This window comes from Lolium rigidum, chromosome 7 (assembly GCF_022539505.1).
Source record: "Lolium rigidum isolate FL_2022 chromosome 7, APGP_CSIRO_Lrig_0.1, whole genome shotgun sequence".
NCBI classification, from domain to species: Eukaryota; Viridiplantae; Streptophyta; class Magnoliopsida; order Poales; family Poaceae; genus Lolium; species Lolium rigidum.
This window is the reverse complement of record NC_061514.1, coordinates 284,215,210-284,265,918: the sequence shown is the minus strand read 5'-3', so window position 1 is coordinate 284,265,918 and position 50,709 is coordinate 284,215,210. Positions and strand designations below refer to the sequence as shown.

At 43.1% G+C, this 50,709-nt stretch overlaps 1 protein-coding gene across 1 annotated transcript; it reads right to left on the bottom strand.

The window, feature by feature from the left end:
- Nucleotides 1-10,348: 10,348 nt before the first annotated feature.
- Nucleotides 10,349-38,769, bottom strand: LOC124672879. The gene is made up of 6 exons (XM_047209038.1): nucleotides 38,375-38,769; nucleotides 15,583-15,747; nucleotides 14,245-14,532; nucleotides 13,002-13,299; nucleotides 11,082-12,950; nucleotides 10,349-10,911 (listed from the first exon to the last, which is right to left on the bottom strand). Exons 1-6 carry the CDS (start codon nucleotides 38,767-38,769, stop codon nucleotides 10,492-10,494), a joined length of 3,435 nt encoding a protein of 1,144 aa, XP_047064994.1. The 3' UTR covers nucleotides 10,349-10,491.
- Nucleotides 38,770-50,709: the final 11,940 nt, after the last annotated feature.

Genomic DNA, 50,709 nt, shown 5'->3' with positions numbered 1-50,709 from the left:
AAAAACCAAGAAAATGAACTTTTATAGTACATAGAGGATGATATGCGGGTCCCATGAGCTCGCGGGTTCCTCAACGTTTCAAACGTGGCATGAGATCGAAAGAAAAAGGCAAGTGCCCAAATATGAGGTGCCAAAAAAACTCCAAGAAAAGAAAGTTGATTGCTCATAGAGGATGACATGCGGGTCCCATTTAGCAGCAGCGGTCTCACTGTTTGAGAGGCGGCAGGGGATCGAAAGAAAAAGTCAAGTGAACGAATATGAGGTGCCAAAAATAATCCAAGAAAAGAAAGTTTTATAGTACATAGAGGATGACATACGGGTCCCATTTAGCAGCAGCGGTATCACCGTTTGAGAGGCGGCAGGGGATCAAAAGAAAAAGAAATTGCCAAAAATCGGAGGGTGAAAAAAAAACCAAGAAAATGAACTTTTATAGTACATAGAGGATGACATGCGGGTCCCATGAGCCTGCAGGTTCCTCAACGTTTCAAACGTGGCATGAGATCGAAAGGAAAAGGCAAGTGAAAAAATATCAGGAGCCAAAAATAATTCAAGAAAAGAAAGTTTTATAGTACATAGAGGATGACATGCGGGTCCCATTTAGCAGCAGCGGTATCACCGTTTGAGAGGCGGCAAGGGATCGAAAGAAAAAGGCAAGTGAAAAAATATGAGGAGCCAAAAATAATTCAAGAAAAGAAAGTTTTATAGTACATAGAGGATGACATGCGGGTCCCATTTAGCAGCCAGCGGTATCACCGTTTGAGAGGCGGCAGGGGATCGAAAGAAAAAGGTAAGTGACCAAATATGAGGTGCCAAAAATAATTCAAGAAAAGAAAGTTTTATAGTACATAGAGGATGACATGCGGGTCCCGATTAGCAGCAGCGGTATCACCGTTTGAGAGGCGGCAGGGGATCGAAAGAAAAAGGCAAGTGACCAAATTTGAGGTGCCAAAAAAACTCCAAGAAAAGAAAGTTGATTGCACATAGAGGATGACATGCGGGTCCCATTTAGCAGCAGCGGTCTCAACGTTTCCAAGGCGGCAAGGGATCAAAAGAAAAAGGAAGTAGCCAGAAATCAGGGGGTCAAAAAAATCCAAGAATAGAAAGAATTTTGGTCCATAGAGGATGACATGCGGGACCCATGATCCTGCATCGTAAACGGCTCGATCGGAGAACGTTGAACGAGATGGCGCGATCGAGAAAAAAACAATGCCGAGAGGCTGCCATCCGGGCCCTACATCCCTCGGCGGTGCGGATTTGCGTTGACTCGGCCGGCGAACCCGAGATTTCGAGATGCACCACGTCCCGGGCCACCATACGCGACGTTTTGGCCGCTTTCGTCGGGCTAGGTGGCCTCAAAAACGAGAAAAAAAAGTTTTGACATGCACCACGGAGGGACCCAAAATCGTCGGCCATGGTACACCAGCAACCACGGCGCGACTTCAACTTCGTCGGCCATGGCAACTTTTCTTGTAGTGTTTGTACATATAACCGATGGTCACACTTCAACCGTCGGCCAAGAAATTTAATAACCGACCGTCAAAACTGAACTTTCGGGTATTTGTTCACACCCTCGGGCATTAGGGTGAATAGTCGAGGGTAGGACCGTCCCCTTCGGCCAAACAAATATACGGTCGGTTATTACTGATCATATCCGACGGGATTACTGTGCCCTTCGGTCAATGAACTCTACGGTCGGTTATTACTGATCATATCCGACGGTTTCCCGATTACCATCGGTCACAGCTTGTACCGTCATTTATTAGAGTAATAGCCGACGGCCCGTCGGTAAATAAAATGCACCGTCGGATATAACGGGATTTCTAGTAGTGACCCAACCCGGACGCGATGAACGCAACAGCTGTAGCACGGTGGTCCATCGCATGTGCTTGTGGTGCCGATGGCGCGGTCACCGTTGCTGCCGTGTGGTGTGCTTCGTCCACAGCGGCCTGGGTAAGGTCGATCTGACGCTGCACCGCCTGGAGTTCCTGAGATACCTGCGCGTTGAACGTCGCCTGCTCGTCGTGGCGCTTGAGGCCGAGCACGGCGCCATCGTCGAGGAGCTTGAGGATCTGGTCCAGGAGCGCTCTAGTCTCCGCTCCGCTCGTGTCCACCGCCATGAGGACCTGCTTCGTCTGCGCGGTGCCCTTTGCTGGCACCGTTGCGGCTCGCTCGAAGCAGATCGAACCGAGCTCAGGATTTTGTGGAGAGATCACCGAGATGAACCTCCACCTTTCGCTTGGGTTTACGGATCGATGCCGAGAGAAAATTGAGCGCAAGCAGCGAGCAAAATTCCGCCGCAGGAACGCTGGCTCTTGATACCGAATTGTCACGAACTCCCCTTGATCTAGGCGAGATCGGACATGGAAGTAGAGGGGGATGGTAGAAGCAAGCAGGGGATGAGCGAACAGAGCTGGAAGAAGAGAGATACGTCACCAAGTTCTATTCCTCGATACTCTGCAACATACATGTTCAGGGTTTATATTGATACCCTTTTTTCCGGCCCATGGCCAAACGCACAGGCAAGGGCCCAGCTAATTAGTCAAGTCACACATGGATCTGTAAGTCTCACACATTGTCGTTGGCTATATCAGGTACAAGTGTGACTCTCTCTCCCACCGCGTCAAGGACGGGTTCTCATCACATCAGATCTTTAAGACAGAAGTGATGGATGCACTACTGCTTTTGTTAGGGCATGAGCAATGGTGGCATACACAACTAGCTGCTTCATGTAAAAAAATTATCAGAAGCAACATGGTCAATTTTATATCTCCAATGGAAGCTATAACTTTAGTCAGAAAAAGAGAGAAGGGATCCCACAAATATGACACTATGTATCTCTTTCTCTCTCCAATAAGTATGCTTTTTAGGCTTAACATCCCACTTCTTGAAGAGGAGGCTGCCTCCTCATCCGAACCTACTTTGGACCACCCGAACCTAGTTAAAGGTGTGAGGCAGTAGCTCTAGAGCAGTGCATTGGGCATAGAAGTTCAAAGTAATTTCCGTAGCAAGGACGCAGAGCCAAACATTACAGCTGCAAAAATAATCTTTGGCAGCATCTACATTTATTTTGAAAAGTTGGTTGAAGCAGTCACATGTTCCTTCTTGCTGACGAGGATGGCCTGTGCAAGGCAGCCATGCGACCCTTCTGTCTCACGTCTTGTACTCATTGTTCAAATCGTATCCGCATCTACTTGCTTGCTGGTGCCACCTTTCCCAAGGGGATGTTATCCGGCCATGTCGACCGGCGGCAGCCTAAGGCCTTGTTTACTCCTAGGGTATTTCCACCCCCTAGGGGTTTGGGGATGAGAGGGGATAGGGTGAAACCCCGCCTTTCACCCAATTCCCATTTTTCCCCTAATTTCTCCACACTCTCCCCACAACCTCTAGTTACTTTGTTTTTGGGATGAGAGGGGATATGAGAGGATTGAGATCACATAATAAAAACTCAATATTTGCATTTCAGGAAGTGATAATAGACAATCAGTAAATTAAAAACTTCGTCTTTAACATAAACTTCGTGTCATGCAATTTTGTCATCCAATTTTCTCGAACAAGAACACACATGAATAAATTGCTCGACCCAACAGATGAGCAACTGCCGCGATAAACTTATTGTCATACAGTTTGACAGAACATTAGAAATCATGGCGCGCTCGCCGCCAAACGTCGGAAACCACACCGCCGCCGCCAGAGGACCTCCAGCTAGAAATACACGCAGAGGTAGAATTTAGTACTGATACATCGCTTACAGATAGTTCAAATGTATAGTAAATGCAACTAGGGAGCATACTTATAATTTAACTAAGCACATCCTTAAAGACTAAGTTCAATGCATACAACACTTGAGTTCAGATTCATATATGGCTAGATAGGCCGGCACCATCACTGTCCAAATATATAAGCCATGTACTTAAACAAATGAACTCAACAACACTTGTTAATATCAACCAGCAAATGAACTCAACATTGTGTTTCCAACAAATACTAGTCGACCACCATCAGGAAACTATACAAGAAGCAACCGATCCTGACCCTGATGCACTTCAGATCAGACGATCCATGTACAAGCAAAAATAAAAGGAACGTAGTGTTCAATCCAACCTGACAGTAAAAACTGAAAACCATTGCTTTATGGATGTTAATGTTCAGCTTCTAGGAGAACTTATGTGTGAAAAGCACGCAGATGCCTTAAACTAATACACTTCTCGCTGTTCTAGTGGACAGTACTGACAAAGACCTACCCAGGTAGCTCATGAAAGAAGGACTCAATTAAACTGCCGCACGTCACAGGTTTAGATGGTCCTGCTGCTTCAGGTTTCTATGGTCTATGGACATATCAAGAAGTGTACAGAAGCTTAATCAACATTTCTAAAATAAGATGGTACATCATAACTTAACAGAGCTAGGCATCATCTATGTGCTTCCAGTTCCAGGTCTCAAAAAAATAGGAAATGGAAAAAATAACACCTACTCTGTCAGGCAAGTTTTTCTTCAACCTTAATCCTCTTGTCCTTCAATAATTTTTCTCTTGTAAGATAACACCTCTGTCAGGAAATGAACTCCTCGTCGTCTTCCTCTCTCCTCTTCCTAATAAGCTCTAGCCTTTGTGTACGTATATCAAATAGACTGCAGGTTTGTAAACAGTAAACTGAATCATAAAATAATGCAGCACTGCATCCGTAACGTCATTTCTTGGGGCAGGAAAAACTCATGCATGGATATATTTCTTGCTTTCAGTTGGTCAGATTAGAAGGTACAAAAATGGTAAAATGGTACAAACACATAAAGTGCATGCAGCTAGATAAAATGAACCGCAGCTTGCAGCAACTAGGTGCATTAGCACAGAATATAACATTTTAGGTATCATGATGATCTGTATTCTTCATCTTAGAGGTAACTAGGTGCACCAACTTGGATGTGCCAGTGTATTTGGATATGCATTGATCAACAAAGATTAAAAGGGCAAAGCTAGCAAACCACATATCTTGGCGCATGCCCAGACTGGCATTGTGATGACCAAGTTACACTAACATGTAATGTTCAACTCTGGCTAAACAGGTTCTAGAACAGTGATTTCTACTGAACTTGACTGCAGAAAAGGCAGTATGGTGTTCATCAGAACCAGATAATACTAACCGTAACAGTAATAAGGGCAGTGGGCAGATAGTGTTCACTCCCACCCAGGAATTGATGGTTTGTCAAAGCTATTTGTTCCTATAGTCTTTGAGGCAAAAGAAGGAATGAACAAAACACATCTTGCCCAACCCAAGAAATTTTTCACTGTCACGCCGACCGCGCTGGGAGATGCGGTTTCCTTGCCCAAAACGCAGCGGTTGCTAGTGGGAGCGCGGCCATGGTAGGCGTGCCCACACACGCAACGCCGACGAGCTCATCTCATCGGAGCCGCGAGCTCCCGGAGCTCCGTCGCGGACGGCGGCCACACCAAGAAAACCTAGGGAGGAGGGGAAAAGGGGAGGAGGCGCGAGCACTCACCGGGGATCAGCCGCCGGAGGAGGATCTCTTCGGCACCGTTGTGATTTGCTCTTCTTTCCCCACCGTCGTCTCCTTTCCCCGCCGCCGCCGTCTCCCGTCGCCGTCGGTCGCGTGCTCTCTCCGTTTCCACGAGCAGAAACACGGGGGTACCCTCGTGGGTGAGGATACGCGAGCGTGAAGCTTAGCGGATCGGGAAGTTCGGGGATGGGCCGGAAAATTCCCCAGAAATACCTGAGAAGTAAACGGGCCGTTCGGTAACTTTCGGGATTTGGTCGTGGGCCGGAAATTTCCCCTCCCAACCCCCAAAAAACCTGAGAAGTAAACAAGGCCTAAAGGACGTTAGCACGGGAACGGAAAAAGGTAAAAGAAGCTTTTGATTACCACTCCTTTGCTCCTTGTGGGCCCAGATCGTCAGTTTAATCAGCTTAATTAAGACTTGGCCAAATAGCTGGTGGTCTGGGTAAAAAAACAGGGGGATGTTTCTGCAAATTCTTCCACCTCAACACTGGCTATAAATCGCTTGCTACCTTCAACCACCCAAAAACCCCACTCCTAAACAGCACCATGGTTACCACGTTCGGGCTTGCAGCGTTGCTAGTCACCGCCGCAATGCTGGATGTAGCCGTCGGAGGAAGACCTGCGCCCCAGGGCACCGATGATGCGAGGACTGGTAAGAGATTTAGTGTGGTGAGCTGGTATAGCCAGCTAGGGTTCTGAAGTTGCTTTTATGGGGCGCTGGTGCCGCGGTGAGCATCCTCCTTCTCGTGCTCGCCATGGCGGGAGTGCGATGCGTCTTCCTCCATGGTGTGGCGGGCTGGCCAGCCGCCGTCGACCGCCGAAACTCCAACGGCACCGAGCACCCACCTCCACCGCCACCGGCTGTAGAGCTATGGAGGAGGGGGCAACTGCCCCCCTTTTGCCAACTATCAAGATTATAAGCCCCAGAAAAGCACCTTCAGCCAGATCCCTAGCTTCCCATACCAGCTAACGACACTGAATAACTTACTAGTACTATCATTAGTGCCATGAAGCGTATGTCTTCCTCCGGCTACATCGAGCATGGCCACGCTGAGTACGTAGCAATGCTCCAACCCCGAAAGCGCTGATGGCGCCCATCGTGCTGTTTAGGTGGGAGTTTTGGTTACGAGAAGGTGGCAAAATTTATAGCCAGTTTAGGCGGAAGCAGGAATATCCCCTGTGTTTTTTTTTACCCAGACAACCAACTATTGGTGTAATACATTGGCCAAATTTCAATTAAGCTAATTAACTGAGGATCATGCCCCACAAGGAGCAATGATGTGGCGTCTAGGTGTCATTATCTGGAGAAGTTTGGAAAAGGTGTTTTCACTTTTGTGTACCAAAAGTTGGGTGAAATTTCAAAAAAAAAATTCAAAAAACATTGAAAAAATAGTAATTAAAACGTTAATTTGAATTGCACTTGTGTGAAGCATATTAGGTTTACGAATTTTCTAATTGTGAGTAATCTGAGATTTAGCTTAAAGCTCAGTAGACTCTGTAATATTCAAATATTACACGATTCGTGCAACATTTTTTTACAAGTTGCTTTTCCAAAACTATCATGCATGCGACGGGATTCAAACCCTTGACCTAACACCAGTCAGCATAGCTAACTTCAAGTACAGTATTAACCATCTCACCTAGCTTTGCTTGGTGCAAGAAACAGACACATACTGTTTTTGTTCTATATATCATATATACGGTAGCTATAGAATTTGTCTTGTTTTTATACTTTTAGACGATCCATTTGTCCGACTAGTAAACCATGAACCTCGAGGCCTACCAATTCGGCCGCCAATCCGGTTATTACAGAGAGCACATATGATAGTATTATCGTTATTTATTATAGTTGCAACTTGTAAGTAGGATTGTAACTGAGACTTTTTCAGTTGTGTGGGGTTATTACCGAGTTTTTGTTGTTGTTGTATTTGAAACTTTTTTCAGTTGTAAGTATGGTTACAAATGAGGTTTTTTTGCAGTTGCAAGTGAAGTTGTAACTGAGATTTTCTCCAGTAATGAAATATTTTTCAGTTGCAAATGTGGTTGCAAATGAATTTCGTTTTGCAGTTACAAATGGAGTTGCAACTCAGTTTTTTTTTTGCAAGTGTCGTTGCAACTACTTTTCTAGTTGCAAATATGGTTTCAATTAAGACTTGTGATTGCAGCCGAGATTTTTTTTTAGTTGCAACCATTAGAATTTCTCCAATTGCAAGTGTGATTGCAACTGATATTTATCCAGTTGTAACTATGGTTGTAACCGAGATTTTATCCAGTTGCAATAAATCACACGTACCTCCTCCAGCTGCATGATGGACTGGGATGTGATATGAAGTGAGAATTTTCCAGTTGCAAGCAAGGTTGCAACCGAGAATTTTTCAGTTGTAAGCCAGGTTGCAATTGAATTTTTTTAAAATGTTTAAATTATGAAAATGTTTCTGAATATTTTTTGTCGCGTGATTTTATTTTACCGAATATGAGAGGGAGAAAATTAGTTTGTGTGCTTCTAAAAGAAAAGGACTTAAATTGTAAAAAACTAGAAAAAACATAAAAGAAACAACTATAAAAGACTACATTATTCTACTGAGTACTAAGCTAATTCTCAGCTGAGACCCTAAGTTTAAATGGTTGTTTCGGCAAAACACTAAACGTTTCTTCTTTGGCAAAGCAGGACACGAAATGTTTGAGTAAAGAATTTACTAAAGTTTCAGTCCAGTGTTTTGAGCGAAGGCGTTGTAAGACCGGGAGATCAAAAGCTCCTATAACCTTTTTTCCATTCCCGTGTGGTGACATTTTTGTTAATAACCAGCCCAAAATCTGTTGTTTTTTTGTTGTAATTTCCAACTTATGGAAGGTGTTAGGGTTTTTAAAAACTGACAAAACTGAAGAATATATTACTGAACTAAGGCCATGCGGCCTGCTGCGCTGTACTGATTGCCGTCTCGAGACTCGGAGAAAGGCGCCGGCCGGAAGGAGCCGGCCGACGAGCTCCGCCTCCGCCTTCTCCGCTAGGTCGGGGAACAGTTCGTCGCGGATTTCCAGAGGTGCAGTTACCGTTCCTTTCGCATCTCGCTACGGGCAGCGGCCGCGCTCATTGCGGAGGTTAATTTGGGCCATTTAGTGCCAACTGCCGAGCTTTAAGGTTTACATTGGACCCCTTGCAGCGCGGCTTGATGCCAATCAGTGGTCTCTTGGGTATCGGCTTATCGCTACTTACTAGAGTTGATAGCCAATCGCATTGTGGGTTGTAGAGGATTCAGTTGTTGCAGTATTGGAAGAACCTGGAATTTACATGGTTTCTGGCTTGATTTGTTTTTAGTTCAAATCGATTCCTCTAGTGTAAGATTTTGATCCACCGCTGACACTAGCCAACTAGCAGCCCAAAGCTATGGGGTTTTATGATCTGTACTAAGCTGGTTCCTCTTGACCACTTAATTTCCTACGAATTAAACAGCCTACACCATCAGGCTGAAACTTAAGGCTATTCAGATTTTATCCTTGGGCACTTGGGCGGCTTCAAATGCAGCACTAGGATGATATTCGTTAGTATGGTATTTCATAGTGAATCACAATGTAGGATCACATGTAGGATCCTTCCATACCTTATAAAATTTCAATGGTCTCTTAGCCATTTTTCATGTTGCTGCTACCAGGACAGGCAATGCTGACATGAACTATGCTTTATGACATAAAACATGTCCATTCTCGTGGCGAGGTAGAGCAATAATTGCCCGAACCATCGACAAGCATTGATACACAAACATTTGAAGGCAAGTGCATATGCATTTTTAAACTGCTAGTTGTAGAAAATCAGATAAATAATTACTGATTCAATGATATGATTAACTACAATATCTATTATTCTAACTGGTCACTGCAAAGAACCTGTTTCCGCTCACTCAAGATTGTTCTTTTGCCATTGCAACAACCTGTATTCGTGATATCAACTCTAATCGGCTGCACGGCTTGATACAGGAAGCTTTGAATCTGTGGTCTCTGGGGTATCGTTACTGACTATTGTAGTGTTTAGCGGCCAATCGTGATGTGGGTAGCAGGAATTTTATCATTGCCCTGTAGGTGTTGGAAATTGGGAATAATCCTGGATTTTACATGGTTGCTGTCTCGATTTGTTGTTAGGTAAACTCGATCATTTAATAAGGTTTTTATCCACTGCCAAAGTCGACGCTTCTTAGTTAAGATTAACACGAGCAAATTGGCATCCCAAAGTTATGGAGTTTGTAGGATCTGTACTCACTTGGTTCCTCTTGAATACTCTGTTCCGAAATAATTAAACAACATACGCCTCCAGGCCCTCTGACTACTCAATTCTGGACTAATTAAACACCATACTCCCCCAGTCTTAAACAACACGAATGCTATTGAGCTTTTGTTTTGGGCTTCAGATGCAGCACTAGAATCATATTTTGTACGGTATTTCATATTGAATCACAATGCAGGATCATAGGTAGAAAACCCTCCCATATCTTATAAAATATCAGTGGTCTTATAGCAATTTTCTCTTCTTGTTTTTACCAACGCATGTAATGTTGACATCAAGTTGAATATCCAAGGGGGGCAAGAAACAGGTGGATTAATAATCACCTGAATCATCCACAGGCATTGATTCACAAACATTTGAAGACAAACAAATATGCATTTTAACCTACTACTGGTAGCAAATCTAATACTCCGTAAATGAATTGCAGATAATGTGATATTATTATGTTGAACTACAATATCCGTTATTCTCACTGCAAAAGAGTTATTTTGTTCTTTCAAAATACAGCAAGTACGTAGACTATTAATAATTTCAGAATCATACAAAGTCAAATACCTGCATTCTTTGATATCAACTCTAAATTTTGTGGCGCCCTTATTCTATTGCAATGAACAACTCAATGCAATTGTGGATGGATAATGTCCCACAAATAGCTTATCATATGGGGAAATTGGAGTCTTCTACCACGTGATGAAATCTAGTTGTTAGTCACAACCCATAAGTTCTTTAGCTCTGTCCAGAAGAGTGGAGAGAGGTGTGCTACACTCCATAAATCCTGTGTCGCCCAAGAAAAGCCTGTAGTTTTCAGCCTTTGACAGTGTATGTTCTACCGTTGACAGGGCTTCTGTCATCCTGCATTCTTTGAAACGGTATGCATACCGAGAATTGAACTCTATCATGTATATTATTTGCTCAAGTATCACCCTTCTGATCCCAGGACAGTGAGCACTAGGTTTTGTATTTGCATTCAGTGTGTCGACAAGCCTCTCCGCAAATCTCCTCTCAATCTGACCATCTTCTAGTTCTCGGGTAAACTCCCCAGGAATGACTTTACATATCTGTGAACTAAGGCCAATGAGGATCTCTAGTTCTGCCCCTTCCGCATTCATTATTCTTTCCAACACCTGTAATGGAATGCATATGGTCAGTAAAAATATAATATACAGCTATACTTCAGTGGTAAAAAGTGCAGGCCAAATTTTCACAATATATTGAGCACAAGAACATATGCAGATGGAAAATTTCATTATTCACATCTAATAGTGCATTTGTTGCTTGAATTAGCAGGGCCCACCTCTCGCAGGGTACGAGATATCTCCTTCAAGTCTGACTCCCTGAGCTTGGAACGAGCGTGCAGACACAGATTGCGCATCAGGCTTGCCGCCACATATATGTACCTGTCATCATTAATCAGGATCATAGTCTTGAGTTTCTTAATGAACTCTGGTTCCCTCAATATGACCAAGCAGTTCTGGACACTCTCTGTTGTCAGCATTGCCAGTGCTTGCCCGGCAACTTTCCGTAGCAAGCGATCAGCATTGGTACTTGGGCTTCCTTCTGCATTTAGAAATACATGCATCAGCATGGTAATGATCAGTTGGATTTGACCAATCTCCTGCCTTGTGTTCCCATCAACCGCAATGTTCCTGAGTATTTCTGCCACAATCTTTATTGATTCCTGGCTGCTCCTATTGTTTCCCAAGACCTCTGCGAGGTTTGTCAACAGGAAAGGATGGTTTGATATCTTGTACCGCAGTGTTATGCCGATTTCGCCACCAATGCTTGTGAGCCTTTGTAGCACCTTCAGTGAAGACTTCAACAAGATCTTTTCTTGTGCCTTGGTATTCACATTGTCCGTGCCCCTTGTGTAGCTTGTGAATCCTATGATCTTAGGGACGAGGTCAGCTGCATTGCTGATTTGTACACAATTTTCCTGATCACAACTAGCAAGACTTTCAATAATTGACATGGCAAGTGCTGGGAGAAGATCATGGTCTGTCGACATCTGCTCCTCGGGAATTGAACAAAATTCTGAAATCCGCTGCCAGCACCTGAGTACACAATTCTGTTTGTTGATGCAAGCTTGCTTGGTCGATCGGTTTTGTGTTTCCAGCAGGTTATCGGTTTCTTCAAGTGGGTCTTGTCTTTGCCCTCGGTTACCATTTACATCCTTTACTGCATCGTGTTCTTTCTCTTGGCTATCTTCTATATTCAGAAATGGATCTCGTATTTTTTCCTGTTCATCATCTGTAATCAGAAGCGGGTTTCCTCTTTTTGGTCTGCTATCAGCATCAAGGAGTGCAGATAGAAGCTGCATTGTGCCGGGGAAAGTGACAGCACGGATGTTCTTTGCAAGTTCAGTGGTGACCTTTGCGGCATATAATCTGATTGCTCTATCCTTTGGACTTGTCCAATCCAACATTCTGATTATTCTGGCCATCGTCATGTTAGAAATTGTGAGTTCTGAAAAGAGTTGTGCCTTGGTTGGCCCCCTTTGGAGAAAGCAGTGCATCGTCCGGATCCCGTTGAGCTGTTTCTTTGGTGAGTCTGAGTTTAGAGAATCAATGGCAAAGGTGCTGAGGCTGATCTTCTTTGGAGCAAGCACACCCTCTTGCATGCATTTTTCCAAGGCATATGCATAGTATAGGTTGACAGATTCCACACCCCACTGACCTCTAAACCCACCACTATGGACGAGGGATCTCCGAGGGATGAATGAAAAGAACTCAAGCATGCAAGCCACAACATAGAGCATTCCTTGTCCAAGCACCATCCCATAGAAGATTCTCATAGATGCCTTGAGGTTTTCTTCTTTAGGCCCGTACTTGTGCTGAAGGCTCAACAATGCCAGTACGATACGCAACACTGCTGCTGGGATCTGGAAGTTGCCAAATGACACCACCGCAAAGGCGCACAGTTGGATTATTAAGACCACAGGAAGGTTCACGGATGGATCTAGGTGCAGCATGAACACCTGCATTCCTAGCGCTGAAACCATGCACAAGTTGGTAATAACTCGGCGCCAAAATACTTGTCTGCTGCCCAGAGCTCTACGCACAAGTGTGATGATTCTTGGGAACCGTAACCTGCTTATTGTTACCAACAGCATTGGCACAAGTAGTACTGTGAACACTATCCATCTGGGCAACGGGCCTAGTTTTTGCTCTTCGATTTGATATTGATTATAATCAGCAGCATATATGTATCGAGTAACGCTATCTGTTAGAGGGGGAGCCATCAGTAGGATTGCAACCAAGGGGCTCCATACCGATATGGCATGGCGCAGTGGGTTGCATATGTGCAGTTTGAGCCCAGACAGGAACCTGCCAGTTGCAAGTATTACTGCCATCAAAAGAATCCCCATATTAGACAGATAACCTTTCTTTAGGAGGATCACCAAAACATCGAAAAAGCATAGGATTGCAATCAGTCCATTCCAGCCAACAGGTCTAAAAGCTCCTCTGGTGTTAAAAAACAGTTGGTAATCCAGTCTATTGTTGCGGGTGAACATCCTGAAGTATGTAGATATGGTGTTAAATGATATATTGACATTGCACAAATCACAAGTCCAAGATGGTGAGCATCTAGATCTTAATGCTTAAGAAAGATAAAACATGTAACAAGGATAAATATATTCTGACTAATGTAGATCATAGCAGTGCTGTTTTTTTTTTGTTAATTTGAACCATAGCTAAGCCTTTGTGTCATTGATGCCGGGTTAAATGTTTTTCTAACCAGCTGGTTACTAGTCTTACCGTTGACTCACGGTAACTGAACCAAAGGAAAAAAAATCGACAAAAGTTCGTGGAAATAATGACAAACTTTAGTTGATTTTTGATAATTATATATGTCAACTACCATTTGAATGGCAAAGACTTTTTTGAGCAAACGACAGCTCTTTTTGGGTTGCCCGTGGTTACCGGCCCTAATGGTTCGCTTGGACAAAATTTTGAAACCAGTAGCCAAAACTTGTGCAGAAATGAAGCAGTAGAGTACTTCTATTTTTCTAGAGAAACAAGTTTCAAGTCTATGGAAGTTTACAATAGGTAGCACGATAATTTCAAGTATGGACAGTCAAGCTCTGATGACAATTAACTGTGCATAAAGTAACAGGTATAAGTTGTAGCAGTAATATTATTACAACAAGTAGAAACACTTACAATAGCCCTCTATTTTGAATAATAAATTTCATCATATATTAAGCCATGTGTTAATTCCATGCCATGGTGAAAGTCTTACATTATGTCATATGCACCCCTTGGCGAGTTCTTAGACATAAATACTCTGCAAGTTCTAAAAAAGTTCATGGTGCTACTAAGTGTTAATTTAGGCACATGTACAAAAACAGGAGAAAATCATAAAGAACATGTTTTAAACTATCCTTTAGTACTACCTACAAATGCCTAAATGGGGTTCGTACGTATTGGCCTGTGCTAACAGAATCTGCTTTCGCATACCTTGTAGCTTCCAGGAACACTATCGCCGTGGCGTACCAAAAATCATCGTCCAGTCTGAGGTCCTTGGAGTAGCCGCCGAGCAGGACGACGGTCGCCCAGGTGAAGGCCAGCGTGCCCAAGGCGTTGCCGAGCCTCTCGATGAGCGCCACAAACCGGACGAAACGATTCAGCCCCATCTCCGGCGGGCCAGCGGTAGGGGCCTTGCTTGCTGGTCCGCCGCAAGCCGACATCCGGACGTGATGCTCTCCCACGCCGCCGCTGCTCTCCATTTCCCGGAGGAGCTTCGACCTTCTCAGCGGCAACGACTGATGGTGTGATAGTGAAAGTGGATGCGATGCGATGCCATGTAGTGGTCCAAATGGCTGTCACGGCTGGTGAGTCAATTAACTAACCTGAGATTAATATTACTGAAGGACCTTTACAGAAAAGCAATGCCATGAGCGCTACATATTGTATCGTCGATTGCTTTGTGACATCCAGTGTCTAGCTTGCTGATCCACACCCACCCACATGCGCTCACGTTGGGCGGCAACGTTTTCTTATAGGTGGCGCCATGGATATTCATAACCTGGGAATGCTGAACGCACCAAAAGCAAGGTTTTGGTTACCGGTCAGTAAGTGAGGTTCCCGAGCGCCGCGTTTAAGGCGATACCGGGAAAAAAAAAAATCAAGAGACCAACCCAAATGAGATATTTTGAATTTTCTGGTTACCGTGCAGTTACTATAGTTTTAAAAAATCCAATAACTTGAATTCAAAGCTTTTTAAAAAATGTTCAGTAAACGTCCAAGATTTGTTATATATAACCATCGGAACCATGAACCCTGACCAGATTAGATTAATAATCCCAGACCCGCAAGGCCGCAACTATGACCACCAAAAAGGCCAGGTGGATAATTTGCTGATATGATCCTCTTAGCGGAGAGAAGGGAGATGCATGACTGGTAGAAAAGGGTGCAAGTGGGAGTGGGCCGTTCACAGAACCCGCATAATTAGCCCACTTAATCTTGTACGTGGGCACCCGCAGTTAAGTACCAAAAAATTGTGGGGTAAGTTGACAGCCTTGCGAGCCCGCACGTACGTCCTACTTAACTTTATCCTCAGGCTGACGAGATTTAGAACAAGAAATGTGCCCAAAGCGTAGCCGGTAAGTTCCACCATAGCGGTAATTGTTGCAGCTGCCTAATATCTCTACCGTGACACGGTGTTGTCCAGCTTTTCTGTGACAGATCAGACGATTGCCTTGATGTTTCCTATAAAGGCAACACAATAGTTTGGATTAGTTAATCAAGTGTGTGGTGGTATGCCGTGCAGAGGAACGACATGTTCGATGCGGTGACCGCATGGAGCGGGTGGTGTTGGGTGCGCGGGAGTGGTGTGCGCGCTCCATCACGTCACTCGCCTTCCTCGCCTTCTTGTGTATGTGTGCTTCCCTCTGCCGCAGGACCTGCCCCTGCTCAACGACGTCAAGGCCCGCGTCGTCGACCTCCTCATCCGTGCCCAGCCTGGTACATGAGCATGAAACAATGTCAATGTGAAAGAGACACAATGAACAATTTCTTGTCAGATTCAGCAGCGGGGCGCCCGCCTGCTGTTCTTTTTTCGTTTTGCAGAGGTGAAGATGGCCGAGTACTGCCCTCCGTGGTGGCCGTATTGGTGTTCCTCAGCTGCCCCCAGCTAGGTCGCTCGTGTAACTGTTGATTTTGTTCACAGTTGTGTGTCACATGTGTGTTTTGTGGGCAGTAGCAAACATATATGTGGGTATTGATAGGCATATGTGAGATCCTGAGCACCGGCCCGTAGGCTTCCGCGGGACACCCACTAAACAAATGCGAGACTGTGCGGGACACCCTCAAAGTCCCGCTTGCATCCCTGATCAGTAGCCTAAATACACCAACGCAGTCGCAAACATTGCCCTGGGGCCTTTATTTTTGCAAAAAACTTATTTTTGAAGCGTGGGGAATTTGGAAGGAAATAATCTAATTTTGAGAGACATTAGGCCAAAATGGAGCATCTTGGATGGAAAGAGTGCATTCTGATCTTTTGCTTCTTAGTTTCAGGGTCGATCTTCAAAACCGAGTGGATCATATATTTAGTCTAGTTGACACAATTCAGATTTTCTTTTTTCCAAACGGTCTAAATGGGTATTACTCCCCATGTTAATATTTGTGGCGATGAAAGAAATACCGCAGTAGAAGCCTCCTGGTAAATAACGATCTCCTGCAGCAATTTTTTTTTTTTAACATTGCCCTCTAATCCCCTCTGCGCTTCTACTTCATTTGAAATGCGTTATGTGCGGCTGGGTGAACGCTGATCGAGCAGGACGACGGTTTCCCACGTGAAGGCCGGCGTGGCAACGTGGCGGCGTACCTGCGAAGCGCATTGCCTAACTTGATCAGCGCGAACAAACCAAAGTTTGCAGCTTCTCACGCGCAGCCTAAAATGCATGCTTCGATAATTCGATTCATGGTGCGTGCTCTCAAAACCGGTATTAAGATATTTGTTAGGCCGAATGAACCATATTTCAGTTTGCTAGGAAAATATAAATGCTAACCTTTCTTCCTTCTACATCAATGAAAAACAACGATTCCTTGTCTTTTCTTTTCAAATTATTTTGTTAGATGGCGCACGCTTTATAGATTTTGACATAAATATTACGCAGCTGTAAAAAATGATTCAAGAAGAAACTATTGTGACGAAGTACAACTTAAATTTATCACAATGCAAGAGTAGTTTTGAATGATGCATTGTACCAAAGAATATTACAACTACAATAATGTATTTAGCAACTTCACTATATATTTGGTTAACTATGCTAAATAACTAAGAAAAAAATGTTCACACTAAGACCATATCATCCTATACATATGTTCTATAGATAGAAGTATAAAAGTTTAGTATAAGCTGTATTTATTTAGTTTGTTAAGAACCGGATTCACTCATCTACCACCCCTGCTGCACTCGCTGATTGGGTGCAAGGAACGTTATCGAGCATGGTGGTTGACGTACTCTCCATATTTAGGAGGAGGAGTCGGGAGGACTCCACTCGCCTTAGCATGGACGGTGATAGCCACCGCTCATCCATTTTGTGTCGATGACTTGTGCATCCACAGTTAACCGGCATTTTCATGATGTTACCTCGGCACGAGTATCCACGCGTGGCTGCGAGCGAGTCCTAGGACTTAGAATACGACAAGTGCGACAAGTACATAGGTTTATGAGGGGAGACCCTTATAAAAATACAAACTTTGTAGTAAAATTAAATAAATGAAGATTATGACTTCTAAACCTTATCCGAAACACTGGGTGACGAGGTGGTTCCTCGGCAATGCCCATTATGAGGGGCTTGGGTTAGAGAAAGGCGACGATGGCGACGTACCCAGGTTCACGTCCCCGCGGTGGAGGATCGCTACGTCCTGCTAGCAATCCACTATATGAATATATGTGTACAGGAAGCCGCCATAGGCGGAGTTATTTTATCTAATCTAGTTCTAATCTGCGGGTTGCGATGTCTAGGCGTATCGCTTTTATGATTTATGTTTCTGAATATTCCCATCCTAAGGGGTGCCCCTGCCTGGCTTTATATATCAGCCAAGCTAGGATTTACAAGAGTCGTAGTAGGATTCATATTGGCGTCTTCTTTCCTTGTAGTCCAAGTTGAGGCGCGTACAGGTCCAGCTTGTCGAGTCCTTGTGCCGGTCCATCTTGATAATCTGTATCGGGTATAGCAATGCCCGGTACCGAAAGGGTAATGCCCACATCACTGGGTTTTTGTTTTGGGGAGTATTTTAAAAATCTAAATTGGATTTTATTTCACTCATTTAAAAAACCCAACCATGTTTTATATAATAAAAATGTGTGGGAAATAATTTATTTATTTTTATTCGAATTTACATGAGATTGAGATATTTTCCAAACATGCTCTAAACGTTACATGTGTTAGAAATTTTTTTTTTCTCTTATTTGAGTTTTAATTACGTATTTATATTTTACGAAACAAAATATGACCCAATAAACTCCGAAAACTAATTTGTGTGGTTAAAGTCCATTAAACCCTTCTAGATATAAATATGTTTTTATAAAATTGTAGTTCGGTGGAAACTAGTTTTAATGATCCTAATATATTTATTTTGATTTATCAGGATTTTTAAATTTTTAGAAAATAGGTTGGCATTTATAAATGCAAAAAAATATTTTTTTTAGCATTTTTCGTGCATAGGAAAACTGATTAGGAAAACCTTCTCCGCTAGTGGCCTCACACTAAAAGTGCGAAACCACTACCCATATCCAGGGCTGCTTGCCCATGCGGCTCCGGAGCCCGTCGCTATGTGGTGGACGTACTGGCGCCGGCGCACGGTGCTGGATGAGAGTCGTCGTGGCGGGGGTCTAAGGCCCTGTAGGAGGCGGCGAAGCAGTTCCTAGTGCAGTGGCCGGCTGCCTCAGGGATGCGGAAGGGGCACTCCTCTCCACCGACCTGGTCGGTAGAGCGTGGGTGCCGCACACCCTCGTGGCAGTTACTTGGGCCGCGGCCCAGGATCAGGTAATATCTTCTTTTCCTTTTTTTTCTTTCTTTTTTCAATTTTTTTCCGTTTTACAAAATCTGATTATTTCTGAAAAAATAACATTTTTTCCATATATGAATAGTTGTTAGATATGAACATTTTTTGAACTTGAACAATTAAAAAAATAATATTTTGAAATTTGAACAAATTTAAAACTGAACATTTTCGAATTTTGAACAAATTTTGAACACGAACATTTTTTAAATTTAAATTAATTTTCAAATCTAAATATTATTGAAATTTGAATAAATTTTCAAATATGAATATTTTCGAAATTTGGACATTTTTCGATTTGAACAGTTTCCAAATCTGCATATTTTCAAAATTTGAACAATTTCCAAATCTCAAATTTTTCAAAATTAGAAAATTTCAAAAATTGAACATGTTAAAATATTGAAAACCAACGAATTATAGAAAACGAAACCATAAATCCGAAAAAGGAAAAAACCACACTAAAAAATCGTACTGGAAAACCAAACTAATAAAGGAAAAACAGTTAAATGGCCTTAAAGTAAATTTCGTCCTCGAAGTTTGAGCTCTCTCACGTTTTGGGATGTGGAACTGACTTGTGCAGATTACAATTTTTCTCGAACTCCGTTTTGATCTTGTTGGATATAATTGAATATATCCATTGTCCAGATTCTTCCTGGAATCCACTAGTGTCTGCCACTGAACAGTGGTTTCTTACTTAAATTCTATGATTTCTTCCAACACTATAAGCTTGTTTTCTTTCTCCTTGAAGATTCAATGATTGGGACATCTTCTTTTGTTGATAGTCTTAACTGATGACTAATTTGATAACCTTTACTAATTGGTAAAATAGGTCTTTGTCTTCATCCAACTTCATTATCCTTGGCTTACTTGAGCTTTCGTACTTCTGAGTAAATATTACTCACTTTCTCAAGCTATCGTGCAATTCTTACTTCCTCGAGGTATGAACCTCGGCTTCTGGTCTGACATCCTTCTGAAAGTAGTGTCCAACCATCTTATGAAAATAAGATCGAACTTCCTCTCAGTTCAGACCTTCTTCTATCTTGCTCAAAATATTGAGTCCTGATTCATCCAACTCAATCTTTACTCTCCCCCTTGAAGTTTTTTTATGGTCTTCAACTCCTTTTCTTCCAACCATTGGACTCATGGTTAGAATATTGGTCTAGGTATAGCTTATGGTTTGTACTCTTCTAGGGTCTCGCGAAGAATCTTTGTGGTGTATCCACTCAATTGTGGACATCCATTCTGAATCCTTCGACTGAATGTTTATAGGTCATAATTATTCGGCCGCAAGATTTTATTCGTTCACAACTTCTTGTTACAAATAGTCCAATTGCGGACTACTTGGTAACTACTGTGGCTTTTTTATATCCAAAAGTGGACTCTTTTATAGGTTCTAATCAACTGGACGAGACATCTTCTACTTTATCTCCCCGTATTGATCCTATACCAACTGCGGTCTTCTTATATCTGCTATGGTTTTACTTGTCATCTTCCTTCTTTAGGGTTTATTTTGCAAGAAAACCACTAGCTAACACTATAAATGTAGTATGCTAAGTGATTTCCCATGCATTCCCTCTTTCATAATGATTATCGATCTACTTCAGCTTCTCCATACTTACCATAATTCTCACTTTCATGCTTCTCCCGTACTAAACTACACATTTGTTGAGGTTAAGCATGAGTTTTACTTGGCACTTCCTTCAGAGTATCGTGGTTGCTTCCCATTATTTTGCTTCCTTTTTCTGATGAAGCTTCATCTTGTCTTCAAAATCTTCAGAATTCGTCACTTCCTCACACGAATACCATTACCCACTAGATCTATAACACCAAGTGAGAACTTGATATTGCAACATGCACTTGCATATCAAAGTCAAACTTCATGTACGGATCTAGTCCATCAATGAGGATCCAATAAAATTCAAGAAGATTTAGCTTTGTGCTTATAATACACACCATCATAAGCCTGAATATAATAGTTGAGTAAGACATCTCTAAACATTAAGTCCTGATGTGTAGTATACAACACCACATAAGATAGGTTCATATCGTGATACTTAGCACGTATATATGGCATGCTACTATTTGTGTCAACATTTACCCTAATTGCTCATTTACATTCGAATAAAGTTGAACAAATTGGTCCAAAATAGTTGTGGTTAACCTAATTTCCTTTGGAAGTACTAACTTAACTTCTATTTTGTTGAGGACTACCTCACATGATATCTCTAGGTTCAAACATGGCTATTCTAAACACATAACTATTAGAGTATAGCTCCAATACTTTTAAGTGTTTCTACAATATGGCTATGGTCCTAGTATACTTGGCACAGTTGCCATGACACAGTTGCAATGCACACATATGTTTCCTCTATTTTTGTAACCCCAAATCCTGGGATGTTACACTTTATATGTGCATCCACCGAGGGTTTACAAGTATAAGGCCTCTTGGGCCAGTACGCTTCCTTCATGGACCTTGCGCAGATCCAGTCGTTCCGGGCTTCAGTCGCTAGGGCACTTGGCCTAGTCGCCCACCGACTGGAGCTGTCCTGGGCTCTCTTCATCCGGCGAGTGAGCTGGGTGATGGGACCCCTTGGGAGTATCCCTATTTGTTTGTAGTTTCTGTTTTAGAATATTATATCTTCCAGTTTCCAGTAGCGCACGGCATGGTGCATCATTTTTGGATGGTTGTCTGACAAAATCCTTGCAGGTCCATGGCAAGTGAACTTATTGGACTCAACTGGAGCAGAGAGGTTGCACAGAGGGGTTGTGTAGGATCAACGAGAAGATCGCGGTGCCTTCGCACGGAGCAGCTGGAAGACCGTGTTGTCGTCCTCTCGGTACATCCTACGGAGGCGACCTGGAGGTGAATGAGCTGCGCATAGCCGTGAATGCCCAAAGGACCACAAGGGTATGTCCTAACTACTCTCAAACTCGCTATTGGCTCTGTGTATCCGAGCACATGAGCTTAGATATACTCCATGTTTCATTACTGTGAAGCAGTTTGACACATAATAATAGAAGTACTACCAGTAAATCAGTTTGAGTACTGAGCACATAATAATCAACACATAACAGTAGCAACAGTAGTTAGCTGAGGATAAGAAGACCAGGCTGCTAAGGACCTAGTTTATTGTAGTTTGGCATGATCATGTCTCCCTGCTTTAAAAACTCATTGGAGTATCAACTATATATATATGCCGTCAGTGTACTGTAAAGCACTACAGATTTCAGGATATGGTCAATAGGTAGGAATTCCAGTAGCTTGCTTCCACTGTTTGCTTGCAACAAATTCAGTTAACAAATTCCTGTAGCTTGCTTCCATTTCTGATGTAGCTACTTGTGCTTGTGCTTGTGCTTGCATGTGCTTGTGTTGCTTACGCTTTTTTTTGCTTGTGTTTGTGCTTGCTTGTGCTGTAGGTATTTTTGCTTGTTCTCGCTTTCCTTCTTTTCTCTTGCACTTGCTAGATTGATTGCTTTTCCTTGCTTCTTCTTTTTCTTTCTTTGCTTCTTCTCTTGCTTTTTTTTGTTTCTTATTTCTTTCTAGCTTCTTCTTGCTTTGCTTTTTTTTTTCTAGCTTTTTCTTGCTTTGCTTCTTCTCGTGCTTTGTTTCCTTCTTTCTTTCTAGCTTCTTCTTGCTTTGCTTCTTCTCTTGCTTTCTTTGCTTCTTCTTTCTTTCTAGCTTCTTCTTGCTTTGCTTCTTCTCTTCCTTTCTTTGCTTCTTTTTTCTTTCTAGCTTCTTCTAGCTTTTCTTCTTCTCTTGCTTTCTTTGCTTATACTTTATTTATAGCTTCTTCTTGCTTTGCTTCTTCTTCTTTTTTGTCTAGCTTCTTCGTGCTTTGCTTCTTCTCTTGTTTTCTTTGCTTCTTCTTTCTTTCGAGATTCTTCTTGACTTTTGATGCGCGTATAATTGACACGTTCGTTGGGAACCCCAAGAGGAAGGTGCGATGCGCACAACAGTAAGTTTTCCCTCAGTAAGAAACCAAGGTTTAATCGAACCAGTAGGAGTCAAGAAGCACGTTGAAGGTTGATGGTGGCGGAATGTAATGCGGTGCAACACCAGGGATTCCGGCGCCAACGTGGAACCTGCACAACACGACCAAAGTACTTTGCCCCAACGAAACAGTGAGGTTGTCAATCTCACCGGCTTGCTGTAACAAAGAATTAACCGTATTGTGTGGAAGATTATTGTTTGCAGAAAACAGTAAAGAACAAGTATTGCAGCAGATTTGTATTTCAGTATAAAAGAATGGACCGGGGTCCACAGTTCACTAGAGGTGTCTCTCCCATAAGATAAAAGCATGTTGGGTGAACAAATTACGATCGGGCAATTGACAAATAGAGAGGGCATAACAATGCACATACATGACATGATAAATATAGTGAGATTTAATTGGGCATTACGACAAAGTACATAGACCGCTATCCAGACATGCATCTATGCCTAAAAGTCCACCTTCAGGTTATCATCCGAACCCCTTCCGGTATTAAGTTGCAAAACAACAAACAATTGCATTAAGTATGGTGCGTAATGTAATCAATAACTACATCCTTAGACATAGCATCAATGTTTTATCCCTAGTGGCAACAAGCACATCCACAACCTTAGAACTTTCGTCACTCGTCCCGCGATTCAATGGAGGCATGAACCCACTATCGAGCATAAATACTCCCTCTTGGAGTTAAGAGCAAAAACTTGGCCGGAGCCTCTACTAATAACGGAGAGCATGCAAGATCATAAACAACACATAGGTAATAACTTGATAATTAACATAACATAGTATTCTCTATCCATCGGATCCCGACAAACACAACATATAGTATTACGGATAGATGATCTTGATCATGTTAGGCAGCTCACAAGATCCGACAATGAAGCACAATGAGGAGAAGACAACCATCTAGCTACTGCTATGGACCCATAGTCCAGGGGTGAACTACTCACTCATCACTCCGGAGGCAACCATGGCGGTGAAGAGTCCTCCGGGAGATGAATGCCCTCTCCGGCAGGGTGCCGGAGGAGATCTCCGAATCCCCCGAGATGGGATTGGCGGCGGCGGCGTCTCGCATGGGTTTTCCGTATCGTGGCTCTCGGTACTGGGGGTTTCGCGACGGAGGCTATTTGTAGGTGGAAGGGCAGGTAAAGAGGCGGCACGAGGGGCCCACACCATAGGTCGGCGCGGCCAGGGCCTGGGCCGCGCCGCCCTGGTGTCTGGCCACCTCGTGGCCCCACTTCGACTCTCCTTCGGTCTTCCGGAAGCTTCGTGGCAAAATAGGACCCTGGGCGTTGATTTCGTCCAATTCCGAGAATATTTCTTTACTAGGATTTCTGAAACCAAAAACAGCAGAAAACAAGCAGTGGCACTTCGGCATCTTGTTAATAGGTTAGTTCCGAAAAATGCACGAATATGACATAAAGTGTGCATAAAACATGTAGATATCATCAATAATGTGGCATGGAACATAAGAAATTATCGATACGTCGGAGACGTATCAGCATCCCCAAGCTTAGTTATCGCTCGTCCCGAGCAGGTAAAACGATAACAAAGATAATTTCTGAAGTGACATGCCATCATAACCTTGATCATACTATTTGTAAACATATGTAATGAATGCAGCGATCAAAACAATGGTAATGACATGAGTAAACAACTGAATCATAAAGCAAAGACTTTTCATGAATAGTACTTCAAGACAAGCATCAATAAGTCTTGCATAAGAGTTAACTCATAAAGCAATAAATCAAAGTAAAGGTATTGAAGCAACACAAAGGAAGATTAAGTTTCAGCGGTTGCTTTCAACTTGTAACATGTGTATCTCATGGATAATTGTCAACATAGAGTAATATAATAAGTGCAATATGCAAGTATGTAGGAATCAATGCACAGTTCACACAAGTGTTTGCTTCTTGAGGTGGAGAGAAATAGGTGAACTGACTCAACATAAAAGTAAAAAGAATGGTCCTTCAAAGAGGAAAGCATCGATTGCTATATTTGTGCTAGAGCTTTTATTTTGAAAACATGAAACAATTTTGTCAACGGTAGTAATAAAGCATATGAGTTATGTAAATTATATCTTACAAGTTGCAAGCCTCATGCATAGTATACTAATAGTGCCCGCACCTTGTCCTAATTAGCTTGGACTACCGGATCATCACAATACACATGTTTTAACCAAGTGTCACAATGGGGTACCTCCATGCCGCCCGTACAAAGGTCTAAGGAGAAAGCTCGCATTTTGGATTTCTCGCTTTTGATTATTCTCAACTTAGACATCCATACCGGGACAACATGGACAACGAGATAATGGACTCCTCTTTAATGCATAAGCATGTGGCAACAATTATTATTCTCATATGAGATTGAGGATATATGTCCAAAACTGAAACTTCCACCATGATTCATGGCTTTAGTTAGCGGCCCAATGTTCTTCTCTAACAATATGCATGCTCTAACCATTAAGGTGGTAGATCTCTCTTACTTCAGACAAGACGGACATGCATAGCAACTCACATGATATTCAACAAAGAGTAATTGATGGCGTCCCCGTAAATCATGGTTATCGCACAACAAGCAACTTAATAAGAGATAAAGTGCATAAGTACATATTCAATACCACAATAGTTTTTAAGCTATTTGTCCCATGAGCTATATATTGTAAAGGCGAATGATGGAATTTTAAAGGTAGCACTCAAGCAATTTACTTTGGAATGGCGGAGAAATACCATGTAGTAGGTAGGTATGGTGGACACAAATGGCATAGTGGTTGGCTCAAGGATTTTGGATGCATGAGAAGTATTCCCTCTCGATACAAGGTTTAGGCTAGCAAGGTTATTTGAAACAAACACAAGCATGAATGGTGCAGCAAATCTCACATAAAAGACATATTGTAAACATTATAAGAATCTACACCGTCTTCCTTGTTGTTCAAAACTCAATACTAGAAATTATCTAGACTTTAGAGAGACCAAATATGCAAACCAAATTAGCAAGCTCTAGGTGTTTCTTCATTAATGGGTGCAAAGTATATGATGCAAGAGCTTAAACATGAGCACAACAATTGTCAAGTATCAAATTATCCAAGACATTTTAGAATTACTACATGTAGCATTTCCCGATTCCAACCATATAACAATTTAACGAAGAAGATTCAACCTTCGCCATGAATACTATGAGTAAAGCCTAAGGACATATTTGTCCATATGCAACAGCGGAGCGTGTCTCTCTCCCATACAGTGAATGCTAGGATCCATTTATTCAAACAAAAACAAAAATAAAAACAAACCGACGCTCCAAGCAAAGCACATAAAATGTGACAGAATAAAAATATAGTTTCAGGGGAGGAACCTGATAATGTTGTCGATGAAGAAGGGGATGCCTTGGGCATCCCCAAGCTTAGACGCTTGAGTCTTCTTAGAATATGCAGGGGTGAACCACCGGGGCATCCCCAAGCTTAGAGCTTTCACTCTCCTTGATCATATTGCATCATACTCCTCTCTTGATCCTTGAAAACTTCCTCCACACCAAACTCGAAACAACTCATTAGAGGGTTAGTGGACAATAAAAATTAACATGTTCAGAGGTGACACAATCATTCTTAACACTTCTGGACATTGCATAAAGCTACTGGACATTAATGGATCAAAGAAATTCATCCAACATAGCAAAAGAGGCAATGCGAAATAAAAGGCAGAATCTGTCAAAACGAACAGTCCGTAAAGATGGATTTTATTGAGGCACCAGACTTGCTCAAATGAAAATTCCCAAATTGAATGAAAGTTGCGTACATATCTGAGGATCACTCACGTAAATTGTCTTAATTTTCTGAGTTACCTACAGAGAATTAGGCCCAGATTCGTGACAGCGAAGAAATCTGTTTTCGCATGCAGTAATCCAAATCTAGTATTCACTTTACTATCAAAGACTTTACTTGGCACAACAAAACACAAAACTAAGATAAGGAGAGGTTGCTACAGTAGTAAACAACTTCCAAGACTCAAAAATAAAACAAAAATACTGTAGTAAAAACATGGGTTGTCTCCCATAAGCGCTTTCTTTAACGCCTTTCAGCCTAGGCGCGTAAAGTGTAAATCAAGTATTATCGAGAGACGGTGAATCTTCAGCGGGGTTTGGAGTTTTCTCAACCATGCATAGTATATTGGATACATAAGTTTCAGCGGCTCCCTTTTCATTAGTCTTGGGCTTGCTACTCTCATCAAACAAATTTTCAAGAACAAGCCAAGCATAGTTATTTTCTAGCGCTTCATTCATCGCTAGGAGCTTACATGGTATCGGCGCTTTGATCTCCCCACCATCATTAATATTATTAGTGTACCTCACTCTCTCCATGTCCATCTTTTCAAGGATACTAGCAAAATTGGTATAAGAACCAAGCATCTTATATTTACTAAAGACCTTTCTAGCTTCTCTTGGTATACCACCAAATTCTCTAAGAAGGGTTTCTAAAACAAAATCTTTCTTTTCCCCTTCTTCCATATCACCGAGTGTAAGAAACATATGTTGGATTATAGGATTGAGATTAACAAATTTAGTTTCCAACATGCGAACTAAAGCAGCAGCAGCAATTTCATAATTAGGAGCAAGTTCTACCAAGTGTCTATCTTCAAAATCTTTAACGGTACTAACATGATTGAAAAATTCTTCTATATTGTTTCTCCCAACTATAGACCCACGTCCTACCGGCATGTCTTTTACGGTAAAATTAAAAGGAAACATGTTGAAATAAGTAAAGTAAATGCAAGTAACTAATTTTTTTTTTTGTGTTTTTGATATAGAGTGCAAGACAGTAAATAAAGTAAAGCTAGCAACTAATTTTTTTTGTGTTTTGATATAATGCAGCAAACAAAGTAGTAAATAAAATAAAGCAAGACAAAAACAAAGTAAAGAGATTGGGAAGTGGAGACTCCCCTTGCAGCGTGTCTTGATCTCCCCGGCAACGGCGCCAGAAAACAGCTGTTGGCGTGTAGTTGACGTGGGAGTTAGAAATCTTTGTGGTGTAGCTTTTCTTCAGTTCCCCGGCAACGGCGCCAGAAAACAGTCTTGATGCGCGTATAATTGACACGTTCGTTGGGAACCCCAAGAGGAAGGTGCGATGCGCACAGCAGTAAGTTTTCCCTCAGTAAGAAACCAAGGTTTAATCGAACCGATGAGGGAGTCAAGAAGCACGTTGAAGGTTGATGGTGGCGGAATGTAATGCGGCGCAACACCGGGGATTCCGGCGCCAACGTGGAACCCGCACAACACAACCAAAGTACTTTGCCCCAACGAAACAATGGAGGTTGTCAATCTCACCGGCTTGCTCGTAACAAAGAATTAACCGTATTGTGTGGAAGATGATTGTTTGCAGAGAACAGTAAAGAACAAGTATTGCAGCAGATTTGTATTTCAGTATAAAAGAATGGACCGGGGTCCACAGTTCACTAGAGGTGTCTCTCCCATAAGATAAAGGGATTTCTATTTTCGTGCCCTCGGGTCCTTAGTTGTGCCTCGGCTTTCCCCAGCCCCTTAGTTTTTCCTCGGCTTTACCCTAGCCTTTGTCCGAAGACCCGCGGAAGGAGCTCGGACGGAAGGAATCCGTTTATTTGGACGTTCGTGCCGACGTGTTGCGCCGCGTCGTCTGTGGGGCCGCGTCGTGTGGGGCCGCGTCGCGTGGGGCTGGTAGAAAGGGACCGCGTGGGACAGGACGAGAAGCGTTTGGTTGCACGTGAGCAGGAGCTGGGTTTTGTCTCTCTCGGCCCAAATTGGCATTTTTAAAAGCACCTTTTCCCCTCTTTCTCTCTCTCGTCTTTTTCACCAAATTAGTATCAAATCTAGAGAAGCTTCTATTTCTGTCTTTCTTCAATATGGCAGCAAATCTAGTAGCAAATCTCTGGGGTTATTTATGCCTTTTGGCCCTCGTTTTTTGCCCAATATGGCAGCAAATCTAGTAGCAAATCTAGAAGCTATTATATGATAAATTCACAAGCAGCATAATCAGAAAACTAAGTATAATACATAGGTAAACCGCATACAGCAGCCAAAAGCAGCCAATAACATTGTTAATGTTCACGACAAACTAAGCTGCAAAAATATACAAGATCACGCACGCAATGTATGGACAACAAGAAGATTAGGATGAATGAATTTGTTCTTCATTCCTCCTCATATATTTCTCCGTCGCTCCATTCGTGCAATTCCCCAAGGAAATATTCATTGAACTCCTTCCGTACGCAGTGTGAGGCCAATACATCCTCCAAACGGTATGGCCTCGTGTTCATTTCTCAAACCGTAGAGTCCTATTCTATCCACACGTAGTGGCCACTCATCCCAGGCATTTGTATCATGAGAGTACGCTCGATATAACCCAAATCCGTGTAGTAGATGCTCGCCAGGTTGAAGTGTCGGGTACACTCGGTGTCGACGGAGATACACCGGATAAAATTCACGAAGAAGGCATTACCGCCAATGTTAGTGACCGGATGGAGAGAGCGGCTGCGAGTGTCCACACGGTACACCAATGGTTTGCCCGCCAAAGCCGCGCCGACCAACAACACAAGCAGCGAGATCACCATCCGACTTCACAAGGTAGAACTTCGACGTCCAAGTTCTGGAAATGAAATTAGTGTCTCCATCTTGACGAGTGCTCGCGCGCTGCTCGCAACCGTATATTGGTGCACACTATTCTTCCGATCTCAAAATTGTCCGAAGCTACTGCATACAGTTCACCATTGAACGGGGTAATGCAACGGAAAACATGGTTCTTGATCGAAAATCTTCCTTCTCCCCAATCCCCATCTTCATTTATATCCTTAGTTGGAGTGCTCTCATCGACCCAACCAATTTCCGGCGGGTAATGTGTGGCAACGAAGACCATAGTCGGGGATTTGATAACAGCGACCGATTTCAGAAAAACAGATGGCATCCGCGCCTCAAACATCGTGTTCGATTTCTTTGTGAGTGGGTTCAGCAGCCGTATCTTGTGCGGCGGGTTCTTCGGGCAAGCACGATGACGCCACGGGAAAAGCCGACGAAGTAGAATCTAAAATATATTGAAAAGATAACATTCAGCACTAAGATTGAAAATAAGATCTATGGTGACGCCACGGGAAAAGCCGAGGAATTTGAACCTTGCACGAACTGCAGTATAGATCTATGGTGACGTAGCGGGATGTGCCGAGATGGAGGAAGGTGAACTCGGTGGCGCGTGGAAGGGCGTGGTGTAGCATGATCCATTCGTGCAGGTGCACGTCGGGATCGAGGTAAACCTGAGCGCCAATTTCTACGGACTTGCCTCATAGCAGAGTAGCTGTCCACGTACTCCTCTTTCGCCAATAAGCATTCGCCGATCTTGTGAAGTGGTCCGTCGCCCGTGAGACCGGCCCGGTTCACGGAGGCGCCGCGCTTGGATGCGCCGCCCTCGGATGCGCCGCCCTCGGAGGCGACGGGCTCGGCGGCGACGGGCTCGGCGGCGACGGGCTCGGCGGCGACGGGCTCGGAGGCGACGGGCTCGGAGGCGACGGGCTCCGGAGGCGACGGGCTCGGGGGCGATGGCCGCCGGCGCATTCTTCTTCTCCATCGCCGGCAGGGGAGGGCTCGTACGGCGGTTGGGGTTTTTTGGAGAAGTTGATGGGACGTGAAGGGGTGGTTTCGTGCGTGAGCGATAATGAGACGTACTGTGTGCAGAGGGAGGGAGAGAGGGGCTTACGCGTCCTAAATGCGACCCGCGTCAACAATGGCACGTCTTCCACGTCTGCACCGCGACACGCGTCAACAATGGCACGTCTTCCACTTATGCACCGCAACACGCGTCCTCGAGTCTAACCCTGGAAATTTAGATATACTCAGGTATACCCTCGAGTCATATACTAGCATTTTTTGTATGCTCAGTTTTCACCTTGAGTGCTAATACTGGCTAGTGCAATATACTCAGCTTTACCCTCAAGTGGCTGGTCAACGAGAGAGTCAACAAATGGGATTAACTAGTTAAATGAGTTATTTAATGTGCAAAAAATTCCGAAAAGGAGTGGCACTTACTCATGGAGTCTTTACCACAAATTTCCACTTCTCAAATCATAGATAAATCGTAGATAAATCAAGTTTCACCACAAATTGCCACTTCTCAAATCACCTAGTAGCTATGAAGGTGCATGGTTTTCCATAATAAGCCCTACCCAAAACAGACTTTCCCCAAAACATACTTTGTCCGAATGAGACCATAATTTTCACACTCATGTAGATTTGTATTGCAAATAGTTTGAGGTAGGCCAAGATGGGTTTCATTGTACAAAACACGCATTTTCCATTTTTTAAATCTCATATTTGAATCCCTTAGTCTCGTTTACTACTCACTTGCCCTTGGTTTCTTGATACTACTCAGCTTTGCCCTCTCCCTTCACAAACTCTCACAGACGCCCAACATTGCCCTGATTGGTCTAGCCCATGTCACGCGGATCGTGCCCGACGACCGTTGATCGTATGATCTAACGGGCAGGATAACCCCTATCTCTCTCTCTCTGGTCGGGGCCACCACCCTCTCTCTCTCTCTGTCGTCGGTTAGCTTCACGCAAAGTTTGGTTTTCTGCATTATTTTTCACGAGCTAAATTATAAACTCTTTTTAGGCATTACTTTTCACGCAAAAAATAATAAACCATCACCGATTTGTTGTAGCCATTACTTTTCACGCACAAAAATGATACACCATCACCCATTTCGTGTACCCATTACTTTTCACGCAAAAAATGATAAACCATCACCGATTTTGTTGTAGCCATTACTTTTCACGCACAAAAATGATAAACCATCACCGATTTGTTGTAGCCATTACTTTTCACGCACAAAAATGATACACCATCACCCATTTCGTGTAGCCATTACTTTTCACGCAAAAAATGATACACCATCACCCATTTCTTGTACCCATTACTTTTCACGCAAAAAACGATAAACCATCACCGATTTCTTGTAGCCATTACTTTTCACGCACAAAAATGATACACCATCACCCATTTCGTGTACCCATTACTTTTCACGCAAAAAAATGATAAACCATCACCGATTTTGTTGTAGCCATTACTTTTCACGCACAAAAATGATAAACCATCACCGATTTGTTGTAGCCATTACTTTTCACGCACAAAAATGATACACCATCACCCATTTCGTGTAGCCATTACTTTTCACGCAAAAAATGATACACCATCACCCATTTCTTGTACCCATTACTTTTCACGCAAAAAACGATAAACCATCACCGATTTCTTGTAGCCATTACTTTCCTTTTAGGCATTACTTTTCACGGTAAAATGATAAACTATACCCCCACAACGGTCGACTCCTCCTTAATTTATTGTGTATAAACCCCCACAACGGTCATCTCCTCCTTATTTTATTGTGTAAACCCTACAACGGTCATCTCTCCCTTATAAACACCCACACGGCCATCCCTTGTGTCAATAGGTTCTGCCTCTCTCTTCTTTTCGTTCACATACACTTTATCCATTGCCATGGCTTCCACGTCTCGGACGCGGACCGGAAGGGGAAGGGGAAGGGGAAGGGGAAGTGGATCATCATCATTGCCACCACCACCGTCAACACCGCCATTGATCATAGAGGAGTTCTTCATCGTCGTCTATGAAGACCCTTTGGTCAAGAAGGTACGTACGCGTTCCCACATATATGATGCATGTGATTAATTATGGGCATGTTCTAAAAAACCTTTAATTTCAAGGGTTCCCTAATTTCAAACGATCGGCGCTCGATCTCTTTGCGAGAACTCCCAAAAAAATTTGCGGACTATCTTGACGGCAAGGAGCCAGCTAAGGTGTATCCGCGAGCAGCTGACCGCGGTCCTCGTCTCTCGGACCGTGGAGGTCCTATTTGACGGACAAGGCCGGATGTACCTCGACAAGGGCTGGGAGAAATTCGCCATCGCGCACGGTGTGGATTTCGGCTGGTTCGTACACTTCAAATATGAAGGCGATGATGTGCTCACAGTGAAGGTGTTCGACGGAACAATGTGCAGGAGGTACTACTACTCGGACGACGAAGATACCGACGATGAAAGCGACGACGACGTGAAGCCATGCATCCATCCCCTTTAGATAATTAAGGGGATTATGACCAAGAATATATATGTAGCTTCATATGCATCGATTTAGAGATCTAGCTATTTTCTATATATTATGCATGTAAAAAATAATATCGCATTTCCACTATTATTCGAGCACCACATCCTCCAAACGATGCCGATGCCGATGCCGATATCGGCATGGTCAGAACGGCTATGCTCGCCGCCACTGCTAGGTCAACGTCGGGATACACAATGTTTAGCATAAGAGTCACTTTAGATTAAGCTGCGAAAATGGGCTGAGGCGACCCCTACAGAGCGGCTCTATATTATATTCTCTAAATAAAATAGACGACCACAGCGGTCATTGGCTGCGGAGGCCCCACGGAGCGGCAATATATAATTTTCTATAAATAAATAGACGACCCACTGGTCATTGGCTGCGGCAGCCCCATAGAGCGGCCCCATTTGTCATTGGCAGCACCGCGTATACAATCAGGAAATAAAACGGCCCACGCGTCAGCGGTAGATAGATCCACCCGTCAGCACGAGACGGTCGGCGAGGAACCGACCTCACGGTAACGGTAAGGCCTCCGACCCGACGGCAACCCGCGTCTTCGAGGGGTTTCAAACTAGAGGGAGGGGAAAACCGAGGAAAAACTAACGAGCTGGGGAAAACTGAGTACAACTAACGAAGCAGGGGCACGAAAATAGAAATCCCTAAGATAAAAGCATGTTGGGTGAACAAATTACAGTCGGGCAATTGACAAATAGAGAGGGCATAACAATGCACATACATGACATGATAAATATAGTGAGATTTAATTGGGCATTACGACAAAGTACATAGACCGCTATCCAAAGCATGCATCTATGCCTAAAAAGTCCACCTTCGGGTTATCATCCGAACCCCTTCCGGTATTAAGTTGCAAAACAACAGACAATTGCATTAAGTATGGTGCGTAATGTAATCAATAACTACATCCTTAGACATAGCATCAATGTTTTATCCCTAGTGGCAACGAGCACATCCACAACCTTAGAACTTTCTCGTCACTGTCCCAGCATTCAATGGAGGCATGAACCCACTATCGAGCATAAATACTCCCTCTTGGAGTTAAGAGCAAAAACTTGGCCAGAGCCTCTACTAATAACGGAGAGCATGCAAGATCATAAACAATACATAGGTAATAACTTGATAATTAACATAACATAGTATTCTCTATCCATCGGATCCCGACAAACACAACATATAGTATTACAGATAGATGATCTTGATCATGTTAGGCAGCTCACAAGATCCGACAATGAAGCACAATGAGGAGAAGACAACCATCTAGCTACCGCTATGGACCCATAGTCCAGGGGTGAACTACTCACTCATCACTCCGGAGGCGACCATGGCGGTGAAGAGTCCTCCGGGAGATGAATCCCCTCTCCGGCAGGGTGCCGGAGGAGATCTCCGGAATCCCCCGAGATGGGATTGGCGGCGGCGGCGTCTCGTAAGGTTTTCCGTATCGTGGCTCTCGATGCGGGGGTTTCGCGACGGAGGCTATTTGTAGCGGAAGGGCAGGTAAAGAGGCGGCACGAGGGGCCCACACCATAGGTCGGCGCGGCCGTGGCCTGGGCCGCGCCGCCCTGGTGTCTGGCCACCTCGTGGCCCCACTTCGACTCTCATTCGGTCTTCTGGAAGCTTCGTGGCAAAATAGGACCCTGGGCGTTGATTTCGTCCAATTCCGAGAATATTTCTTTACTAGGATTTCTGAAACCAAAAACAGCAGAAAACAGCAGCTGGCACTTCGGCATCTTGTTAATAGGTTAGTTCCAGAAAATGCACGAATATGACATAAAGTGTGCATAAAACATGTTGATATCATCAATAATGTGGCATGGAAAATAAGAAATTATCGATACGTCGGAGACGTATCAACTTTCTTCTTCTTCCTTTCTAGCTTCTTCTTGATTTTATTCTTCTTTCTTTCTAGCTTCTTCTTGCTTTGCTTTTTGTTCCGCTTGCAGTGCCTTTGCTACTGCCTTTAGGGCATTTTCATAAACTAGAGTAGGACAAGGAATGTTGGTAGGTAGCTGATTTTGGGCTTCTAAGGTTATCTTTCCCAAATGAGGGATTTTACACCCATTGCCTCCACTATTGTTCAATACTTTCAGTACTTCAGTCATACAAGTTTGAAGAGATACGAAAATTATATTCAAGGTAGGCGCATCATATGCAACAAACTCTTCCTGCACATCACGGATGAGGTTGTTTAGTGTTGTAGGGCTTCTACGGTCTGTTAGAGATTCTATGGAGTTGAAGAACCCTAGATCATTGACATTCAAATCTGGGCTATTCGCTGGCTGCTGCACCAGCAGGATGTCCATTCCAATTTTTTGGATGATCGTCCTCCTCTTCTTCTTAAAGCGTATATATAGTACATGTAGATGGATAACCCTCCATCTTCTCATTTCGCCAAGCATTTGCATGCATTATTTGATTGGACATATAGCATGGACCATATCATTATTTTATTTAATCTGCTTGCTCAAGCATGAAGAAGATGAGTTATTCATTATTTTCATCTAAATGATTCTACTTTACTGAAATCTGATTATTTGCTTCTATTTCATCCTAGCTGAAAGATATGATGTAACCTGACAATGCTTGTTTGAAGCAGGGACCATTTGAAGTTCTTGAAAGGTGGGTTTTCTTCACTTTTGAGTCGCCTTGGTGTCTAACAGGAGGAGCTGGAGCTGCTGCTGCCTCTCGAGCTCTCTTTCTCTGCGGCGGAGGTCAGGTATGACTCCAACTTTCTTCTTTTGTCTTGACTTTTTTGTGAGTTCTACTATAATGTCACCAACACCTTGATACATTGTCGGGGATTTTTTTCATCTAAATGATTCTATTGTTAAAAGCAACATTGTATGGGAGTTCTTCTGTTGCACTTTACATTGTCCTACTTTTAAAAGCAACATCAGTGCTAGTTCCTCTATTTATTTCTTGTGTATGACATGCATTTTGACACTCCTAGAATAAAAAGGGAACATTAGTGTTGTCAAACTTAATCTAGAATCATTGATGAGTTACCCATGTTAATGTACTCAAACTTTTAAATATAAATGATCGATAAAGTCAACTGAAGTTGTTTGTACCCGTCTCTTGGTCATCCACGTCATCCATTGCATCAACTACTTCAACATCTTGTTTATCAACTACTTCCATTTGTTCATCTTGCTCATCTACCAGTGGACTGAAATTGAGGTCTGGCAGGACCATATTGATGTGCTAAATCGACAATTGTTGTTGCAGGGCAGAGGAGAAACACATAATCTGTCTAACTCACTAATTGTTGGATAGTGCCCCTTACATTTTATGAGTGTGTCTAACTTCAAAACCCGGACAAGTTGAATTAAATATAATTATACAGAACTTTTATACTCATTTTTCTATCATATCATGGTTCTATCAAAAATATGTTGTATATTACTTAGTTAGGATTGTAAACCATATAGTAATGTTTTGCAACATTTTTTATTCTACTTTCCATTATATAGATATAATATATAAGGTTGAAAATGTACATGAGCTGCGCAAAAGCTGCGCTTCCTTTCTAAGATATTGCCCTTAATGAGAAAATTACGTGTCAAAACAGGAAAGGAAAAACACACACATCCTTTAAAAAAATTCTTAGGAATTTATGAACAATATACTCCGTCCATCCAACAAAAGGTGTCTCAACTTTGTCTAAATTTGGATATACCTGATTACATCTATATTTCGAAAAATTGAGATATCCTTTGTTAGACAGAGGAAGTAGTATATATGTATATTATTGCTTGAATGTTCTATTCTATTCCAATACTATAAAAAAATCAATAAATATTCGAAAGCATACAACCTAACAAATATATCAATAGATGTGTATAGTGTATGGTTAGGTAGGCAAATATATAGAAAGTTTTAGAATATAAATTGAATAGTTGGCATGGTCATTTTTTCCATGGTCTAATGTGTCAAGTTATAATGGGTTCAATAATAATTCAGTAAGGGTGTGCCTATGTCTTAGTTGACTGAGATTTTCTTAAGTTTCAGTCAACTCAGAAAAGTGCAACTACAGTTCAAAGAAAAGTGCAACTACGTTCAGTTGCACATTTCTGTCAGAAAAGTGCAACTCAAAGCACATTTTTGTAAGTGACTTAGACTTAAGAAAATCTCAGTTGACTGAGACATAGTAAAACCGATTTAGGGACGTGGCTAGGGAGTGCGCGGTTACTGGTTTGTGCTACAGGGTGCCCCTTGTCTGAGAGAGAATATTTCCGAAAATAGAAAGCGGTCCTAAAATCTGATAGCGACAGCTACCGAAAATGGCCTAAGCTCCTGGTCCCCCTTTCTAGCGCGGTGGGAAAAACAAGCCAGCTAACATCCCAGTCAGGAACACTACCCGCTCCCTCTTCTCCCTCCTGCCGCAGGCTTAAGACTCCATGGCAGGTGACATGAGTGCTCCATAGGATGAAGTAGGAAGCAGAGTTTTTATGAACTGTAAGAAAAAATGACAAAGACAAAAAAAAGCTAAGTAGATGTTTTGTACATGCTACCATGGTGGCGTGTGAGCAACATGTTAATATGCCATCTGCTTGCATGTAATAATTTGAGAGAGTTACAACCTATATAAAGAAAATTACATACAGTAACATGAGTTAAATTCAGAAGTAGCATCCTAGTTGGAAAAGCAAACAAGCATTCTACCGTTGCAGTTTGATCGTTCCATCAGTCTAGATGTAAAAAACGACTGAAAATTACATATAAAGTGGAGAAATATTAGTCATATTTTATCATTCTACATGTACAAATACAAGAATCTCACAGCTGTCTATATGTAAAAAAATGACTAAAATTACATATAATATAAAGTGGAGAAATAATTAGTGTTACATATTTTCATCATTCTAGATGTACAAATAAAAGAATCTCACAACTGTCTAGATGTAAAAAATGACCGAAAAATACATATAAAGTGGAGAAATAATTACTAGTGTTACATATTTCCATCATTGGCGGATGTACAGATAAAAGAATCTCACAAGTATAGATGTAAAAAAACGACTGAAATTACATCAATTAGATACAGAGAATTGGCGGATAATAGCGAGTGTTAGATCTATCCTTCATGCTAAATGTAGAAATAAGAGAATCACACATCATTCTAGATGTAATTAATCGATTGGCCATCTTTGAACAATTGTGCATCAGTGCTAAAACCGGAAATAGTAGCCAAAATTACTAATTGACTAACTCACACCAAAAAATAGTACTGTACATATACCTAGCAAGTAGCAACAATCCATCAAGCACTATAACTTTTGGATGGACAAAACAGAGCAAAACAAGAGATGGGAGGGGAAGAGAAGGGAACACGCAAGGGACGCGGCACATATCTGGTGGATTGTCCATAACCGGATGAACCACCAGAAGCCAGAGGTCAAACGCATCTGGAGCAGCATCAGCGAACTCCAGACTACCTGCTTCTCCCCGTCCTCGGCTCCTCGCCCGTCTCCATTGCATCTCCACGGAAGGGCGAACCAGCATCCTCGCCAGAACGGGGGCGCCTCCTATCGACCCGCTCATTCAAGCCAGCGCTCAACTTCCAGCCGGACAGACTCCGGGTGGGGAGCATGAAGCTGTGCGCGTGCAGGCCGGCGAACCCTGGACGACCACGCTGGATTCGGCGAAGTTGTCGGGCAAGCGGAAGGCTGCGGGCGAGGTTGTCGGAGAGGCGGCGGAGGGCATCTACGTCCGGGTCCCCAGTGGCGGAGGCGGCGGCGAGAGTATCTGGTGGAGGGGGCGGCACTAGAGGGCGTCGGGCGGTGAGGAGGTGCGGACGGTGTGGCGACGGGCCGGTGAATAGAGGCGGCATGGCAGCAGAGGTTGCACGCCGACGAGATCGGGAGCTAGCGAAGTGGATAAGAAACTAGTGGTGGCGGGGAGGAGCGGAGGACACGGGTGGATCGCATCGGACGGTGTAGCTGCGCGCACTCTGTAAAACTAGGGAGTGCCCCCCGCACGAAATAGATTTTGGGTTAGTAATGCTAATGATCTACACTTTTCAAAAAAAAAAAACAAGAAACATTATGTCACCATGTACTTGCGGCATCAGAAAGTAACCCAACGTCAGGTCAAAAAAAAAAAAAGTAACTCAACGTTCCAAGATCTGAATGATGGTTGAACTCCTTCATTTTTCTTTTTGACATTTTTCTGCTTCCAAATATGCCAACATGCGAGAGTACCAATTTCCAGATCTTTTCCAGATCCATTGAGACGATCTATGATTAATTTGCAGTCGGTTAAAAATGAGCACTATAAATCATTTTAGGAACATATGAACTTCTTTTGTTGGAATAAAATTCCGCCTATCAATGTGGTCTATATGGAATAAATACACGAATCATGATGAAATCAAACGGTGTAGAACTAAGAAGTGAGCTAGGGACGCGGATGTACAACCCAACCACCCAAATTCAAGTTCTTAGGGACACGAATTTGAATTCTTATTATTTAAAAACAAAATCACTGTAGAGGCTTCCTCTACCGTATTCCTTAAAAAAACTATTCCTTAAAAAACGGTGTAGAACTTGATTGAGCACCAACTTATTTCTTAGCACCAAATTTGCATTTGTAATTGAGTCTAAGTGTTTGAGTTAGCCGATTTCGGTATAAGATCATGCATACACCTAGATCATCACATGCGATTAAGAGAAGAGAATTCTTAATGCAGATAACTTCATAATGTGGAAGTCTGAAACAATGTAAGAACCATATATATATTCCTAAAATCTTGTTGGCGTGCGGCCGCCAGAACGACGCGCCGAGCGGGCGGTGTCGTGGCCACATGATCCTTTTCAGGTGTCTTCCTGTCCGGTGGGGCGACGTGGGTGAGTTTTTTTACTAACCGTTGCTCTCGTCGTGGGTCCCACATGTCGGTGACTGGGTTGGTTGGTTTCGTCGTGAGAAAAATAACTACACCGCTGTTCGAATTTTGGGGATCGTGCCCACTTCTCCACTCCGCATCCCGCAGTTTCCCCTATCTCCTCTCTCGGCAGCGGCGGACCTCGCCGGCGATTGCGCGGCGATTTGGTGGTTGCCGGAGGCTGTAGGGGTCGGCGGGGTGGCGCTCCGCAACGGGAGCGATTGGATCGGAGACGCCGACCTCGGGAGCTACTGCCGCGGCGAGGAGGCGGGTGGCGCTCCGCAACGGGGCGGCCGGATCTCGGCGGCGAGTCAATCAACGCTGAGGACGTGTTCCGCCGCCGCGCCGCCGTGCATTTCCGTGTCGCGGTAATCACCTCCTCCTCCCCTGCAGCACTCTAACCGCATTTTTGGTAGTAGTTGGTGTCTACCCGCGGCGAGGTGGCACGGATCTCTAGATTGAGGTCGACCGCGCCGAGGTGAGGTCGACCGCTGCGAGGTGGCGCGGCGAGGTGGTGCGGCGAGGTGGCGCGGAGAGGGTGGGGGTGCTCGCCTCCCCGTTGATTTTTGCGATGACGGTGGGCGTGATGGCGATGACTGGCCTGGGCGGGCCGTTCCCACGGCGGCTGCTGCTGCGCTGCGCGGTCTGGACGGCGGCGAGGATGTGGTGGGCCTTGAGGAGCTCGCTGGGGTCGGGGTGGGGCCACTTGCGGACGCCGATGGCGTGGGTGGTGGACCTGGTGGTGCGCGAAGGCTTTCGGTCTCGGTGACTGTGGTGGTGGTGGTGACGGTGGTGGATGTGGTTGTGGTGGTGGTGATGGTGGCGGTGGCGTTTGGAGCTGGCGAGCGTGAGCGGCGGGGTGATGAGCGAGACGAGGTGTGCGGCGGGGTTGAGTGGCGGGGTGGGGAGGAAGAGGAGGAAGACGACGAGGCGGGAGAAGCGGAAGCCCACGATCATGGATGTGGCGCAGGAGAGCGTGTGCAGGATGAGCCAGGTGGTGGGCAGCGACGGCTTGGCCAGCTCCGGCGCGGAGACCGGCGAGGCCGCCGACAGCGGGAGCTTCATGTCGCCGGGCGACGAGATTTCCTCGTGGCTGCTTCGGCCGGCGCGTGTGAACTCTGAACCGCTCAGCTTGCGAAGTGATTGCAGGTTGGGTTTGGGTCAGGCGAGAGGGGTCGAGGGAGTTTTGTGGGTTTTTTCTGGATAAGTTGATGTTGTAGTTGCTTTTTGTATTCCTGTTATTGCTAATCCAGGTGTGTTTGTTGCCTGTAGTGGTAGGAAACTTGCTTATGCACTGGTAGAAAACATGCTTATGCAGTTATGCAGTTTTGCAGTGGTAGAAAAATTGCTTATGTACTTGGTTTTTTGTTCCATTTTTGTTTGTTGCTAATCCAGATCTGTTTGTTGGCTGTAGTGGTAGAAAACTTGCTACAATAGTTTGAGATGGTTATCTACAGGTTCATATTGTTGTTTTTGGTTGACTATGTTGATACAATAGTTGCTTGTCACACCTACGCAGGTTCATAGTTTGAGATGATTAGGTGGATTTAACTTTTTTGAGCCAGCATTTTGATTTTCATACTTATCTTTATTTTCTGTTGCTCTGGGTTGAAGACCACCATCTAGGTTGTTTATGCATATTGAAAACATGAGGCTATGTCTTCCTAGGTTCAAGTCTAAAACCAATCACGCCTTATGAATTTTATTAGTTTTGATTCAGTTGTGTATTGAAAATAAAGGCTAGAACCTATACTTGAGTTTTCTTATAGACTGAATGAAGAGTTGTATTGATTTTTATAATTTTGTACTTTTGTTTGTTGCTCAACTAGAAATGTTTTTTGTTGCCTTGTACTGCTATGTTTTTTTTGTTGCCTGTAGTGATATGTTTGTTGCTCTAGTGCTATGTTTTGTTGCCTCTAGTGCTATTAAAGTTGATATGCAGAATGAATCTTTTTTTGTTTTTGCATAGTTTTGCTTTTATTTGGTTTGTTATTGCTCAACTTTGCTATGTTTGTTGCCTGTAGTGCTAGTAAAGTTGCTATGTAGATTCAGTTCTTCCTCCTGTAATTTTCATGTTGATAAGGTTACCTACTTATCATTTGTTTTTTAGCAAATAGGTGTGCTAAAATGGTAGGAACTGATCCGTCTGAAGTAGCTGGGTCTTCTTCAGGTCACCAGCAAGTTCAGGTTAGTTTTCCTTTTAATCTTTTGTTTTTTTGCTTTTCTGCATTTGTATTCACTTAAATGGTTGGGTCCTTTTTTCTCCTACAAACTTTTATATGTGTTTATATGTGTGTTGACTCCCCAATGCAGCCTACCAGTCATATTGCAATGAAACAGAAGGCTGCAGCCTGTCGAGGGCATCCTCCAAAAAGGAAGAAGAACAAGGTGGTACCACAAAAGACTGGGGATGCTGGAGTTCAGAAGAAGACAGCATCGAAACAGAAAGAAAAGGAAGTTAAGAAAAAAAAGGAAACCTATTTTTAACAAATCAATCATAGCTTATTGGCAATAAGGAAACAGAAAGAAAAGGAAGTTAAGAAAAAAAGGAAACCTATTTTTAACAAATCAATCATAGAAAGGAAGTTAAGAAGACAGCATCGAAACAGAAAGACCATTCATGGCAATAAGGAAACTCTCAAACAACCAATCATAGCTTTGTGCCAATTCTTGCTTAACAAATCCACAACCCAGCATGATGGACTGCCCATGTTTATTTATCCCAATGAATGGTGCAAAAGGCATACTGTACTTATTTGTCAAGTAAGTTGCATCAAAGGAGACACAGTCATGGTAAGCCTCTGCATATGCCTTCGGGCAGCTCCATCAACCCAGAAAATGTTTTCTACCCTGTCTTCGTCGTCCAATTTTAACCAGAAATAAAAGTCTGGATCCTTTTCTTCTTTAAGCTCTACAAAGTAGCTCACAACTTTAGCCAAATCCCCATCTTTTGTTTCTTCTCTAGTCAGAGTTGCACAGTAGTTGGTGATTGTTTTGGTTGTGTATGGCACAAGCAACTCTGAACCATAAAATTCTGACATGATTTCCATCATTTTACCTGTTATTGAAAAAAAAGTAGGAAATGGTTAGTTGGTTGTATTATAGCCCACAACTATTTGCCTCACATTTTCGAGCATTACTTTCCAAACTATTTTCTACACGCATTTTCTCCAATGACAACTTGCACAACATATCCTGGAATTTGACAAATAAACCAGGCAACTACGTAAACAATCCATGAAATCATAAAACCTATCCAGGCTAGTACCAAAATCAACTGTCTGCAAGTAAATTAATAGAACAGGCAACTTCATGACCATTCGCAGCAACTTATTAACCATTACATGCAACTAGTTATCATTTTCATGCAACTTTTACAAATACTACTGTCGCATTCTTTTTTTACTTTTCCAAATGATTCTTACCAGCTGAATTTATCTTTACACATGCAACATACAAATATTAGCAGTATCAACACTGAAAAACTTACCAGCTGTCAAATTTGTATTGTGAAGATTCTTCACAAATTCCTTTTCCTCCTTTGGCATGCCTTGGTGTGACCTGAGATATTTTGTGAGAGATGGTTTGTGGATAAGCGGATGGTTATGCTCAGGCACAAAGTGGATAACCTCCCATCTTCCATCAATTAACTTCACAACCATCTGGGCCTTGCAAAACGTGTGCACAATATTTTCTCTTTTACGCTTCTTGGGCGCCTTTTCTTTTCGCCCTTGAGCAGCAAGATCAGCCACAACGGAAGCAAGCTCTGCATTTTCAATATCAGCCTCATCTTCAGACACAGAATCAGGAATTGGCCCAACATCAACTTGCAACTCAGCCCCACCATCATCTTTCCTTGGTCTCCTGAATTTGTTGCAAGTGAACTGCTGTTTCTGTTTCTCTCCGGTGATTGTAGACCTCCTGCTACTATTTACTTTCACAGAGAAACCTTTCCTTGTAGCATGTGCATTGTAGTGCTCCTTAGCAGCCTCCAACGTATCATAGCGCATGCCAACATGGGGGTCATTTGGCTGGGACGAAGCCTCATCCTCATTTCCATCTTGTGCTATTGTAGTAGTGTCTGTAGTAGCAACAAGAGGACCTGTGTATGTATTTGTTGCAGCAGGTTCTACATTAACAACCGGGGCGTGAGTGTTCACAGGTGGCTGTGGTGACTCGTCAATTGCCTCATCCAACAGTTGTGTAAAATAATTGGGAGGTAAGATACCAGGTTCCTCATTAATATCAAAAGGAACCTCATTTAGATCAAGGAAATCTACTCCATGAGTACCAGGGACCTAGAACAAATGACCCATTAGCAAATACAACAAACACAAAATCTTAGGCAAATAGTCATCGAAAACATGCAACTAACATGGGCATGGAAGCAACTAACATACACAAACAAAGCAACTAACAACCACAAACAAAGCAACTAACATGCACAAACATGTAGCAAAAAACAGGTGGGTTTTGTAGGGAAGATGATGATGATGACAGTGAGTACTTTTTTGTTGCTATCAACATAATACTAATTTTTATGTTCATGCCTTACTACTTATGTATTGCATCTGCAATATTTACTTCTTATAACTACATTTTTGACTTGGAACTAACACCTTGTTCTATAAACACATAGGCATCGTTGACAAAGAAGATATAAAGTGCAACAGGAATTGCAAAGGACAACATCATGACTTCCTCAACATCGATTGCTACTTTACATAGAACAGAGTACACTTTTCTTGGCTAGGTGCACGCTCTAGTTTGCAGATATGTGGATTTGTACATAGCATGGAGTTCTTCTAGATGTCAAGACCACTGTTGAATATGTGTTCCATTTTCTGTTGATGGATCCTTACTTCTACTTTCTACTATGTGACGTAGTGCAGACCTGCAAATTACTTGTTGCCTGGAAACATTTACTTCTTGCTTCTATTAAGCATTGAATTTGCCTGCATGGTTTTACAAAGTTACCTGCTTCTACTTTGTGTCATTCTACATTACTTTTTTGCCTGGGGAACATTTTTTTGTTGCTTCTCTTATGCATGAAAGTTGCATGCATAGGCTAAAAAGTTACTTACTCTAATATTTTCATCTTATTTTTACAAGTTGCCAGTGAAACATTACTTGTTGCTTGTACTAGGCAAGGAATTTGCATGCATGGGTAACAAAAGTTGCTTCCTTTTGCTTGTTCATCCTAGAATTATTACCAGCTTCCTCATAGTACTTGCTTCAAATTGGTACCAGTTGCATATTCTGCCCAAGTTTTTTGCCTATTGCTACATGGGCACATAGTATGCAGGGTTAACAAGAACAAAAGTTGCCTGGTTGTTTCCAATCTACATGGGAAACTTCAATCTAGATGCAGGAGCAAATCCTACTCATGTATAGGCAACAAAGTTCACAGACACTAGCAGGTATGTCCCATAGCTTCTCTTTGATGAAAAAAGAAGGCTATCAGGAGAGGAATAGGAGGATCTATAGGCAATTTCTGAAGGTTTTCTGTTCAGTTTTGTTACTCGATTCGAAGATCCCATTGAAATCTTCTCGTCTCGGAGATCCTGGTTCTTGGTTCGTAGACATGGAGAGCTGGGAGGTTGACGAAGGGATTTGGGAGCTTGACGAAGGGAGCTTGGAAGGTTACGAAGGGAGATGGGGAGCTGGAGGCAGACGAACGGCCTGAACGGAGCTGGGAGCTCCAGGTTGACGAAGAGCTGGTAGGTTTTCGTTCTGTTTTACGACATATCTGGGCGTTGGGCGTTATATTGGATGCGGGATGCGGGGAGCTAGGTTTTGGGCGGGGATTGGAGGGAGGATCTCCCGCCCTATTTTTTCGGGATCTGGTGCGTGCCAGAAAGAGCCAACCGGCACCCAGGTGGTGGACCAGGTGGCTTTCCTTTTTCAGCCAACCCGACAATTACTTTCCTTTTTGGGCCAGCCGCTCCGTTTGACAATTGGGCATGCGGCCGCCCGCTAGACGCGCCCAAAAAGGAAAGCCACCTGGTCCACCACCTGGGTGCCGGTTGGCTCTTTCTGGCACGCACCAGATCCCGAAAAAATAGGGCGGGAGATCCTCCCTCCAATCCCCGCCCAAAACCTAGCTCCCCCAGATCCCAGATCCAATATAACGCCCAACGCCCAGATCTGTCGTAAAAACAGAACGAAAACCTACCAGCTCTTCGTCAACCTGGAGCTCCCAGCTCCGTTCAGGCCGTTCGTCTGCCTCCAGCTCCCCATCTCCCTTCGTAACCTTCCAAGCTCCCTTCGTCAAGCTCCCAAATCCCTTCGTCAACCTCCCGGCTCTCCATGTCTACGAACCAAGAACCAAGGATCTCCGAACGGGAAGATTTCCGAGTGGGATCTTCGGATCAGTAACAAAAGCTGAACAGAAAACCTTCGAAATTGCCTATAGATCCTCCTATTCCTCTCCTGATAGCCTTCTTTTTTCATCAAAGAGAAGTTATGGGACATACCTGCTAGTGTCTGTGAACTTTGTTGCCTATACATGAGTAGGATTTGCTCCTGCATCTAGATTGAAGTTTCCCATATAGATTGGAAACAACCAGGCAACTTTTGTTCTTGTTAGCCCTGCATACTATGTGCCCATTGATACGTCTCCGACGTATCGATAATTTCTTATGTTCCATGCCACATTATTGATGATATCTACATGTTTTATGCACACTTTATGTCATATTCGTGCATTTTCTGGAACTAACCTATTAACAAGATGCCGAAGTGCCAGTTGTTGTTTTCTGCTGTTTTTGGTTTCAGAAATCCTAGTAACGAAATATTCTCGGAATCGGACGAAATCAACGCCCAGGTTCCTATTTTGCCCGGAAGCATCCAGAACACACGAGAACCGCTAGAGGAGGGGCACAGGCCCACCAAACCCTAGGCCGGCGCGGCCAAGGGGGGCCCGCGCCCCCCTATAGTGTCGGCGCCCCTTCGACCTTCTGACGCCGCCTCTTCGCCTATATAAAGCCCCTGGACCTAAAACCTCGATACGAAAAAGCCACGGTACGAGAAACCTTCCAGAGCCGCCGCCATCGCGAAGCCAAGATCCGGGGGACGGGAGTCTCCGTTCCGGCACGCCGCCGGGACGGGAAGTGCCCCGGAAGGCTTCTCCATCAACACCACCGCCATCTTCATCAACGCTGCTTGTCTCCCATGAGGAGGGAGTAGTTCTCCATCGAGGCTCGGGGCTGTACCGGTAGCTATGTGGTTCATCTCTCTCCTATGTACTTCAATACAATAATCTCATGAGCTGCCTTACATGATTGAGATTCATATGATGATGCTTGTAATCTAGGTGTCATTATGCTAGTCAAGTGGGTTTTACTTATGTGATCTCCGGAGACTCCTTGTCCCACGTGTGTAAAGGTGACTAGTGTGTGCACCGTGTGGGTCTCTTAGGCTATATTTCACAGAATACTTATTCACTGTTATGAATGGCATAGTGAAGTGCTTATTTATATCCCTTTATGATTGCAATGTGTTTTGTATCACAATTTATCTATGTGCTACTCTAGTGATGTTATTAAAGTATTTTTATTCCTCCTGCACGGTGTAATGGTGACAGTGTGTGCATTCGTGTTAGTACTTGGCGTAGGCTATGATTATGATCTCTTGTAGATTATGAAGTTAACTATTGCTATGATGGTATTGATGTGATCTATTCCTCCTACATAGTGTGAAGGTGACGAGTGTGCATGCTATGTTAGTATTTGGTTTAGTTGTGTTGATCCGTCATGCACTCTAAGGTTATTTAAATATGAACATTGAATATTGTGGAGCTTGTTAACTCAGGCATTGAGGGTTCGTGTAATCCTACGCAATTAGTGGTGTTCATCATCCAACAAGAGAGTGTAGAGTATGCATTTATCTATTCTGTTATGTGATCAAAGTTGAGAGTGTCCACTAGTGAAAGTCTAATCCCTAGGCCTTGTTCCTAAATATCTGCTATCGTTGCTTGTTTACTATTTTACTTGTGTTACTACTCGCTGCGTTACTACTTGCTTGTTTACTCGTCCTGGGCAAAGCACTTTTACGGTGCCGTTGCCACTTGCTCATACTTATTTATACCACCTGTATTTCACTATCTCTTCGCCGAACTAGTGCACCTATTAGGTGTGTTGGGGACACAAGAGACTTCTTGCTTTGTGGTTGCGGGGTTGCATGAGAGGGATATCTTTGACCTCTTCCTCCCTGAGTTCGATAAACCTTGGGTGATCCACTTAAGGGAAACTTGCTGCTGTTCTACAAACCTCTGCTCTTGGAGGCCCAACACTCGTCTATAGGAAAAGGAGGGGCGTAGACATCAAGCTATTTTCTCGGCGCCGTTGCCGTGGAGGAAAGGTAAACGGCACACACACACGGATCCCGGCAACGAAGCTATTTTACGGCGCCGTTGCCGGGAGGAAAGGTAAAAAGGCACTCATACTTCGGTTCCGGTGTAAGTACTCTTCCGGCGCCATTGTGTTTGTGCTCGAAGCTATTTCCTTTAGATCCTGCAATTGCAACTTTTTGTTTCTTGTTTACACTAGTTAGGCATAATGGAAAACAACAAAAATATGAGAGATCTTTATGAACTTTATCTTGAATTAGGACATGATGTGTTTGAAGAGAGAATTAAAAAACCGATGGAACTTTATATGCATGCTAATGGGAATGTTATTAATATGAATGCTTTGAACACTATTGTTGCTAATGCTATGGAAAATTCTAAGCTTGGGGAAGCTGGTTTTGATGAGCATGATCTTTTTAGTCCCCCAAGCATTGAGGAGAAAATTTACTTTGATGATACTTTGCCTCCTATTTATGATGATTATAATGATAGTAGTCTTATGGTACCACCTGCTATGGAGGATAAATTTGATTATGATTACAATATTCCTCCTATATTTGATAATGAAAATAATAATGATAGCTACTTTGTTGAATTTGCTCCCACTATTACTAATAAAATTGATTATGCTTATGTGGAGAGTAATAATTTTATGCATGAGACTCATGATAAGAATGCTTTATGTGATAGTTATATTGTTGAGTTTGCTCATGTTGCTACTGAAAGTTATTATGAGAGAGGAAAATATGGTTGTAGAAATTTTCATGTTACTAAAACACCTCTCTATGTGCTGAAATTTTTGAAGCTACACTTGTTTTATCTTCCTATGCTTGCTACTTTGCTCTTCATGAACTTGTTTATTTACAAGATTCCTATGCATAGGAAGCATGTTAGACTTAAATTTGTTTTGAATTTGCCTCTTGATGCTCTCTTTTGCTTCAAATATTATTTCTTGCGAGTGCATCATTAAAACTGCTGAGCCCATTTTAATGGCTATAAAGAAAGAACTTCTTGGGAGATAACCCATGTGTTATTTTGCTACAGTACTTTGTTTTTATTTTGTGTCTTGGAAGTTGTTTACTACTGTAGCAACCTCTCCTTATCTTAGTTTTGTGTTTTGTTGTGCCAAGTAAAGTCGTTGATAGTAAGGTTCATACTAGATTTGGATTACTGCGCAGAAACGGATTTCTTTGCTGTCACGAATCTGGGCAAAATTCTCTGTAGGTAACTCAGAAAATTATGCCAATTTACGCGAGTGATCCTCAGATCTGTACGCAACTTTCATTCAATTTGAGCATTTTCATTTGAGCAAGTCTGGTGCCTCAATAAAATTCGTCTTTACGGATTGTTCTGTTTTGACAGATTCTGCCTTTTATTTCGCATTGCTCCTTTTGCTATGTGGGATGGATTTCTTTGTTCCATTAACTTCCAGTAGCTTTGAGAAATGTCCAGAAGTGTTAAGAATGATTGTGTCACCTCTGAACATGTGGATTTTTGATTATGCACTAACCCTCTAATGAGTTTGTTTCGAGTTTGGTGTGGAGGAAGTTTTCAAGGGTCAAGAGAGGAGGATGATATACTATGATCAAGAAGAGTGAAAAGTCTAAGCTTGGGGATGCCCGGGGGTTCACCCCTGCATATATCAAGAAGACTCAAGCGTCTAAGCTTGGGGATGCCCAAGGCATCCCCTTCTTCATCGACAACATTATCAAGTTCCTCCCCTGAAACTATATTTTTATTCCATCACATCTTATGTGCTTTGCTTGGAGCGTCGGTTTGTTTTTGTTTTTGTTTTGTTTGAATAAAATGGATCCTAGCATTCTTTGTGTGGGAGGGAGACACGCTCCGCTGTTGCATATGGACAAGTATGTCCTTAGTTTCTACTCATAGTATTCATGGCAAAGTTTCTTCTTCGTTAAATTGTTATATGGTTGGAATTGGAAAATGATACATGTAGTAATTGCTATAAATGTCTTGGGTAATGTGATACTTGGCAATTGTTTTGCTCATTTTTAAGCTCTTGCATCATATGCTTTGCACCCATTAATGAAGAAATACATAGAGCATGCTAAAATTTGGTTTGCATATTTGGTCTCTCTAGAGTCTAGATAATTTCTAGTATTGAGTTTGAACAACAAGGAAGACGGTGTAGAGTCTTATAATGTTTTCAATATGTCTTTTATGTGAGTTTTGCTTGCACCGCTTCATCCTTGTGTTTGTTTCAAATAGCCTTGCTAGCCTAAACCTTATATCGAGAGGGAATACTTCTCATGCATCCAAATACTTGAGCCAACCACTATGCCATTTGTGTCCACCATACCTACCTACTACATGGTATTTATCCGCCATTCCAAAGTAAATTGCTTGAGTGCTATGATGGCGTGTAACTCACACGTTCGTTGGGAACCCCAAGAGGAAGGTATGATGCGCACAGCAGCAAGTTTTCCCTCAGAAAGAAACCAAGGTTTATCGAACCAGGAGGAGCCAAGAAGCACGTTGAAGGTTGATGGCGGCGGGATGTAGTGCGGCGCAACACCGGG

Excerpts from the sequence above, each read along its gene's own strand:
- LOC124672879 (XM_047209038.1), bottom strand. The coding sequence starts at position 38,769 with ATGCCGCCTCTATTCACCGGCCCGTCGCCACACCGTCCGCACCTCCTC. Across the intron at positions 14,533-15,582 it reads AACACCACCCGCTCCATGCG|GTCGAAGCTCCTCCGGGAAA; the intron begins GTCACCGCATCG and ends GCCGCTGAGAAG. Across the intron at positions 10,912-11,081 it reads TATCTCGTACCCTGCGAGAG|GTGTTGGAAAGAATAATGAA; the intron begins GTGGGCCCTGCT and ends ATTCCATTACAG.